This window comes from Etheostoma cragini, chromosome 7, assembly GCF_013103735.1.
Source record: "Etheostoma cragini isolate CJK2018 chromosome 7, CSU_Ecrag_1.0, whole genome shotgun sequence".
Taxonomy (NCBI): Eukaryota; Metazoa; Chordata; class Actinopteri; order Perciformes; family Percidae; genus Etheostoma; species Etheostoma cragini.
The window spans coordinates 21,503,118-21,574,365 of NC_048413.1; the positions used below are offsets into that span (position 1 = coordinate 21,503,118).

The 71,248-nt window shown below is 40.0% G+C and overlaps 5 protein-coding genes across 6 annotated transcripts in view; 4 read left to right on the forward strand and 1 right to left on the reverse strand.

Annotated features, from left to right (window-relative positions):
• Positions 1 to 5,388, forward strand: part of LOC117947547 (solute carrier family 35 member E2A-like) — an 8,394-nt gene extending 3,006 nt beyond the window's left edge. The window contains exons 4-9 of the mRNA XM_034876585.1: positions 1 to 104; positions 870 to 990; positions 1,063 to 1,116; positions 1,199 to 1,271; positions 1,599 to 1,744; positions 3,187 to 5,388. The exon at positions 1 to 104 is cut by the window's left edge and continues 24 nt beyond it. Of these exons, the coding sequence (XP_034732476.1) occupies positions 1 to 104; positions 870 to 990; positions 1,063 to 1,116; positions 1,199 to 1,271; positions 1,599 to 1,744; positions 3,187 to 3,415 (727 nt within the window). The 3' untranslated portion in view covers positions 3,416 to 5,388. The remainder of the gene's footprint in view (positions 105 to 869; positions 991 to 1,062; positions 1,117 to 1,198; positions 1,272 to 1,598; positions 1,745 to 3,186) is intronic.
• Positions 5,389 to 6,581: 1,193 nt separating this feature from the next.
• Positions 6,582 to 11,545, reverse strand: LOC117947563 (solute carrier family 25 member 45). The gene is made up of 7 exons (XM_034876607.1): positions 11,444 to 11,545; positions 10,178 to 10,234; positions 10,036 to 10,079; positions 9,878 to 9,949; positions 9,573 to 9,761; positions 7,645 to 7,879; positions 6,582 to 6,990 (listed from the first exon to the last, which is right to left on the reverse strand). The coding sequence occupies exons 2-7, from the start codon at positions 10,212 to 10,214 to the stop codon at positions 6,710 to 6,712; spliced, it is 858 nt and encodes a 285-aa protein (XP_034732498.1). The 5' UTR covers positions 10,215 to 10,234; positions 11,444 to 11,545; the 3' UTR covers positions 6,582 to 6,709.
• Positions 11,546 to 13,693: 2,148 nt separating this feature from the next.
• On the forward strand, positions 13,694 to 16,532 carry mad2l2 (mitotic arrest deficient 2 like 2). The gene is made up of 8 exons (XM_034876602.1): positions 13,694 to 14,039; positions 14,388 to 14,506; positions 14,618 to 14,689; positions 14,787 to 14,887; positions 15,010 to 15,104; positions 15,937 to 16,010; positions 16,175 to 16,267; positions 16,420 to 16,532. The coding sequence occupies exons 1-8, from the start codon at positions 14,000 to 14,002 to the stop codon at positions 16,456 to 16,458; spliced, it is 633 nt and encodes a 210-aa protein (XP_034732493.1). The 5' UTR covers positions 13,694 to 13,999; the 3' UTR covers positions 16,459 to 16,532.
• A 3,609-nt stretch (positions 16,533 to 20,141) lies between these two features.
• tmem82 (transmembrane protein 82) lies at positions 20,142 to 23,039 on the forward strand. The gene is made up of 6 exons (XM_034876591.1): positions 20,142 to 20,365; positions 20,482 to 20,554; positions 20,741 to 20,939; positions 21,126 to 21,540; positions 21,808 to 21,995; positions 22,516 to 23,039. Exons 1-6 carry the CDS (start codon positions 20,272 to 20,274, stop codon positions 22,582 to 22,584), a joined length of 1,038 nt encoding a protein of 345 aa, XP_034732482.1. The 5' UTR covers positions 20,142 to 20,271; the 3' UTR covers positions 22,585 to 23,039.
• Positions 23,040 to 26,560: 3,521 nt separating this feature from the next.
• On the forward strand, positions 26,561 to 53,395 carry spen (spen family transcriptional repressor). 2 transcript variants are annotated; one of them, XM_034876525.1, is made up of 15 exons: positions 26,561 to 26,961; positions 29,437 to 29,757; positions 36,390 to 37,004; positions 40,672 to 40,829; positions 41,010 to 41,210; positions 41,289 to 41,440; positions 41,555 to 41,680; positions 41,828 to 41,941; positions 42,027 to 42,140; positions 42,248 to 42,348; positions 42,471 to 50,235; positions 50,382 to 50,726; positions 50,827 to 51,021; positions 51,127 to 51,303; positions 51,427 to 53,395. In XM_034876525.1, exons 1-15 carry the CDS (start codon positions 26,879 to 26,881, stop codon positions 51,556 to 51,558), a joined length of 10,599 nt encoding a protein of 3,532 aa, XP_034732416.1. In that variant the 5' UTR covers positions 26,561 to 26,878; the 3' UTR covers positions 51,559 to 53,395. The 2 variants fall into 2 exon arrangements, with proteins under 2 accessions (XP_034732416.1, XP_034732417.1); XM_034876526.1 differs by having other exon boundaries at positions 26,562 to 26,961; positions 51,145 to 51,303.
• The last annotated feature ends 17,853 nt before the right edge of the window (positions 53,396 to 71,248 follow it).

The window sequence follows — 71,248 nt, forward strand, 5'->3', positions numbered from 1 at the left end:
GGTGAGCCTGAAGAATGTGGCAGTGTCTTTTGCAGAGACAGTGAAGAGCTCAGCACCCATCTTCACTGTCATCATGTCCAGGCTGATCCTCGGAGAGTACACAGGTAGAGGACACACTGATGTATGTCTGTATGAGGGGTCAGGGTGTGAAATGTCAGAATTGCAGCGCTCTGGGTGTCAATAAATCAATCAGTAAATCAATCACTTCTAATCTGGCTGTTACAAGACCAAGACAAGCTCAGTAGATTTGAGATTGAGCATTGGTCTGTGGAGTCAGCTCTGTGTTTTTTCTGCACAAGAGTTGTGACCAACGGGCACAGTTCAGATGACTCTGTACGCAATTAGTCCTTCAGCCAATCAGACTAACAATCCAGGGGGACGTAGAAGCGGGTGACAGGTTGCTGCGTTTCGGTGGATTTTGATGGCCGTTATGTTGAATGTAAACAGGAATCTGCTTGGTCGCTTCTCCATTTTCATCGTGTGAAACCCGGGAACAGCACACCAGGTAGATAGGCCAGTTTGTGATTGGTTTCGGCAAAATTGTGAACTGAAGCAGGAGAATTAAACGTGGAGTGAAGGCTTCCAGACCCAACTGCAGGGCAAAATCATATCGCTGGCAGAGTGGGCGGGGTTTACTTAGTCGAAATCAATTCTAATTGTCGCATGTAATCGTTAGAAATTATATCACAAGATGGATGTTTTTGTAGACATATTAATAGCTAGTATCATCGCTGTGCTGAGTAAAACATTTAATTTCACCTCCCCCATCAATCACTTTATGACATAATGCAGGAATGTGTTCCTACTGGACTGCCACAGTGCAACCAGGTTTTGTGTGGTTAAGTGTGGTGACTTATTTCCATCTGCAGGACTGTGGGTGAACCTGTCCCTGTTGCCCGTCATGGCCGGTCTGGGCCTCTGCACAGCCACGGAGATTAGCTTCAACATGCTCGGCTTCTCCGCCGCTCTCTCCACCAACATCATGGACTGGTACTGCAGCGCTTAACACACATATCCCACGGCGGCGTGATGCTTTATCTAACCCTTTATCTCTGATCTCAGTTTGCAGAACGTATTCTCCAAAAAACTGCTAAGTGGAGACACATACAAATTCAGGTAAAAGACTCTGAACCCCCCTTAATAAAATTACAGTATTTGATGCAGTCAAACATTTGTAATAAAAACTGACTTATTTCAGCCCTCTAGAACTGCAGTTCTATACCAGCGCAGCAGCAGTCATCATGCTTATACCTGCCTGGGTGTTCCTCCTGGTAGGTCAACACATAATTGTTACAATTAATGTTGCACTGAATTATTCTTACAGTTAGGCAAGTCTATTTACATTACGTTTTATAACTAAAGTCTGTAGGCAATCGTTTTATTAATTTTCTTAAATAAGAAGCAGTATGACACTGGCAATTTCAATCAGCTGTTAGGCAATATAGTAGAAACATTACCATAAGAAACAGAAAGGAATCTGTATTAAGTGTAGATGTGTTCAGATGATGAGTGGCATTTCAAAGTACAGGAAGGGGAACTGAAGGTGGAGGTGGAGTTGGGATGTTGATGGTTGTTGTGCTCCGTCTCCATGTATCCAGGACATCCCAGTGATTGGGAAGAGTGGGCGAAGCTTCATCTTTAGTCAAGACGTTGTCCTGTTGCTGCTTTTCGACGGTGTCCTGTTCCACCTGCAGAGCGTCACTGCCTATGCTCTCATGGGACGGATTTCCCCTGTTACCTTCAGGTAAGAGACAGGCACAAAACCCATTTATAACATGGCTCTTAATATTTACTAAAACCATTGACATGTTATTATGGCTGGTTAGTGGTTACTTGTGTCTTATACAAGCTGCAAGTTTTGTTTTTTCTAAATAAAGCTGATGTTGAAGATAATTATATACCTGTTGGCCACTTTATTGCGTACACCTGCTTGAACCTGCTTGAATATGATCCCTTTTATCTCCATTAAAGAACATAGTGCCTGGTAAGGTTATCAGCATGCTGGAACAAGTCCATGCTTTTTAGATAACAACATACTGTGTCTGCACATGTTCCAATCAATCATGCGTGCATGCAGAAAATCCTCAATTTTAATTTATCTTAAAGGGGAACTTTACAGATTTTTCCACTTAAATGTATGTTTACCGGCCATGGGAAGTACTTGTACATCTATAAAAATAAGTTGTTTAAAAAGGCCTTTTGTGGCCCAGGGAAGAACTGCGCAATGTCTGGAGCTATAAACCTATTGTATAAATTAAGTAAATCTGGGGCTGCAAAAAAGATCTTAGCTTACCAGATGTTTTGATTATGAATGCTGTACAGCTTATCTGTTTCTGATGTTAATATACAACAGACTGTAGATGATCTGTAATCTGAATGTATTTATGACCACTAAACGTTAATCAGCCACACAACATGTCTTCTGTTAACAAACTAAACCTTCAAATCAGACAAATATCAATTCAACAAACAACAAAGGTTTTTATAAAATGTCATAGTTTTGAGTCAATTCTCAATCAATCAGCTGTTAGATCTGGTGAGAACCAGGCGTTTCCCATCCTATTCTGGGTCTTTAAGTCCTTGGAGAGCAACTTCGGCGCCTGGCTCTTAAAACGGCAGCCGCCTCAATGTCTTGACTTTATTGTTGCCCACGACATCGGCGCAAATCAGGGTCAAGTCAGACATCTCACATCTGGCTGAAAAGAGTGACATCAAGCCGAATTTGGGGCAGAACAAGAGCAATCCTGGAAGTGGGACATCTGGGATATAGACCAAGTCAGACACAGGTCTAAACGGCATGCATAGTGTGGCCATTTCCGTTGATCAGTTCTGTGCAGGCTTGACTCATCTTAAACGAGCCTTATATCTCTCGTTCTGCGGCATACATTTTTATCCATTGTTTGTCTGACAGTGGGGTGCAATGCTAAATCAGTGCAGTACTCCTCAGATGTGTGTTCAGGCCATTTGACTGAGATGAAATCTCTGTTACCAGCTTGAAATGACAAGTGCATCATGACTTGACAGATTGACCTGCTGGAAAATCCTGTGTTGCCATTAAAGGGCGTAGCTGGTCAGCAACAATACTGATGTATGTTGTGATGTGTAAATCATGCTCAGTTATTGTTAGCCTAAATTGAACTAATTTGATGTTCATGCCAAGAGTAAAAACCCTCATCTCTTCCTCAGTGTTGCCAGTACTGTCAAACATGCCATGTTGGTTTGGCTGAGCATCCTCGTGTTCAATAACCAGATCACCATCGTCAGCGCCCTTGGCACCGTCCTCGTGTTCATCGGGGTCTTCCTGTACAACAAGGCCAGACAGTTCCAGAGGGAAACCTTCCAGGCCGTGGCTTCAGAGCAGAACCCCAAACCACTTCTGCAGGACCAGAATTTCCGAGCCCCTCAGCCACACTGAGTACTCGACACTTCACACTAAAATGCTGCCTGAAATGAGATCACGGTCTTAACCAAATTCAGTTTGCTTATCTTTGGCTGTCCAGACAGTATGCCTGGACACATTCCAGTTTGTTTTGTTTTCCCAGGATGCATTTAGTGTCTCTGTCATGTCCTAGAGCTTAAGGTCAACCTTTGTGACTGGCTTGGTACAGGTCAGTGTCTGTTTGATGAAATTATCCCTAGTGCTGTGGAGCAGCTTAGACAGTATTTATTTGTCCGTGACCTGATTACGTCCTTGTATCTAATCATCCTTGATCTTTTGCTTTGTTGAATATCTGTCAGTAAAAGGAGAATCTCAGGGTTTCCTTCAGCTTTTTGAAGGAATTGACTTCTGTAAGTTTTTTTTTTTACATTTGCATTCCAGGTTGTGCTTGTTTATCTTTCATCTGTGGTACAGCAGCTGCTGATTGTATGTTATTGTAAATATGTGTAAAGCATTGAAGCTGTAATATTTTAATTATGTGATGGTGTAACCTACACTGTATCATACAATGTCCAATTTATCTTGATTGCATCTTAATATAAGATGTGAATAGGGCACCAGTGCCTGAGATGGGAGGCCTTATCACAGGGTTGTCCAGCCAAAGCATAGACTTACCATTTTTTTTACACATTTTTTAAACAATGTGTGCATTTAAAGCCACTTACTGCATTCTAGGAATGCTCAACCTCCATCATGAACTGTTGCGGGTGTATGTTCTTGCATTTCTTCTAATGTTTTGTTTTGTTGTAAACTGACTCCCCCAATGCATGTAGGGATAGCAGACCCAGGGACCGTCAACAGGAAACGAGCCTTGAGAATGAAGATCACACATTTATAATCTTAAAGAACAATGGTTTATTACGAGTTTTATTTTTGGGGCTCAGCCCATCGGTTCTATTGGTTAGGCAATCAGACAGGTTTTAAACAAACAAAGGCAAACTGTAAAATTCATACACGACCTGCCTGTTGTAAACATCAAACACGGTTCCAAACCAACTTTTCTGGTTCAAGCGTCAACTCAGTTTTCTTGCAAGGGGGACATTTTGTAAAAATACACTCACTCTTTGCCTGTTTTTCCAGTATGTGGTCAAATGTCTGGGTCACAAGCTCTCTGATTGACTAATAAAATAAAACTTGTAAGTTGGCCACTTGCATCAAACCCCAGTTACATTATACAGGTAGGATTCAATGTAAAAACCTACTTCGGTGAACCATGCTGGGATTGTTGCTACTTTTAAACATACATCAGATGTTCACGATAACTTCATGATACAAGTGTTGAAATTCACATTCAGTAAGTGACTTTTACATTTTGGCATCTGGCCAAAAACAGCTGCATATAATCATACTGCTCCGAGTCTCCTACTCTACTAGTTTGTGTTTCCAGCCTTCTCTCCTAATTTTTCTGAGGTTAGTGACTAACAAAGTCCATCAGTTATCTGATTGGACAAATCTGTGTTAATCATTGTCAGTCTGACAAACCATCGGTTTGAGCATTTAAATATTGCTCTATATTTGCTGTGTTTTTATTTTTCTTTCTGTTCTGACCTGTGGGCTTACGCTAAGTTTTGAATTTCACCAGAAGTTTGTCTGACTTTTTAATTAACATTATAAACACATTCATTCTTTACGATTATTTCCTGTTATTTAGGATTTGTTTCTTAAAGTGCTTATAAAAACCAGATGTGGGCTTAGATTTGATATTGATACCCTACAAATGTGTTTTTACACTTCTCTTCCATATATAGTCATTGGAATGCTGCTTAGAGAGGCTAGTCCAAACATGCTGAGGTGGGAAGTGTTGAGGTAGGAGAGATCACTTATGAACTGTTTGGGAACGTGCAAATCAAAGATGTTAAAATATTCACTAATGTGATTCTTAAGTGAGGATGTAATGATGTTTGGTGGGTGGATACTGTGCAGAAAATAAAAGTATTTTCTCTTGGGCACATTGTGTCAACGTATTTTGTATTTTGAGTGGTCAGCCAGTATTGACAGTGATCTCATGTTGCATGGCTGATTGATGTATCCTGATTTATAATTTGTTTAGTTTTTTTATTACTTTTATACTTTCATCCTTTCTGTGCATATGTAAACAATGTATTTTTTATTCATTTTTCGACTTGGAAATAGAATTCTGATTAACAATTCTTAAAAAAATGTAGAGTAGTGGGCCAGAAAGACTTTCTAATAATTTGTCATTTTGAATGACCTTATTTATGTCACAAAACAGTCGTTTGATCTATGCTACATTGTAATGTTGCCCCTATTCTTATACACACAGTTTATCCATTTGTGGCCTTTAAACCCAATTTCTAGGGAGGGTGGGTTTACTAGAAGGACTCCATGGAACAGTCACCAACAAAATCATTTCCATTATTTGTATTGTTTATTTATTAGAAATTCCTTTACTGTCTATGTCCAGTTGAGAGGATTAAAATGCTTTAAAATAAAAGACCTATAGTGAAAAACATGGCTCTGCCCGCAACAAAGTTGTTAACATGCACATTTTGGACAACAATGTATTTGATATCCAGTAAACATGAGCGGCTCAAAATCAGCTGGAGCTGAAGTTTAACAATTTTCCTTAACTGTGTCTAGATGCGGGGTGCAGGTCTGTAATGTTTAGAGGCATCACAATGTGGAATAGCTTAACAACTATCACAGTGGAGGCACCCAGTATGTTGAAGAAATTGCAGAGACGGTAAAGATAATGGTGAGTTTGATGATTTAATGAAAACAAAAACGATACAAACAATACAAAACAACAAACAGAAAAATGTCCAGAGTTAGGCAGGTTACCACTTATAAACTAAATTAATACAAAACAGGAAAGCAGGTCGAGAACCTGACCACACAGAACTTGAGATGAATAAATTCATGGACAAAAAGACAGCACAGAACACGCCTGAAAACTAAAACAATGATCCCACAACAGACAACGACAGCACAGAGACTAAATACACATGGTAACGAGCAAACAAGACAGGTGACACTAGGGTTGGGGAACAGGTGAAACACATGAGACCATCACAAGAGTAAGAAAAATAACAGACAGGAAGTAAAACAAGACAAGACAGAAAACCAGACTACCAAAATAAAACAGGAAACAGAAACTTACCAAAACCATAACACTGTATGGCAAGTTTTAAGTAACCCTGAGAATATCTGACTTACAGTCACATTGTGAATGTATGCTAAAATTTCCACACCAAAGGAAAATTCAATTTGCATGGCTGGGAGTGTATCTAATCGCCATCAAGAGAGAGGTCATCTCGTCGGTGGGCAGAAAATCCTCATCAGACTCTCGTAGCTGAGGAAGGTGACCGCGTTGACAGGGAAGGCTCTCAGGCTGTTCAGTAGAAGGCCTTTGAAAAAGACCCTCACTCCCTCCTCTCTGAAGCTCACTCTTATGCAGTGGAGGACCCCTCTGTACTCCCGGCCGCCGGCCCCTGACATCTGGAGCCGGGCTTTCACCACGTCCATGGGCGTGGCAAAGGCCCAGGTCACCACACCCGCCAAGCCACCTGCCATCAATATTGCAAGCGTACCTGACAACAGAAAAGTTAAGCAAATAATGCTAATCTTTACTATCTGCATTTTTTAGTATTATCTGCAGTAATTTTCCTAGCTTTCTTCCACATTTTGTCAGTGTATATTTGGGTCCGATGTTTTGGGAGTTTTCCCACTATTTTCCTAGCCATTGACACTATCCAGTTAATCTTCTTCTTGAGTTTGCAGCTTAAAGGGCAACACCAAGCAGAAAGGTGAAAGGTTAACTTTCAATGTGTGTGGTGTATACTAGCTCAGTAATCTGAGCACTGTCGCCCAGACAGCTCAGTCTTCAGAGGAGACTGAGTCGTTGTGTATTTCTTAAAAATAAAGTCTGTGTTATCTGAAAAACTCAAATGGTTTTCAAGAACCATACCAAAGGAACTTAAACGTTCCGACAGTTTCAGCACCTAGGCCATTAAGTAAAACGGGCTCTGTTTTTTGCAAAAGAGTAACTTGTTTGTCTTTGCAACATTAATCTTTCGATTGCTAGCATTGCACCATGATTCAAGGGCCTTTGTGTGTGCTAGATAGCAGGCCTTGTCAAGAGTCGTCAGCTTTTAGAAAGAGGCCTACTAAGGACATGTCACACAATACCATTGTAACTTCATTTTTGAGGGTTGTGTTGTTGCACTGTTCCCACTGAAACTGACCTGGCTCTTTGCCGCTCTCAGTCAGAGCCTTTCGGGTGACCTCGTAAGGTAAAAAGTAGAGTCCATAGCAGGGTATGTCCCTCAGGGCTAGGGCCAGCCCTCCTCTGAACAGACCCCTGGGTCCCTCCTTCTTCAGGATGACAGCAACACAATGAATGGGTCCACGGTATCGGTCAGCAGTTGTTTGACCCTGAAGACGCACCTTCACCAGGTCAATGGGGGCAGTAATAAACACCTGAAAGCAGATCCACTTAATGGGTTAGTCCACCCAAATTATACCTAATGGTTATGATTTTGTTTAAGTCAGCATTATATAAGTTTTATGACATAAACAAGCATAACACATCACAATAATGGGTATCCCTGGGGATATTCTAGATTTCTTTTAATGACAACAAATTCCCTAAAAAGACTAAAACCAACAAAGACTACAACTAATCTAAAACTAACAAGCACTGCCTGATACTGTATACATCAAAAGAGTTTGCTAACTGGAATTAATATCAAGTTCCAGCCATGTGTTTCTGTTTCTTTTGGGCGAGCTGGACCAGAGAATATTCAGTTCAAACAGACCGGTGACTCCATTTTGCTGTGGGTGAAATAAATATAGGGTTTTATGTGAAGTGAGCACTGTGCTGGACTCCCCCAACCCATCCGCCAGACTAAAACAGTCAACCTAGCGTGCACACTGCATTCTACGTGGTTTCTGTGACATCCCAAATACTTTAAATTAGTACGCAGTTCCGTTTACAGTTTAGTAGGTGGTCCTTTAGGTGGCCCGGTACACATACACGTACACACTGCTATATGAATGTGGCCATATGTGGCCTGAACCCCCTCAGAATGTGGTCTGAGTGATCAGATCCCAATGCGTCCTTAATGCGTCCTGGGTGCATTCACACCTGTACTTAGAACTGTCCTGTTGACTGTACTACCACGAGGCCCCTATCTAACCACCAGTAGGCCCCCTGGTGGTTAGATAAAACACTGTGTGAACTAAATACTTATTGTCATGACATTTGATATATTCATGATCTACAGAGAATGATTGTTTCCTAAAGGTTTTTGATGAGCCCATAACTTTTCCTTCACCACCATAAAGTCAGAATTAATTCTCTGGTCCATGACATGGTTATCTGAAAGATTAATGGCCAGATTTCCCAGAGGTTGCTCTTATAGTATGGTACTCATGGTTCTCTAAGAATAAATTCTAATCATTTTGATGCTCTCTTGACACTTCTGCCAATGACAAGGTATGTTCAGAAATCAGAATCAGAAAAGGTTTTATTGCTACAAAAAGTACACTCATGAGGAATTTTTCTTGGTGAAAGATACACAGATACGTACACAAACAAACATATTAAACATGAATATGAATTAAGCAATAAATCCAGAAAAATGTAATATCTACAAACAAAATAACAGTTGTTATTAAAATGTTGACAACTACTGAATTGTACTTCAATCTTACAGCCGTTACTTAGGCCCAAGCATTAGGCTAAATTCTTACCTGAACACAAGAAATATCTACATCTGTGTGGTTGATTGCTACAAGTTTGATTTTCACAAACCTTTGGCCTCTTCTCAGGTACTTGGCTTAGGTGACATTCTTAATCTTAACCTAGTTCTGACTACTTCTTTTGTGGGATGTAATGAACTTTGCCACCTCTAGGGGCCAGTAGCACTATACACATTCATCTTGTTATCTTTTTACACAATATCTGAATTCTCCTTAGAGTAGGTGGAAAACACTACAAGTAACTATAAAAATGTCCTATTACCTGTGTGAATTGAGAGTCTTCACACCCTGAGAATTCACTGTCCTGTGAAACCGTGACAATCATCATGCCAGTAACATCTGCAGTTAAGGTCCGGACAAGGGACTTTGGCTCAGGCCAGCTAGCACTGCATATGTCAGGTGTTCTTACCTGCACCAGGCCTGAGAAGCAGCCGGCAGTGAATATCTGTGCAGAAGAAGCCAGTTTTTCTTGATTGCGGTCACTGTGCTGAGACTGAGTGAGGTAATCTAAGGCATTACTGTAAGAGCCAAAGACAACAGAGTTGGTGATGCCTGTGGTTAGCACCGGAAATGCCATGCCCTTGAAGAACCCATGGAGCTGTTGTAGTAGAGGTATGATAAACAAATAAATAAGAATGCATCAATACTTTCTGTCTTGAAGGCTATTTATGCAGTGCCACTTGGTGAAACAATTTAAGAGGACATAACACCTACCCCTTCATTAGAGTATGTTTTAGCCACACAGTGAAATATCCCTTTGTAAACAGACTGGGCCTGCAGACGCACCTATGAATGAAACATGAGGTGTCAGAAGAAAAACTAGCCTAGTTTTATGCATTTGGTCATGTTTATAGATTTCAGTGTTATGCAACCTTCACAGTGTCTAATGGATGACCAACTGCCAGTCCAACTGCACCTACATGACCAACAGGGTAATGTTATTTCTTTACATACAAATACTGTATTCAACCGCCTACTCTGTTATGTCAAAAAATAAAATATAGTTTTTCTTACCAGAAATGCTCCCAGCTATGAATTCCAAAAAAGGCATGGCTTGGACAATTTCACAACCTGCAAAGAAGACCAAAAGTGTTTGAGCTGTTAAAACGATAATACCGGAGGATACTGCTTTACAACTGCTACAAAGCACACTGAGTACCTGAACCTTGACTGCACTGCTTAGCAGCACTTTATCATAACTTACGTTCAACTAGTTCGACACTTTTAAAGAGCAGATAGATTTCTGTAACTGTTGTGATAAATGTCTCATGTCCTCTTGTATATTGTGTTTGTGATTTTTGCCGTCTACCGCTAATCAAATTTCCCCTTAAGGGACAATAAAGATCTGAGCTGACGAGTTAATATATGACATGTTACATATGGGTCAGGTAGATGTTTACATCAAATTGAGCAAACGTTAAACTGTAAAGCAATGATCTCCCCCAGTGTCTAATCTATAAACCTGCTTTTAGCTAACCATTTAGAACACTTAGGCCATAGAGATCATTAGTTTTACAAATGTATCATTAACTTTTGAGATACTGTCCTCGTTTGCTAACTAGTTTTTTTAACTGTAGTTTACATAACTACAACATAGTACTCAGGTGTTACAGTTGATACATTATTTTAAGCAAATCGCTTTATTCATCTTTTCAAATTAGTTGAGCTGCTCCACAATATTTCCACCACATAACGTTTAGCACCTGGCAACATCTGATGGAACTCGGGTGCAAGGCTACCCCTACGGAAGAGGATGAGGGCCACTGGTGAAAAATGTGTGTGAGTTCTGACTTTAGTCTCAGAATTCTGAGATTAAAGTCAGAATTCTTACTTTGTTCTCATAATTTTGGCATTAATCTCAGAATTCTGAGACTTCGGACTTTTCTTCCCAGAATTCTGAGATTAAAGTCATAATTCTGAGAATAAAGTCAGAACTCACATACATTTTCCACCAGTGGCCCTAATCCTCTTCCGTAGGCTACTACCCCGGTTGTAATTTAGAGGAGTTAGCAACATATGACTGAGAAGTAAGGACGTTTCTTTCTCCACACACAACTCTTCGTGTGACTTTACATTAGCGATAGTCTGAACATAACTACATTTCGCCTGCAAACCCGTTCAGTTAGACATGTAGTTTACCATACGGTGTAAAATAACTGTATCATGCAACAAAGCCTCCTCCGTTCGGTAAAGTTTAAAAGATATTCACAGATTTGAACTTTTAGGGTCAATAACTTATCAGCGAACGTTATTTAAACACTAACGACGTCTATTTCTTACCGTAGTGAGGTAGACGACAAACTACAAGCTCATTTTCATCAAAACGAGTCGTCCTCCGACCTGGAAAAAGCACTGGTCTCCGGCTGGGAGACGAGTGCGCAGAGACCGCAGGGACACCGGGGAGAGATGCAACATATTAATGAAGCGTTATTGCTTCCCACGTGGTCTCCTGTTAGTTGTAGGCTACTACAACACTTACTTTTATTAAATAAGGTAGACTATGCATAATTTAGGGGGATATGTATTGGCAAAGAATATTCAAATAGTTACACAGTGTAACGTCAGTACATGTCTTGAACAATTCAAGGATTTCCACTCAATATAGGCCTGCACATGTAACTGGTCTCCTGCTGGTTGTCCTACAACACTTGTTATGGAAAGAAACTGCCTGTGTATAATTTGAACCCTTCCATCCAAATTGAATTCTCTATAACTGTGGATCCCTGGCGTGGGCCAAATGTCCACAGCCTGGCCTCCTTCCCTCCTCCTCTGATGGAGCAAAGCAGGGACATGAACCAGAAACTAAAAAAAATTAAAAGTTGTTCACATAAAAAAAACCTGTTGTATTGTAGTATGTGATCTACTGTTTTTTCATGTTTAACTATTTTGTTATTTTCCATCTCATAGAGAAGTTTTGCCCTAAGCAACCGAGCAATTATTTTTAGTTTGACACGGCTGCCTTTTCCAAAGAAAAGCCGCTTTAGTGTCTACTAACAAACAACAATTTATAACCCCAAACAAAACAGAAAGCATTCATAGCAGGATAATTAATACCCAACACGTATAGACACAACCCCCACCTGCCCACCCCCTCCACTCACACATGCACACAGGTATATCATTTAACCCATAGCAATAAAAGGAATAAAAAACTGTATAATATAAGGAATAAGGAATAAATAAATTATGTGATATTGGTAAAAGTATAGGAATATGCCAGCCGTTTATGCTGGTTAAGGCACGTTAGACATTTAAAGTCACATAGCTGAACTGTTAACGATGTTTGAATTTTTTGACAACAACGTTTTGCACATTTCTGCTAACAGCCTTGAGTTTGTCATGAAGTCTAAAATCAGTGCACACTTTGATCGAAGTATCCAAGTAACGGTGCTTAATATGCCTATTTCTTATTTTATGCCTTTCTAATTATCATGCCTTTTATGTCAGTGCAACCTTTATTTTTCTTCGAGGAAGCAGGTGTTCTTCTAAAGGACTCCAAGAGGCTGCAACATGGGGTAAAACCATAACTAGACTACAAAAGGGACTTTTCGATATTTTGCAGCTTCATTGTTATTATTTATTAATATTTTTTAATGATAAAATTAAATTTTTATTTAAGCAAAATTGCAAAACATTGGTCCAGATGACAACATACAGAAAAGTATACTACACACATCGAAGAAGGCACAGTGCACCTTTTCCACAATCCTTCCTTAAGATCAAATGTGTCACTCCAAAAAAAGTGTCATGGTTCTGCTGCAAAACAAACTTGTTGTATAAGGAAACAAATTGAATGTTTTTCTCTATAAACTATTAAAACTCAATACATTAAAATGTAATGAAATAAAGTAATTGTTGATATGTAGTGGTAAAGATATTGCTGGCTAGAAAAACATCTGACTTAGGTAGGGCTGTCCTTAAATAAAACAAACATTTACAATGTCTGTTTCCAGAGGTAGGCTATTTTTGGGTGTAACAGGTTCAAATAACATACTTTTTTTTCTTCAAATCCACATAGCGTCACAAGGTATTCCATGCAAGGAATACGGTTGTTAGAGGAAAAGGGCCAGGTAAGCCTTTGGGATTTGGGTGAAAGGGTGGTAGAGGAAGAGGGCGAAATCAAGGACTAAGTAGGGTTTTTGGAGGGAGGCAGTTGTAGTGCCAATAAGCAAACCAGAAAAGAAATGCAAAAACCCAGGGAATTATAGATGAATTACTTTGGTATCCAACATCTGCAAAATAATGGAGAAAATGGTAAATGAAAGGTTTATATATTAAAATAAAGGATACCTATCATATGATAATAAAATAGAGTATTATTCATATTAGTGTCTTGATCGACACTCCATACAATTGGTGGCGGTCCATCTATGGGTCCCCATGGATGTAAGAACATGGGTCCATGCCACAGACTGTTAATATTCAATATATATACAGTCAATCAATGGTCCATGCCGGTAATGCGCCACATCGTTGTGGCATTCCATATATGGTCATGTAGCGTAATCACTAGTGGACGGAATGCACCGTGTAAACAACTAGTGACGTCAACATCACGCGCTACCAAGCTTTGAATAGGTTTGGGAGGAAAAGCCGCGTTTCGTGCATCTGGGGTCGTGAAATTGATTATATCCTGACTTAGTTTTAAAGTATGCCTATGCATCTTTGTAAAAACTGACATTGTACTCCTCCCCTTCCATCCATTGTCATTGTCAAGCCAGACAGCGACAAGGAAGCATATCTAACAGATGAAAACAGCCTCAGTATGCTTTGCCAACGTTAGCTAGCGAGATAAATTAGCTATTCGTTTCATGTGACAGTTTTGGATTAGCAAATATGACAACTCTAACAAGGCAAGACCTCAATTTTGGACAAGGTAAGACAACCAAACTAAGCAGCGCCATGAAACGGCCAATCATTCGTTAGCTGTTTCTCATGGCTCGACAAAATTACGTTGATATTGGCAATTCAGTTTGACTTTGGCTATGAGTTGATAACTCACAAACATATGCTGAATTCTGGTATACACTGGGCTGTTCGGCTCATAATCCATACCAAAAGATTACTGTATTTCTGTAAATTTTCACTTTGTTTCTTGTGAGCTTATAGGGCAACACTAAATTGCTGAGTAATTGTATTGAGTTTGGTGGTACTTTGTCAAGTCAGTAAAAGGTAACCTGAAAGGCATGTTGATCTTATTATCCAGTTGATTCTTCTTTTCCAGTGGTTGCGGACATCCTTTGTGAGTTCCTGGAGGTCGCTATTCATCTCATCCTATATGTCCGGGAAGTTTATCCCTCTGGAATATTTCAGAAGAGAAAGAAATATAATGTACCTGTGCAGGTACAGATTAATATATTTGTAATTACCACTAATGCTCACAGTTTTTAGGAAGTCTTGTCTATTTGTACTATAAGTCTTATATTGGGTTTTTGGTGTATTCTTTTCCCCCAGATGTCATGTCATCCAGAGCTGAATCAATATATCCAAGATACACTTCATTGTGTGAAGCCACTCATTGAGAAGGTAAGACATGACGTGATGCTGACTAAGATTAATTAAAAAAACGCACAACATCTCCATCTACCTGATGCACTGCTGAAGTTGTTCATTTCCCTCCCAGAATGACGCAGAGAAGGTGGTGGTGGTCATCATGGACAAAGAGCATCATCCAGTAGAGAGATTTGTGTTTGAGATGTCCCAACCTCCTCTGCTGTCCATCAGGTTTTTCCCCTTCTTCTTCTAATTTTTTTTTAATCAGTAGTGAGTATAAACAACTACTTTGTGATACATTTTCAGGGCGATCATGGTCACTAACTTAACTGCCTGGGATTTTGTTGTTACAGCTCAGACACATTACTGTCACATGTGGAGCAGCTGCTGAGGGCATTCATACTGAAGATCAGTGTGTGTGATGCTGTTTTAAATAATAACCCACCAGGTAATGTCACTTATGATTACATTAAGAGAAACACATGAAAGACGCAGTGCCCAAGTCCCATTGTCAAGTCCCATGTAACCTACTGAAGTTAAATGATAATTGATCCTCACGTGGAATAGGTACGATTTCCAACTTGAATAGAATTCATGTCGTCCTTCACAATAGACAAAGTGATATGATATGATTCCTATATTACCAAGTCTACCAGGCTGTGTGGTGCCTAGGGTGAACAGATGGGAATAGGGGTGAAATTCAGAACAGGTGAGTTGGGGGTGGGCGTTGTCACTGTGGGTGTGGCCTTGGTACATTATGTTTAGTGTCACAGTGACAGTAAAACATGTGACAGTCCAAACTCAACACATCATTAACATGAAGTGTCATCAGGAAAAATAAACACAATGACTCTGTTGTATGCAACAGTGTGTAAACCATCAGTTTCATAAAATCCGTGAGTATTATTCATTTCATCATTGCGGTTCCTGTCACAGCCTGTCTGCATGGCGTGCATATATTATATCAGTCCTCCTCGGCTGCCTGCAGCCTCACTTTCCCTGTCTTTCCAATTTCTGCTATCTGACTCTATACTAGAAAACAAAAAAAGAGCATGCACATGTTACTTTGTGGCTATAACAAATCAAACTGAGGGTTGGTCTAATTTTCTGAACAAAAATGGAATGATTTTGGTTGCAGATGGCCAGAGTTATGACTGTGGTTGGAATTAATGTCTGAAAATACATCAGTCTTAAGAACGAGATTATACAACACGTAAATGATTTTCCAGTGGGAATAGACGCAAATCATAGACTTGTTTGTGACCTGTTGTTTGTCACAGGGTGTTCATTTACAGTACTGGTACATACCAGAGATGCTGCAACACGCAACATGGAGAAGGTTCAAGTCATCAAGGTGAGTTTTTTTTAAAACACTGCAAACATACAGATTAGCTCCTGATGTGCCACTGTCACTACTAACTGAGCAGCCTGTTCAATTCTTAGTTTTGTAAGTATTGTAATCAGCTCTGAACAACTATATGCATGTATTGTGTCACATTTGTGCGTTTCCCTCTTCAGGATTTTCCTTGGATAGTTGCTGATGAGCAGGAGGTCCACATGCAGGAGCCTAGACTCATCCCACTGAAGACCATGACATCTGATATAGTAAAAGTGAGCTCATTGACACAGTTCAACGGTTCCAAGACAAAAAAACAAAACATAGACACTCTGATTGTGTAATTATGTTTTATTGAATTGTCATTACGTCACATTGAATTTCACTCATTTACTCTTACTGATTTTGATTGATCTCTGTCTTTCAGATGCAGCTCTATGTGGAAGAGAGGGCCCAGAAAACGTAGTCCTGTGACAATATTGAATCATGAGCAAAGTATATAACACAACCCATCAGAGCTGGAACAGTCAAAAAGAAACATGAGTTTGTGTTGAACACATGAGATGTGGAGTGTGTTCAGGAGGTGTGTACATTCTGCAGCTGTATATAGTTTTAAGGGTTGGACTGATACACTTTCATTTTGACTCTGATTTGAAAAAAAGGCATGAAATGGCTGTTATTTTTCAATGCAGATCTTTAGAAACCACATTTAACACCTAACTCTGTTAAATCTTTTCTGTAAAAAATATTTACTGTTTCTCTTTGTGGGGGAATTGTTTTATTGTCACACTGGGTGCGTTCCAATACCCATATTGCCATACTATTTAGTATGCCAGAAAAATATTTAGTATAGCCCAATACATAGTTTGTAAAGTACAAAAATATCCTACTGCACCCAGTTGCATTTTGCAGTATGAAAGCCTGCACGCAATTTCTTGCTATTCTGACCCAAATTTCATATATGCGCATTTTCCGATAAAGACGGTGGTTATCCGGAATTCGGGTTTTAGAGGCATTCTGTGGACCTACAGCGTATTCGGAATAAGCGGCTCAATCTTGGTTTTACCGCAATTTACGGCCTCTTGCCTGTTTTACGGCTTATGGTCGGCCCGGTGCGTTTCTATGGTAGCTAGAAAAAAAATCTTGTTTTGCACGGCTACATTTAAATAGAAATTAGTGGAATAGGCCTACTTAATTTCATTAGCCACGTAAACGGCTTAATCGGAATATTGCCTCGTTTCGGAATTCGGGTAAAACCCGGAATATTATGTACACATAAACGTGGTCAGTGCTATCGGTCAGGGTTGCAGTGTGAGAGTTTTGCCTGGTTTCCAATGAAGTAAAAGAGACCTTGGTGTTATTTCAATGCAATCAGTGGTAAGATTTGCCTCCATTCTTATGTGAAAAATTGATGTTGTGACAAAAGAACAGTTTTAAATGCTGATATTGTGATTTTAGTATGTAAAAATAAATAAATTGTAATAAAGTTTTAAGGCAAAACCACTAGGACGCTCTGTCTTAGTGTATTAAAGCAAGACATTTGTTGAATGACTCTTGGTAGTAAGTCAAACCCATCGCTCTAAATGGAATAACAATTAGTGCAGATGGTTCAAAGCCATCAACAGCACCACACTCTAGAAGATATGTTACTGACCTCTGCTTGGTGGACTGTCAGGTAGAGCTGAGGTTGAGTTGTTTAGAACTAAGGTGAATGTAATGCATGCGTTATATTACAGCTCTCCCTGGTCAGCCAGTGTAGTTTTGATGTTGAGAGTCTGGCCCAGTGACGTCTTTAGGTAACCAGCCTGAGGGGTCTGTCCTGAATATGCAACTCCTCTAACATGAACACATTGTGAGGGGGCACAAGGTATCTCTATCTTAGGAAAACCACAATTTGAGGACAGGTTGTTTTTCATCAAGATAAATATGCAGACCAAAGTCTAAGTGTACAGCTGTAATATTTATGTCTTTATTCAGCTATGTTGGTTACAGTTGCTCATATTGAAACACAATAGACCATGCACTTCCTGTGCAGCAGAGGATAGTAGCAGATGTTTAAATTACCAATTATAGAAGATTTAATGTACTGGTTTGAGGTGGCATCATTTGTTGGATGACCAAACTGAGTTTAGTTTAAAGACAATTATCATCCAATAAATATAATAAAATGAGTGTTTCTTTTGCAGTAGGGAACAATACAGCTGTCCCTGAATTTAGAGACTTACCCAGGACGATTTAAGGGAATTTTGATTTACAGCTTCCTGAAACATTGACTCCTGCACCAGTGGGCCTTCCAATGAGACAAAAGAAGAAAAATTACACAATTAGAGAGGCAATGACAGCACAGTTTGATGCCACTCTCTGTGAAGCCAAGCAACAAATCGCTTTCTGCAGTGCTGATGGATTTGATAAAGTATTATCCCTGCTGCTGTTGTCACCATAATAACTTTACAGACTTTACATAAAATGCACATGTCCATTTAGATAGAGCTCTTGTGCTCTTGAAACAGACAATATTATACGTTTTACTCTTTTTATTTCTGTTGACTCTATGTTGATGCACAGTTGCAACACTGAAGTTGTATTAACACAACGGATAATCATTACAATAAATAATATTTAACAAACTTTTTAATAACTTTCAAATGTGATGTGTGAAAAGTTATGACATCAGATTTATGAGAAACTAAATCCCATCAGAAATGGACGTTTACTTGCAATATCTACAGGTCATGTACATGTTTGTAACGATGTTCCAAAGAAAAAATCCTTTTGTGTGTCCTCATACCTGGCAAATAAAACTGGTTCTGATTCTGATGTATGTGAATTTTTAATTTGTGTTATTTCACATACTAGATTTAATTTTCCTTTAGCGATAAACAGCCTCAACTGTGTTGTCATTCGATGTGTATCCAACATCTCTGTGTTGTTTTTGCTCCTCTTTGGTCTCTCTGCATGGCCCGGTGGAGGGGATTGCTGTCAGTTTATTGACATAAATGTTGTACACTGCTGCCTCCTCATGGACAGGCATTAAGCTCGTAGTGCGTTGCCAGACCTGTCTGCACAGCGCTGTAGAGTAAGAAGCACACGGCCATAGACAGTTATGACTTGGAGCACCAACTTCCCCTCTCTTTATACTTTGAAATAATATAATCCCATGTTTTTTCCCATTTTTACTCTTATTATGTAACACTTTAACAGATGCAGGTTTTTCGCATATGATCAGGCAATGCAAACTATTTCTAACCACCATGGGTTTTCTTGGTAAATGATAAAATAAATATTAAAACTTTAAGTTAACTTTTAAGTTGCATATTTGAATCAAAATGGATGAGTTCCATCCCCTCAAAAGACATGAACACTTCGTTTTTCATCATCATACTCTACCATACGCAATCAACACTTCATGTGATTGACTTTTACACTATACTCGATATATTTTGATTTCCTACTATTTAATATTGTATTGCTATTTCTCTATAATGTACTGCAGCTGTAGCAGTGCTACTTCTGTCTAACCATATGTCCCTTGTTGTATTATTGTACGATTTCACGTCAGCTCATGTCTAGACAACCATCCATATACATCCATGCTGTCCATGTGGAAAACGTTATTTTAGAGCAGGGCTCTTCAATGTTTTACAAGCCAAGGACCCCTTAGTTGAGAGAGACGGATCAGGGACCCCCTACTAGATTGTTGTCCTCATATTGTCATAAAATTAAGTTGCATATTAAACTGGGCCTACAGTAACATGTATGGTGGCCTAAAGTATACATACCTTTTTAGTACATAAAGCTGTTAGCCATTAAACTATTAAAATAACAATTGTTGTTAAAATATCAATTGTTGGCATGATTTTATAAATCATGTTTTATTGTTAAACATAGGCTACATGTGGCACACTGAATCCTTAGGATACAAATCGTATTTGTGATTGGCTACCCAATGTTTTTTTTCCATACATAGGCTAATTTGTATTTGAGAATACTATTTAATGTTAAGACATTTAAGGTTTTGAAAAAAATAACAACACTTAACGGCCTCCCTGCAGTAACTTTGAGGACCCCCTTTAAAGATCTCTTTTTTTGAGTGTAAAGTATGTCCTATGGCGCAATAGGTTCCACTATCTTGTAATGACTCAGTCCGCTGAGAGCCTCTGTTCCACTGACACTCCTTCTGACCTTTGATACAGGGCACAGGCTTCTGCATGAGCAAGCTCCACGCTGAGGCAATAGAAATAAACAGAAGAGCTGTGCTTTAAAAGTCAAAGGTAGTACAATGTTATCCTTTATCACGTCGCTTATTCCAACCTCCTACTTATTACCAGGGTGGTTGACTCTCGATATAAATCCACTGGATAGTTTACTTCAAGGTGAGTTACTCAACTTTTCATTTCTCAGACGTCCACGTTGCTACACTCTGTTTCTACATTGTAAATGTGGCTCCAACATGTCATTGGTTGAAAATGCAGTGTTCTGTGACCTGCAGGACTTGTTGGTGCATGTGGGATCTCTGTGCTGTGCTCCACAATAAGACTGCACTTATTTCTCGAAGAAGAGAGGTAAAAATATGGACTTTTATTAGATCTGTGTATGAAGATGAATTGGGTGTTAATTTTCATGACCTTTAACAGTGTGTAAAATTTCAAATTTTTCGAAATCACGAATTTTTTCACCATTCTCCTTATAGTTTAGTTTAATTGTTTTACTTTCACACTGACTTGATTTGTTTTCCTACCACCCCACAGTTGTAATGATAAAAATGATAAAGCCACATCAAGCCAGAAGACACCCAGTCATCAAAGGAGCACTAACAGTGGACTTTTCGGGATGCTGCAGTTTTTCTTTGTTACTGGGATGCTGGCTGTAGTGGGCTCTCGTGTGGCCTCCTTGGTGGTACTCGAGTTTAGTCTTCGTGCTGTTTCTGGATTGGTTACAGCAGGACCAGTAAGAAACCAATCATGTGATTGAAAAATGCCTGGTACTCAACTATATCACCTGATTTGCCTGATTTACCCCATTTCTCAAATTTATCACATCATGATGACACATAATAACATCTATTATAACAAACACCCATCATATGTTTTGATTCATCCATCAGTTTTGTTCATATGCTCCTTTATTCCCCAGGAGTCCAGGAAATTTGTAAACCAGCTGTTGGTTCAAAGCCAGTTCCCTCTAGGCTGTGCCCTAACCTGCAGTTTGCACTTTCTCCATGAGGGGGCGTCCCAACGCTGGCTATGCCTGCTCCTGGCAGTTGCACATAGCTGGTTCCTGTCTAGACAAGCCATTCGGCTGCTGCACCATGTCGTGGCTCTGTATAAACTCCACAGCTCACAGCGCTACTGCGGCATTTGCATCAGCCTCCTCACATCAGGCCGCCGTGTGCTACCCATGCTGTGCAGGGCTATGATCATTACTTTCTCTGTGGCTGTGGTGGCCTCCATTTCAATCATCAATCAACACTTCCTCTCTGCAACAGAGGCCCTCAGGTTTTGGACACCACTGACTATCTGCTACACACTGTTGGTTGTGTACATGCAGGGTGAGAAACATGTAAAATGCCCTGGTTTTGGTGCAACATTCATAGACACTGATCAATCTGGCAAAGACCTTCAATAATAACACGACCTTTAGCAATATGATAGTATGGACCCTTCTCAAGAGGGAAGAAAATGATGAATTCATCAGTTAAACACACCGTTCTGGTCTTGTTTGACTACGAATGCATCCATAATTAATTCAAGCATCCTGGTGTTTAAGAAATTGTATTTTTTTGCCAAATATTTAATACTGTGTTTTGGTTCTGCAGAGGAGCAGCACCGTCTGCCTGGTAGCCAGGCTGTCTTAAACACAGTGGTGGTGCGTCTCGGTGGTTTGATGATCCTGATGTTGACTGTTGGACGTTGGGCTGACGTGCTCCACATCCTAATGTGTTTCCTGGGTGAGGCCTGCTGTCTAATCCCCACTAAGGATCTGCTGGATGCTGCATCCTCACAGGTCAGTGAGTCTCCCTGGAAGCAGCACACGTGGGCCAAAAGCCCCATCTGTCCATCGGGACCCCAAAACTGGGGCAGAATATCAATGTGTTCATTAGACTGGGTCCCAAGATAAAACTTAACTTCTCAAACTTGTATCCCTGGTGGAGAAAGGTATAAGATCCCCAAGACAGATTCAGGTCAAAGTATTCTCTGACTCAGAATACTGAGCCTACTTTTCCCTTCACTGAGCTAGCCTGATTAAAGTTGCAAGTAAAAGTATACACTGTTGACACAGTGCTTATAAAAAAGTGGCATTTTTTGCATGTATGTTATTGACTTGTAAAAGTAGATTGAAAATATTCAGCAAATAAAAAAGGTGATGAAAATTAAAATTAAGTATAAAGACTGACTAACAATACATATGATTGTAGCCAAATTGAAAGCCTACACAAATATTCAATGTAATATTGTTGGTATTAATATAACCCATGACTATATTGTGAGTAATGATGATTCATCTGTCATACTTGTACATACAGGATGAAGAGGATTATACAGACTACGTACAAAGAGAACATCAACAAAGACCACAGGCACAAAAGAAGTAGCATCAAAGATAGACAATAAGATTTTAAAATGTATTGGCACTTCTTTTTAATGATACTAATTTGTGTAAGTCCTGTTAGGGCTAAATCAACAATGGATGCTTTATAACATGAACACAGTTATATTGCCCATATTTGTTAGGTTTCTTTTTACATTGTTTTGGTAATATACTATGTATTTAATGTTTTGACTGTAGCAGTACTTTGCTTTTTCCAATAACAATAAACAATGTTTATTGTTAACTGTATATGCACAAAATACACATTGCAAGTTCAAACTTCTGTTCCAATAAATATGATTGTTGTTCTATTTAGAATATGTTTTTATATTTAAAAGACTAAGCAGCATATTATGCTGATATGGAAATTCAATCGAAAAAAGTTTATCCAAAAACCATATCCTATATATGTGGAATAGTAAAATGATCCACAGTATAATATTTTTGTCTGTTATTCTTTTATTATCAGACTTTCTTTGTGATTGTCAATTGGCCGAAATTACATAGGCCAACATTATAAACTTCAAAGGGGGTACATTTCATGGGACTATCGAAAACAGCTCCGATCAAAGCTTTACCATAAAACAAATAGCTAGCTAAATGGCTTGAACGCGAGCACTAAACACGTTGAACAAAAGTGCTCGCAATTTTCACCGGTTATGCAGTTCCTGACAGCTGCAGACGTTAATAAGAAATACAGACATTAACTCCATACCAAACAGCTTAGGCAGTAGGTAATTTTAATTATCAATTCTTTGTCGGTTAACGCTAGCTCAATTTCCACACAACCTATGGGCCTAAAAATATCATCTGCTTTTGTCTCTCCGGAGGTTGTCTACTTGAAAAGCAAAGGCAAAATGGCTGACGACAACGTTAGTGCTGTAATGTCACACAAAATGGCGTTAGACAAAGAAAAGGCTGGTTTTACTCGGACATAGCCTCCAAATACTTTCGGAAAGGTTAAAGGCAATGCCCCGCGTTATTATACATTGTTTTACCAACACCAAATTCGCTGTTTAACACCAGAGAGGATTGTGAATCTAATTTGCCTGAACATTCAAGTATTTGCTACATTGTCTCAAAAACGATAAAGCCTTGCTTCTTGTGACAAATACACTCTTTGACACCCACATCAAATTACATCCACATTTTGATGCAGGTATTATGCCCATTAGATGTGTCTTTATTGATAGCTGCGGACTGTCAGAAACAGATATTCCGTGAGAGGGTTTTTGTTTTAATAGTCCCGTCATTCCTTGACAAAAAGGCGTGTAAAATTACAGTGGGCACATTAGTCTGACGGTCCAGTTCCCAAGATAATCCATGTCTGAGAATCACTGAAGAGGAAATTTAGTTTTGGTGTCTAGTCGATCCACCAAAATATGAAATTGTACTCCCAAAGGTTTATTGGACTTTTAACTGAATAAAGTTCCACATCAGGACGAGTTCAGTAGACACAGGGAGGACCGTTCTCCATGTGCGCCCGAATAAGGTGAAAATGCCCATTAAAATGACTGCGTACTCGCTGTCACCTCCTCAGGAGATTTCCAGACTTCTCTGTTCTCATCTGATAGGCACGCTGAACGCATGCGCATAGCAGTTGTGCGTGTCCCCTGTTACCGCATTTTGACGCAAGCGCACTTCTGCCTTTCTAATGCATGCTTAATATAGTAACAAAAGCAGAAAAATGCTATAGTGTAGTAACAGAGCTTAACCCAAAATTTAGTTCAGTAATTGTTTTTTATCATGAGCTAAACGTAACATCCATTTCCACTGTGAATAGCATGAGTAAATGTATTGAGGAGTAAATGAACTGAAAGTCAGGTTACTCCCCATTTAGGCTTTTAACAGATGTTAACCCCTTGATCAAATAGTAAAATACAATAAGCAAGTATCATAAATACAGGGATAATCCTTTAAGGAAAAATAATAATAAAAAAGGTGCCGCTTTTATATATCCCTCATCAATGTTTATCACTACCAGTTGTACCTTTGGACATAGGCCTGATTACTCATGTTACTTATTAGCTTAAAGCACAGCTCAGACCAGGTCAAAGTTTTTGAATAGCCTTCACATCATTTTGTAGCCGACAACTAGTAGTATAGTAGTATATTAGTTAAAGCTTGCACCACAGGTAAAAGGCAAAAGGCCAGAGAACACATTAAGGGTAGGCTAAAGCCGAATTAGACAAATTGTAAACCTTCTGTTCAATTCTGTGTTAAACTGTGGCAGGTTTTTGGGTTTGTATATAATGTTTAGTGTCTCATCCTGTTAGTCAACAAAACCTTCTAATGCACGATTGTTTCATTTTAGGCATTTGTTTTAAGATTCAAGATTTCTTTGTTGGCATTTAACTGTACACTGTTGTACGAAATTAAGTGCAGAGTTCACAGCTTAAAAAAATATAGCACAGAAACAATTAAAAACACTGTAGAAAATGGAGATATTAGCTATATAAATAAAAATGCCTATATGGGTGTGCAGAGCATGTAGAGTGATAAATATAAATATATGCCAAAAATAACGGAAAATATAAATATCTCAATACATACAGTTGGGAGTATAAATATCCATATTTAATATAGTGCAGTTGAGAATAAGGTGCAGTCATATCAGATACTAATCAGTGATCCTAACAGATCTAACAATCCATTGCTGACAAATATTCAGGTTTCTTCTTATGACATACAGTACATGACGTCAACTCAAAGACTCTTACTGTGAAAGGGATTTGGTTTGACTGAAGTTTTTTTTTTGCCACACAGCTAACCTTATTTGAGAATATCTTTAAGACTAATGGAAAGTAGGCCGTTCTATTTGCACTAACGTGTTGAGCAATCCCATGTGCTTTGTAGATACATAAGTCCCTGATGTTTGTTTTTTCAATTGCCCCAGATTAAGCTAAATATATGCCCTTTCAGTGTACAAACTGTGGTAATTGGTTTGTTATTGACAGGTGACAACCTAACGGGACAATAATGTACTTTTAGTGCTCTTTGGCATAGATTGGCAAGTATCAGAACAGTCATTTTTTTTAAAGTTAGTTTGAAATGCATTTATAATTTCCTGTTAAGTATATGGGCCAAAAAGTAGACTTTATGATTTTAAAAAATCTCTCTTAAACATAAAATATTTAAGACTGTAATCTATTCTGATTTACAGAATCATTAAAACTGCTTCACGTCAGGGCAATAATTGAGAGATTAAAACGTAATGGGGTCTATACAGGTTCTAACTTATGTCACAGCGTATTGCTTTACTGGAGCTCATCACAGCCTCAACGTTCTTATCATTAAGATTCAGATTTGCCTACAACAGGGCCTTAGTTTCCTGTTTCCTGCAGGCTTAAGAGAGCATCTTCTACACAACTTTTTTAAAATCTGTTAAAATGGAGGGGGCTCAACTCGGCAAACCCTCATGTATGACTAAATGCCTGCATGTAGTATTATTTTACTGACGTAAATGGTACCATTTTGAGACAAATAAAGAGCAATTAGTGGTGACTACTACGTCATTAGTACACCCATTCATTTTTTCTATACAGCGTATTCTGTTTAGGTTCACAGGAGGATGAGTCCAATTGACTCCAGTTATATAATAGTATGTAGTCAGTGGTAAATGATTGACATATGCTACTTCAACAAACTATTACTGAGGGCTCCCTCTGATAGTTTTTTTTTTTAATGGGGGCATATGACTTGACAAATGTGGGGTGATGTTCCTCCATTGGTAAAATAAAAAAAAAATATATACGCATATAGTTACTGTATGCAAAGTGTCTCACATTGCCATAGGCTACCCAAGCACTGATGGGATCCTCCTGTGAGTCAAAGCTTCTCAGATGTCAAAGCACCTTCATTCAACCAGGGGTTTTCTCACGCATGCGCAGGGGCGGAAGACTATCTCATCGGGGAGAAAAAAAGAAGTTCACACACAAAGCCACGCCTGCGCGGTACGCCTCTCATTACAAGCGAAGTTGCTGCATCTTTTTTAGGAAGCTACATGCTTTATTTCGACACCCAAAGGTCGCATGGTGTCAGGGACGCGCCTAGTCACGGGAACAGTCCGGAGCGCGTTCATGAGGTTCAAGATCGCGCTTTAACAGTGAAGAGTATCAAACAGCGTGCGGGTATCCAACCTAATGGTTTACATTGGGTCACACAACGACCAGTCAATGATTTGCGCCAAGTGTAATTTTTCTTGTCCGGGGATTATCTTGCAAACCTTTTCTATTTTGCACGGGAAGAAACTGACGTAGCAAACTCATCTGTATGATACGGGAGCAGGAGCACACAGTATGGTCCGGGAAACCAGACATTTATGGGTGGGAAATTTACCCGAAAATGTGCGAGAAGAGAAAATCATTGAGCACTTCAAGCGGTGAGTAGAAACACTAATGAGCGACGTGTGTGTGTGTTTTGTATTTTAACAACGAGTGCATGGCCAGCATCTCTCTGTTGTGTCACATTTTAGTGAAGTCGGGATGAAGCAGGAGGTTCCCCTGTAGCAAAGTCCCATTTGGCAACTGTGCTGTCAGCTCTCCATAAGCAACAACACTGTGCTGCATTTCAGCTGAGATAAAAAAGAAAGCTGCTAACACGCTTCAACCACCCAGCTAGCGGACATAGGGTTATAAGGTTTCTAACTTATAGGGCTAGTGATAACTTGAATTGCCCTTTTAATGTTGTGTGGTTGATCATTCACACCATTTGACTTTAGAGAAGCCTACGTTTCCACCTGGTTGCCGTACAGAAAACACGTTTTTCTGTAACAGTCAGTGTAAACAAAGTTCAGCCTACCTGGCAAGCCGCTAGCATTGTTAGACGCCATGCATTTCAGTCTGCATTTGGCAGACAGCATGAAGTCTATCGCCGTGTTTTTTTTCTGGTGCCTGAGAAAATCAGGGACCGGTGTTTCACTTGACTCTCTGTGAGTTTGTCAGGTCGACTGCTTCCAAGTAGACCTGCGCACAAAGTAGGGTTAATTCGCGGATGTAGGCTACCTATCTGAGTGCAATGTGGCTGTGGCTAGAGCCGGATTTTTTCTTCCTAGATGCTACAGAAGTCAGTGAAAGCTAAAAGGTGACGCGACATCCACGCTGCAAAATTATTGCAAACTGGCTGTGATTATACGTGCTCTGTGTTAACTGATAAGCAACATTGTAGTAGGCACTTTGTGTGTGTGTGAACACATACATGGTTATCTTTGCTACATTATTGCCGCGTAGCTTCCCCCAGCTGCTGACTTGCACAGCCTGCAGCGTGATTTGATTGAAGGAAAATCAGACTACATATCGATATTCTAATTACGATATTCTGATTGAGCTCCACTTGTGATTTTTATTTGGATTATTGAAGCAGATAAAAACCCATGCACCATTTCTTATCATTCGGCTCTTTGTTGTCTTCCTCGGACGGACAAAAATGTAAATATGATTTGATATCACGGTTGTCTGCGCGCTCTCGCCTCTCACTTCTCGGCTGTCAAGGAAATAGCAGCCTGCCTCTCCGTCCATGTGTGCTGGAGACCAGACTGCTTGAACAACATAGTCTACCTATATGAGCAACGTAACGTTCTTTACTGTGTAATAATTATTTTGCTACTCTTGGTCTTGTTATTTGCGGTAGAGGGATGCAGTGAGTAAACTACAAATGTGGGTTGTGTTTAATTGCACAACGCACGATAATGGGCTACCTAGGTTATATGGCGTTTTATTTACATAAGCCCGTGCTATGATGCGTTTAACGTTATGTTTGGGGGATGGTGACTGGCAGCATGTTATTGCAATAGCGCATTGAAAACCGTGTCGGCGATCGAGTCGCTTTTAGCATGCACTCCGCTCCAGCGTTAACCCAGAGGTAGTCAGTGCAGGTGCATGACAGCCCTATGTGTGATAGAAGTCATTGAAGATGGGGGACGGCAGAATGAGTAAGCAGTGTGAACAGCTTTTCTAAAATGGCGTCGGTGGCTGTTCAATGTTGGGAAATGGCATGCCAATAAATTTATGGGCACCCATACTGTCTCCGTCGGACAGCGAAATTACACTCCCGATGGGGGGGTTGGGGGGGGGGATAGACGACGACAAGACGACTCAACGCACAATGATGATGGCAGGCTTTGTAACCCCAGACTGGGCTTGCTCATTTCAACAGTCACTTTACGAGTTATTTTGTCCTGCACATACTTATTGAGGAAACAATGGAATGCCTACCCTCATATACGTCTATTAAAACTACATACGGCTATCAATTTAGAACAGTTTTTTAATATGGGTTAAAAATGCAAAATTATGTTGTGAATGTGACATTGCATCAAAAGTTGTTTTGCTATTAGTGAAACAAAAGAAGCCAAATAGACATCCATAACGCATTTGGATTTTTTTTCTTTAAACCCACACACAGCCAATCAGGAAATGTCACGTCTCTTTTCATGCCTGCCAAACCTCATATGTGTGCTTGCCAGTAGGTGTAATCTTATGAGCTCACCCTCCTCCTTGAAAACATGCTAATGATACAAAATCTATGCATTTATTAACATGCAATGTGCCAAGGTTTCAAGTCCAGTTGCTGGGTTACTGTTGCCTTGTGAGAAAGTACCACAGAGCAGAAAATAAGAGCCACCTTTCCTCCCACCCCTCCACACGCATGCATGCACGCACACATATACACACAAACACACATAAACACGCACACAGGCATACTTAAATTGAACAGTATGAAAACAAAGTCATTATTTGCCAAAAATTTCATTATTTACACTAAGAATTAAAATTGAATACTGTGTTCGAAACGCTCATCTAATATAACTGCTGTTCAAAACCTAGTGATCCTCTTGTTTTTCCATTGTTTTCTCTAGATATGGACGTGTGGAGAGTGTCAAGGTCTTGCCCAAGCGGGGTTCAGAAGGTGGAGTTGCAGCCTTTGTGGATTTTGTGGACATTAAAAGTGCTCAGAAGGCTCATAATGCTATCAACAAGATGGGGGACAGGGACCTGCGCACTGATTACAATGAACCAGGCACAATTCCTAGTGCCGCAAGGGGGCTGGACGATAGCCTGACCTTAGGCACTCGTGGCCGGGATGTATCAGGGTTCACAAGGGCGGCAGGGGGGACTGTGTATGGGCCCCCCACGTCGCTCCACAGCAGAGATGGACGCTATGAACGCAGACTAGACGGGTAAGTGGACAAAGTTTCTCTGAAGGCAGGGGGAACCCTGGTTTCGGGTATACACCTTACCTCCAAGCATCCTCCCACCATCTATTAATTTACTTGTTGGGGGGGGGGGGGGGGGGGGGGGGGGGGGGGGAGAGGAGAGGAGAAAAAGAGTTGATTCTCAAGAATTAAATCTTATAGGGATGCCCTCTACAGTCCTCAGAGCGTGGCCAGTGCTCCTGGATTCATACTTGCAGGTACACAGAGATATTCCATAAGTGAGAGCATGGTGTACACAAGTGTATCTATTAGTCTTGAAGGAATAGTCAACAGGTTAGTCTGTTTGAGATTATCTTTGTGATCTTAAACATCTGTGTGAGGTGGATATATCATTTGTGGAAAATACGGGGCAAAGATTGGATATCGTAAAATTTCCCAGGATTATTGGAGATTGCTAGCAGGGGGGGGTGGGGGAGAGAGAGAGAGAGAAAGAGAGAGGAAAAAGAGAGAGTGGTCCAGCGGCCATCCCTGGGATTCCCCTAATCTGGAGTTACACGCCCTGCTCGTTGGATTAATTTCACCATTTTTTCCTCATGTAACAAAACAACCAAGAGCATACATTAGATTTATACGACACTATTGTTTGGATTAGTCTAATTTGGTTTTTTAATTATCGCGCACACCTTCACTTCTCTCGTGGGCGGAGTCATTTTGGATAACCCACACAGGATATCTATTCCTCTCTGTTGGATTAACACTGGCCAAACACCTCAAGGATATGCTATCATGCTAAAGGTATGGGTTGCTTTCTTGGTTCTTTTTTTTTAAATTATTTCTTTATTTGGGAATATTGTCTAAAATCAGGGCATAACTATTTGAGTGCTGGGAGACCTCTACTGGTGATCCAATTTAGTAGAGACAACAGAAACAAGTGAGCCAATGCATTTTTTTTCCCCCGTCTTATTTTTGTGGAGATTATTTTTTACTTTTCAACGACTGAGTCTAGCAGATTTGTTGAGGACCAACATGGACTATGTTTGGATCGTACAATTCAAAGAAGAATGCTGGAAATTGAGACTGGAAAGTTGCTGTTGGAGATAACATGTCTCATGTCTGTGGATTACCTGCTTCTTACCTGAATATGGAACTATAATATAACCTTGGATACAATCACATGCAGAATTGGAGAACAGAAGATTCACCCAGACACTGCATTACCCGTTGACTCCGCTTCTGTTTGGACTGCATGCAGGCTCTTCCTCTTGTATAGGAGGTTGACAACAGACATGAACATCCATGAGCTTCAAAACTGTTATTTATGTTATCCACCCTGGGAATGTATACTCTGTAACGCTTCTACAAACAAAAATCTGGATTACCATTAAGAGACATGTTCTTTATTCTTGATTTGTCATGGCCAGATTTCCCTCCCTCTGCCAAAGGAATTTGACTACTTTACTGCTGTGCACAGTGTGACCAACATGGAATGTGCAAGACTTCTCGAATTGAAGACGCAAGACTGAATTTTTTCCATCATTGCTGTTGTGAAATTACTACTTACGGAAGAGGGTCTCCTGGATATCATGCATTTATTTTACTGGACTCAAGTGCAACACAGATTCCCCCCCCCCCCACGTTTGGATGGATATATGGACTCATTGACATTTTCTAGCATACAAAACCTTCTACCCTGGATCTGTACAAGGCCAAGTTTGTGTTCATAATTTTAATTAAACACTCATTAAAGTACGTGTGGTTCCCCGCCCTGAAGATGAGGATTACATTTTAAAATTTTTCCCTCTCCACTCAACATTTTTGCCCATTTTTTCTGCTCACAAAGTTCTATCTCCCTAGATTGTATTTGGAATTATAGGTCAAGTTACCACTCTCTCAAAAGGTTGGTATGTCCTGCCCTGTGTATTATAGCTGTCCTCTCTAACCCGCTAGTTTGAACCCCTGTCTCTCTCCATTTCCCCCACTAACCGAAATAGCTGGTACATAGAATGCTTTTATTGCCTGTGTCTATATGCAGAAATCTGTATTTTATTCTGTATTGTTTTCCTTTTCTTTTCCTCTCACCTGCCCCCCCCCCCATTCTCTTTATGATGAACAGATCCATATTTCACTAGTGATTTTAGTAAAACTCCCTTTTTAATTTACTCACTGTCTTAATACAATTTAAAGACTGGTCTGTGGAATCTTATAAAGATTAAAGGGATTTGGAGACTCAACGATCTGTCCCACACTCATATTTATGATATGTGCAGTGAAAAGTGGGGCCGGCAAAGTAAAAATAATATAATTAGAATAGGAATACAATCAAGTAATAAAGACAAAGGGATGCATTTTTTTTAGATCAAAATTAGAAATTCTTTGTGCAATGTGTAGATTTCCTAATGTCTCTGAAAAAAACAGTGAAACAAAATGAAATGAATTACATTTTACATATTTAAATGCTTCTAATGTGAGCTTTGTCAAGGTCTGTTTAAGATGTTTATGTCAGTATGTTTTGTTGCAAAAGTGATCAGTTAACTAATATTTAACAAAAAGTAACATGAAATTTAAATTTAATGATTTCAAGCGGAACTACCAAACACTTGCTGGATTTTCTACTTTTTTTCTGTTGTATATCATTTTAAATATCTTTAGGGTAAGGTTTGGACTGTTGGTTGCAATACAACAAATTGGCAACAAACATTTTATAAACTATAACAAGACTATTGATCAATAATTAAAATAACTATTAGTTTCTGCCCCAGTATCTTTGGTTCCTGCCTTGTAGCTGCAGTTTTAAATGTCCTCGGCTTCCTTTTTATGGCACAAGTGTAGAATATGAATACTGAATAATGTTTGTCAGGGTGCAGATTCAAAATTTGATTCTTAAACTTCTGAGAAATATAATGCATTTAAGATTATTCTTTCAGAATTTTGACTCGTATCATAGATAGAGATTACATCCCTCCAAAGTCCCTGACTGCATTTAAACGTCTCCATGTAGGGTTTTAAAAACCATAATGGCTACGAGATGGTTGAAATTTCCCAACAGTCACAGATTTTTCTCTTCGATTTATTTTGTGGAATCTATGTATTTTAGGTTGCTGATTATATTAGTGTTGTACTCAATGTTGCAAATCAATAAGCAGGACTGATTCATGGCAGTGCTGGCTTTACAGGACCGTTGCTTCAGTTTGATGGATTACCTTAATTTGTATTTATCAGTGGATCAACCGAAAATAGACATTCCAAATTGTTTATTTTATTTAAAAACTGATTTTCAATTGAGTTTTCAGTAGTATCAGTATTATTATATAAAATGACAGTGACAGAAGCCCACCCCCAAGCTCCGTGGTTTTTGCTTCATCCTGCAGGGACCACAGGGTGCTCCACAGCTGCACAGTTTAACGGTTGGTTTGCACTGCAGAAGAATATTTAACAATGAAGTAATTATAAAAAGGTTTTGAAATTCTGAATTAAATTGATACACATGTGTTGCTCCCACATGACTGAGCCTCCACATAAGACAACTTTTTAGCATGCTGCTGAAATGCATCCTTACATTTATGGTGTTCACATAATCCCAAAATAGTTGGTGTGCTTAGCATGCACCAGAGCGCACTAGAATTCAAACACATGGACATTCTGCCAAAAGAAGTCTAACTGAATTATTTTTAAGCTCCATGAATAATGTTGAACCTGTTTTGTGTAAAGTGAAATTGAAGGCCATCTATTGAGCAGTGAGCCTGCACCACCAAATTAGCATTTTCGAGAGCATCTAGGGGTCAAGGTAATCCATCAATTTCACAGCAGACATCATTATACCATAGATGTTATTCATGAATCCAGCACACAGATTATTAAATCAAATAAGCTGAAACAGAAGTTACCCCTGACCCGCTGTACTTTATGTATAGCGTAGTGGAATACAGACAAAGTGCATGTGTCCTAAACCAATTTATCCTCAACATCTAGGAGACTATGTGCATCCCATGCAGTATTTTGTTCTTGTGCTCCATGGCAAAAGCCTTTGTTGGAAAGACATAATGAAAGACTTCCATTTATGAGCATATAAATGGGTTTTAATAGTGTCTATAGGTTACATTTATGTCAAATGTTTTACAGATGAATATTTCCAAATTGGCCAAATCACATAAGTTAATATAAAATAGTTGCTCAGTAATTCACTCTGCACACCCTTAAATCCATTCACACATTTTTGCTCAGTTAAAAAAAAAAAAAAAACTAAGTCAAATATCCTTAAAAAGGATAAAATAAAAAATATTTGTGGGCGGGAAAAGGTAAAAGGGTTTAATATTTGGTACAAAGAGTTAAGCTAAGGGGATGAATATAGTCTTATCAAAGTCCTCTCAAGAATGACGTGAATATGAGTAACATATTCTTTGTCAGTTGTAAAGGTCAGGTTGGGCAATTTAAGAAACTCATTTTATGGATCATTTACCAAAATGCCTTTTAGGACATCACAGGGCGTCAGCGATGCAGAGGAAGACGTATACTTGATAGATATAGCAGCAGCCTTCTGTTAGCACTTTGGTTGACCCGTTACTTTCTAAAACTCAGACTAAGTATGAGGAACCATTTCCCTATTTATTGGTATACAATTTCCTACATCATCCAAAACAATAAACACTACACTGCACTTTTTGTGTACATTAAAGCACAAAAAAGTTGGAAAATGATTAAAAAAGAGACAAAAAAATGCGTTGATATAGGAAGTAATTACAAAGGTTTGCTTGAGACTCAAAACAAAAAACGTTGTGCACTCATTTTTACTGTTAAAACACTAACCAAAGGTTGTTGCCAACTTCTGTTTAATGAGATAAACCGTTTCAGAAGTTTCTCCATATTGCAAATATCTTGGATTTCTACTTACCGTTCTTTGTTGGCATCAACAGTTTTGGCTTAGACAGTTTAGCAGCATGCAACCCAGCAAGAAGAAGAAACTGCATAGAAACATCTTTACACAGATGTACTCCAAACATCTCGGATGGTCAAAATCAATCAAAGAGCCAAAAGATTTGGATGCCTCAATCAATTATCAGCAAGGGCAATTTTTAAATTCCATTTTGGAAATTGATTGGATGATGTTTTTGGTCACACTTGACATAACAAACTTCATTTCACCCTCAAAGGAGACAGAGCAAATTCATTTATTGAAAGTTAAGTTCTAGTTATGTGTTACGTTCTTTGAAAGTAGAAATTGGCTGGAAAGATTGGTAATGGAATAGGAGGTAGTGAGCGTCTTAATAAGTTGCCCAAACTCAAACCAAGGAAGTTGTAGTTGTATGATATGGACATTACATAACTACTGTAAGACAAAATGCTGTTCACGTGGTTGGTTTATCAACAATATGAACATAATTTCTGGTTTGATCACTACAATACCTTTTAGTTTTTCCACACTGAAAGCTTTGATTTCATTAGTATTTATTTCAACATTAGCACTGCAAAGGGGTTTTACCATTTCGAAATTTGAGGTTTGTTTTCAATTCAAATCTGGCACTGCCTTGAGTCTTAATAATTTTCCACTCTCTTGTTTGAACTGGACAGAGAATAAAATATATCCATTTATTTAAAGAACCAGTACAATGAGGGTTTGTAAGTGTTGTTATATTAAACCATATTCCGCCCCGTGTTGGAACATCATGGCTAATTTGCCGTTATAATGAGATCTGGATTCAAACAGTGGTAATTGCTGTCCTGTCCTGCTCATTACGGGGAGTTGGGTAATATGACTGGTGTAATGACACAGCAGTTGCATTACTAAATTAAATTCTGATTGCTTTATTCAGAACGAGGATGTTCGGGTCTGAGGAGAATGTCCTTATTAGCACTGTTTCTGGTGTGCATCTTCATTAAAGATGCTTTAAAGACCTTTTTTCAGGAGAATAAGTGGAGTCAAATTGTATAACATTATAAACAAAACAATAAGGTAATAAGTAGCCTTCAAAACCTTCAATAAAGCCTCTCCGATAAATGATAAACGTAACTGACAATCTACAAACGCTCTCATGTAAGTCCTTTTTTATAAGGAACTTTTGTGCAAGTATGTTATATCCTACAATTATACTTAGAACTTTGGTAAATATATCTGTTTGATTAAACAATAAATGCTTGTCTTTTGCTCAAAACCCCTTGTGATTGTCCTATGCTGATTGCATTGTTAATATAGTGTGTTGCATTTTACAGTGTGTGTCTGTGATGCTTAAACTGAATAAAAAAATGAATAGTGACACATCTGCATTCAAAGAAAAGCAGTTTTAAACTAAAAATCTTAAAGCTTGTGTTAACATTTTTAAGCCGTTGCATGAACATGGACCTAGCAGTGGTTAGGGAAGTTGTTGGTATGTTGGCATAGGATCTGATAGATAGACATCTCCAAGTCCTAAACAGTTTAGAAATGATTAGTTGTTTCAAGCATTTTATCATTCAAATCCCCTTGAAAAATAATTTTCTCTTTAGATGCTTAAAACCTACCCTTCTCCAAACACTTTAGTGTACTGTCTATTTGTGTGTCTAATCAAAAAAAAAGCCCACCAGAGACACCTAATGATTTTCATTGCCCAATGTTTGATGCTAGCAGTGTTTTTAAATGACCGGAATGTAACTGTAATGTGTTGTTCTCTCTTCCTGTGTGTTAGAACGGCTGAAAGTCGGGATCGGGCGTATGATCACAGTGCCTATGGACATCACGAGCGCCCTGGTAGCAGTTTTGAACGCCAGCGGCACTATGAAACAGACTATTATCGTGATGCAAGAGAGAGGACTCTTAGCACAGCTGGGAGCGGGTCTGGTACCTCCACTGGAAGCGGTACAACTGTATCGTCAGGAGTCAGTGGAACTATCGTTAGTGCTGTTGCTGGCAACACGGGAGCAGGTGGATCAGCAGGGGTTACGACGGGAGGAAGCGGAGGATCTACATCCAGCGGGGTTGGCTTCTACCGTTCACACAGCAGGAGCCCTTGTCGCTTTGAGACGGCAGAGCCTCGCTATGAGTCTCGTGCCAGGGAACCCTTTACTTTGGCTAGTGTGGTTCACAGGGACCTTTACAGGGAGGACAGGGGTCGGCGCGGGGAGCGGTCGTACCGCCATAGTCGTAGCCGGTCACCCCACTCAACACATTCGCGAAATGCCTCTCCTCAACGACTGGCGAGTCAGGCTACCCGCCCTCCACGCTCCCACAGTGGGTCAGGCTCCCACAGTCGCTCCTCCAGTTCAGACTCAGTCAGTAGTACCAGCAGCAGTACGAGTGGCAGGTGAGTGAAGCGCTCACATTTTCTACCCTTGTGCATCGCTGTTGTTTACCTTTGTGCAACTCAGGCTTAATCATGTGGTGGATAGAGTACTAAGTATTTTTAGATAGAAATCTGCACTTTGAATGTGGCTTGAAATGATTGTAAAAGCTTATTTCACAGAATCAAACAGTACGGACACATTCAAAAGATGATATAAATGATGCCATCCATTTGTCGTTTTCTGTTGTTACCTGAGTCCAGGTCACAGTGGTAGCAGGATGGAGTTTTTGATAAGGCCAAAACAGAATTAATGACTGACTGAATTATTCTAGTGTCTCTGCCTTTATACTATAATACAATATTCAGTTGTATATAAAATAATGCCACTGTATATTTTTAAAACAACTTTAACAGATTATGTTAATTCAACTTTGATAGTTTTTCTCAGATTTACCAAAAATGTGTTTATGTGGACCACTCAACTTTTTGCAAAGCAGGAAAATCATGTAAACAATGTCACTGGGATACATTTTAACCACTCAGCAAAACCTACAAAGGAACAGATCAGAGACCATTTAAGTGTGGCTGAATAAACGTGTCTACTTTTCCCGAATGTGGACCTTGATTTCTATATGGGGCAAAAAGGTTTTCAGGAAATGTGCCTGTAATCTGTGTATAATTTCTTTTTAAACCTAACGTAGCCTGTATTTGTAGCTCTACAGAATTCTGCAACAGTTTTTAGGTCAAAACACAAGTTTTGCCAACAAGCAAAGACTTGCTTGTGCATTTAATATCTATCACTGATTAGTGGGGATGCCTATCAAGAATACTTTGTTGCTCAACATTCCTTGAAGCAGAAGCTGTGGTTTATAACATTAACTGTTTCAAAGACATCATATCTCCTAATACTTTGCCATCATGTCTGTTTTGTCAGCAGATAGTATAGCAGATTGCATACAAGTATCTGCATGTTAGAAAAATTATTGGGGAGTGTTACTATATAGCACTCCATCTTGATTCCCCTCATCAGGTTTGAAAGCTGTTTGTATCTATATATGGGCGTTGGCGCCACCTTGAAAGATGACTTCCCTTTAAAGGTCAATTGTGTTTTTTTTAGCAGCACTATCATTTCTAATTCAGTGGCATAAGAAAGGTTGTAAATGTGCAATAACTTTAAAGCAGTGTTCTGTGTGCAAGCTTCTACTTCACTCATTTTTGTATGATCATTATTGAATTTTTCAAATGACTAATTGGTTTTTACAAAGTTGTTAGTTAAGTAGTTAGGAGTCAACTTTTGGAAAATTACCTTTGCTGCATGTACCTGCTACACTGACACACTTTTTAGGTTGTTAAGGTTTCATTTAAATTGGTTTATTATTGCTGTTCAAAGTTTGGATTAATTCAAGGTCGGCCATCATCACAAACAGTGGATGTCAGTTCTGTTGTTGTTGTTAGATTATTTATTTGCTAATTTAGATGTTTTTGTGCACTGCGTGCACTGAGTGTTGCTACATTTGTTGTAATGATATTTGCGTCCAGGTTCTTGTAAATGTATTGTTTTTTATTAGTGGATTTAGGGTTAGTGTTTAGTAGTAATTGTGCAAGCAATGCATAAATAAGAAAAGGTTGTAAGTGCAAGTGAGGTTTGAATTTTTAAAAACTGTCCCTAGGATTTACAGTTTTATACATTCCCCTCGCTCCCTCTCCATTTGTTTATTTTTTTGATAACTGCATCACCTTTGGACACAGCAGAGTCCACAGCTCTGTACGACAGTAGTGACACACGTGGTTTGACAAGGTAGTGCTATGTGGGGAATTTCAGGAGACGGCTGGTATATTTTTCTCACTGCCTACCTCTGTGTATGTGTAATGGCTCTCCCCCCCCCCTCCGTGAGATCCAGTTCGAACTGGAAATATCTGGCCAGTGCTGGCTGCCTGCCCACTCCCACAGGCCAGGCTCCGTCAGCAGCACTTCCGGGAGAGTCTAAGCACAGGAGGAGAAAGTGAGAAGGAAATAAACAGCAGAGGGCCTAGAAAGCTGAGACATTCATTGGGATTGCTTGAGAGGAAAAATGTGCATCAGGCAACCATGCATTTGCTACTGACAAGCAAATCCATCTTCTTATATTGATAACCAGATGTGTTGTACACATTGGGGAGAAAGAGGGTGTTTTTCTCCTCTTCTGCTGAGAAATTGTGGTTTTTAAAACCTAGAAAGACCCTTTCTAAGTGCATAGCAAAATCTTTTATCCAAATGCTTCTATCTGTGTATATATAATTATATTATTTATTATTTAATACAATATTTAATCAAATCCTCCTTTTTTGCCCTGCTGATTGGACAGAGCAAACACATTTTGTCACATTTTTTCCGTCAGCGTTTACAAAAATCACTGCTGTTCTTTATATTGTAATACTGCATTTGGCTTTTATCCAGTCTATGAATGATTTGTCATTTCTCTCAATTAATACACTTAGTGTATCGCTGAAAACTGATAAATCTGTATAAAGTATACATTTTCATAGCAATTTATGATTTCATTGAGGTAAGAATAACAATAACTACATTTTTACTTTTTTGGGTAGGCGAACGCAGCAACTAGTCCCTCCAGTATTTTGCTGCCTTTTTTTTTAGATTGTTGAGGCCCAAAATGCATGATTTTCCTGGAGCTTTTGTAAATTGCGATAAAAGTTGCGATGTCTTTTGTTTGTTGCAGGGAAGTTGTGGGAGAAACTTGCAAACAAAGTGGCAAATTTGCATTTTGTTTTGTAAAGTTTTTTTAAAAATAAAAAGGAAATTTGTTTTGAGGAGAATAAAATTACTCTTGGCTGAGTTATCCCAGAAACCTTACCAAAAAGGCTCTGGGTGCAGCGAATGTTGGTATAATATGAAAGTGGCTGGTTGATTCAAGACAGAAAATTATTATTTATTTAATTAATCAAATTTGAACATTTGTCTTGTTGATTTTTGCATTGTTAGTTAATTTCTAGTCCCGGCTTGGGCTTGGACACACATTCATACGGTTTGATAAAGTACTTATTGGACTTTAACTTATCATTGCACTTACAATAACAATTGTAAATATTCTCTAGTTAGATCATCCTGTATGTCTCATCTCCCAGGTTTTTCCTGCACCCATCGTGTGTATTTGTGTGTACGCGTCGGTTGTGGGGGTAACTAAGCAGCCTGGCCTGCTGCAGAGAGCCAACAGGATGAAACAGCATCCGCTTCAGAGACTTCAGAGTGAAAAACTGTTACAGCGTACATTGATGTTAAAATGTATACAGATTGCCATGAAGGTCTGAAATGTTTTTCACGCTTTCGCTGTACGTTTTGTTGGTAAATGAGAGATGTTCGAGTCACACAAGTCTCGTCTTCATAGCAGAAACAAGGAAATGAATTTGGCGACATACGCTTGATGTCAATCACTTCTCATTCCCGCTTGGTCCGTGGCTATCAGAGTCACATACTGATACAAAGTCTGGCACCTAGGATTTGCGGGTCGCAGCAAAGTTGCTGTGATTGATTGAATTGACGCAATCACAACATTGCAAAATCCTGGAGGGACTGAACAACCAGTGACAGCAACAGAAGAATAACTACCTTTTGATCCTACATTGAAAGTTATATTTTCAGATTGTGACGCTTGCAACAACATCTAAGTCCATGTTCCTTTTTTTGCTCCAGTGATTCTAGCAGTAGTTCAAGTGATGACTCCCCAGCACGTTCAGTGCAGTCTGCTGCTGTTCCTGCACCCTCAGCACTTCCTTTATCCTCCCTTGAAAAGGATGAACCACGTAAAAGCTTTGGCATCAAGGTCCAAAATCTTCCTGTGCGCTCTACAGGTTAGTTAAAAGGGGCTCATGCCGTTTGCAAGCACAAGTTTTTTTTTGCACAAATATAAGTGAATTTTATTCCTGTACATCCCTCAAATATTGACACATTTTAATTAAAAATGATTGCCAATAGTTCATTTAATAATAACCTGTACAAAATTAATAAAACATTTGATCTGTTAACTACAGATACGAGCCTGAAGGATGGTTTGTTCCATGAATTTAAGAAACATGGAAAGGTCACATCTGTACAAATCCATGGCGCTTCAGAGGAGCGCTACGGGCTTGTCTTTTTTCGCCAGCAAGAGGACCAAGAAAAAGCACTTGGAGCATCAAAGGGAAAGCTTTTTTTCGGCATGCAAATCGAAGTCACAGCCTGGAATGGCCCTGGTAAGTTCTGATTATTGACTATATTGCAGCACAAACAAAACAAAAAACGCACAAGGTTTCAATAAGCACATTTTTCAGAGACAGAAAGTGAAAACGAATTTCGGCCCTTGGATGAGAGGATAGACGAGTTTCATCCAAAGGCCACACGGACATTATTCATCGGGAACCTGGAGAAGACTACCACCTACCATGACCTGCTTAACATCTTTCAACGCTTTGGAGAAATAGTGGTAGGTTAATGCTGTGAAGTGGTTGGTAATCAGGTCCTACATGCAATGCCATTGCACAGTTTGAAATGATCATACTTAGTGACAGCTCATTTCTGTTTTCATTATTCTGCAAAGGATATTGACATTAAGAAGGTGAATGGAGCCCCACAGTATGCCTTTTTACAATACTGTGACATTGCCAGTGTCTGTAAGGCCATAAAGAAGATGGATGGGGAGTACCTTGGGAACAATAGACTCAAGGTGAGAATTATCACCTTAATTTAAAATCATGGCTTTACTACCACATTTTTGTCATTCACAACCATAAGTATTATTTACAAGCATGGTTTGTATAAACTGTTATGTAAGTTAACATCTATTTGACATTTGTTCCTTCTTCTTTTTCAGCTGGGCTTTGGAAAGAGTATGCCAACGACGTGTGTTTGGTTGGATGGATTGGCGTCAAACACAACTGAGCAGTTTCTTACTCGTCATTTCTGCCGCTATGGACATGTTGTCAAGGTAAGTCTGTTCATTTTCTCCCTCACAGTTACCCATTGTTTACTTTCTGGCACCTTGGGACTCTTATTTTTTCTGTCTTTCACAGGTTGTATTTGACAGAATGAAAGGAATGGCTCTTATTCTGTATAACAACATTGAATATGCACAAGCTGCTGTCAAAGACACAAAGGGGTGGAAGATAGGGGGCAGCAAAATTAAGGTAATTGAAACAAAGCTTTGCTTGAAAATGTTGCTCTGTAATTTTGTTGTGTTCTTATTGGCTTAAATGATGTAAAAAATGCAAGTTAACCTTCTTTTTTTCTTCAGGTGGATTTTGCCAATCAGGAAAGCCAGATGGCTTTCTATCGTTCAATGCAGGCATCTGGCCAGGATATTCGAGACTTTTATGACATTCTCTCTGAAAGAAGGTTTGTGGAGTTTCCTTAATGGATACTTTTTTTTGCCTCTATATTCTGTCTAATGTTAAACTTTATTGATGCCAAAATATGATGGAAAAAAGCTTGATTTTGGGGGGTTTATTTCTTGGCAGGGATGATCGACGAACTCAATATGAATTTCAAGCAGAAAGACAATATTATGAAAATGTACGAACGCCAGGAACATATACTGAAGATCCACGTCGCAAATACCCTGCCAGAAATCGGGAGTTTTACACTGAATGGGACCCATATCAGGGAGATTACTATGATCCACAATACTTTGAAGACCCCCGGGAATTTCGAGAATACAGAGCTGACCCTTATGAGCAGGACATTCGCAAATACAGCTATTTGCAACGGGAACGTGAAAGAGAAAGGGAGCGCTTTGAAACAGATCGTGGACGTGATCATGGGAGGAGGACCATTGAGCATAGCCAAAGCCCATCTCACATTGCCTCTCGTCATCCTGCCAGCCCTACTGCATCTCCTTCACTCTCCGAGAGGATACCGAGTGATTCAGATCGGCGTATTTGTTGCCAATCTTCTGAAAGAAGTGGTAGCTGCAGTTCAATCTCACCACCCAGATTTGAAAAACTTGAAAAAGCACGCACTGAAAGATATAATAAAACTGAAAAACTTGAGAAGGATCGAGTCATTGAAGTTGAAAGAGGGAATTTGGTTGAAAAAGAGAAGCGGGCCGGGCGTAAAGATCGAGGGGAAAAGGATAAAAGTGAGAAACAGAGGCTTAAAAAGCTAAAAGTGACATCACCTATTATCCAAGCATGTGAGACAGAACCTGAACTTGATCGAGATGTAAGCCCTGAGTCCGTCCTTCGAAGTAAAAACAATAAAATTCCAAAGGAAGGCTTGAGCAAAGGAAGGTTAGATCTTCTGCCTTGCGTTGTGCAATTGACACGCGTCAAAGAAGGAAAATTGATTGGTCAATCTGTCCAAGAAAAACAAATACCAAGGGGTGGGAGTGACAGTCCTAGATTGGTATCACCTTCAGCTGACCAGAGGAGTCCTCCCTTCCGCCCTGAACCATCGAAAAGTGATATCTCTAAGCATGGAAAGGTGCCTAGACACAAAAATATGCACAGTTGTGTGGAGGTTATTGACAAGGATGCTAAAATAAAATCCAAAAAACATGGAAAATCTGAAATGGGATTTGACAGTTGTATTTCTGTGGATATCGATCGTTTGGCTGCAAGGAAAAGGCGTTTCGAAGACTCTGTTAGACCTGGACTTCATAAACTATGGAACAATGCTAATGAGACAGATTTAGAAAAGAACATTTTGACAAAAGGGATGCATAAAAAGGAGCACCACAAGGATAAATGTGTCCGGATGGTTTCAGTTAGCAGTCCTAAAGATGGACGAGACTGTGAAAGCAACACTGTAGGCTTTTCTCTGGAGCAGCAATCACAGTCAGGGAAGCTGCCAGAAGATTCTACAGATCAGTTGGTCTCTCCCTACCTTAAAATTGATTTGGAGGGACCAAAAAGTGAAAACCGCTCCAGTCTCACAAAAATGTTAGATGATGGCAGCCTTGATTTGGATGAATTAAAAGAACAACAGAAAAAAGTTTTGTCTGAAAACGAACAAGGAAAAGGGAAGTGCATGGACTCCGATGACGGAGATGAACACTTTGTGCACATTGACCAGAATGTTTGCGCAAGTCCAAGTCCATGGCTGCGACCTAAGCTTGGTGATCCTGATAAGTTAGTCAAGTTTGAAAACCCAACAAGTAATGAGACCCATGACTTTGAAAAAGATTATATAATAGATGATGTTCCGAAACCAATTCAGGATATGGCCAATGATGACTTCTCTTCCAATAAACGGAAGAAATCAGAAAATTTTGACTTTGAAATAGTCAGTGCAAAAAGAGAACGCAACTATCCAAGTTCCCGAATGTTGAATGAAGACATTTATCAGAGTATAACCTCCTCATTAGGACATGGTCACTTTGCTGCAAATGAGGAAGATGAAACTGCCCAGATTTCTGTGGCTGTTATAGACGAAGAAAGAAAATCTTCAACAACAGACGAGAGATTTTCACACACTGAGTCATTGAAAAACTGTTTGGGCCTAACAGCCACACATTTTCAGTCTTCTGACAGTGAGCTCCCAAAGGTTAAGACAACCTTGCTTGGCTGTGATGAGGAGTTATTGCAACGTTGGGAAAGACAGATAAAGTCTGATTCACTTAGAATGGAAATGACTTTCCCCAGTGATATTGCAAAATGTGAAACCACCCGCAAATGCCTTGGCCAGGATTTGGAACCTGGAGAAGTGCAGTCTGATTCAGATGATGATGGAGAAAGCAAGCACATCTCTCCCAAGTCCAATAGTTCCTTGTCTTATATCCTCAGGGAACGTGACGAGAGGATGACAGAGCTGAAGCTTTCAGGCTCCTTGGAAAAGAATAAGTTTTATTCTTTTGCTTTAGATAAAACTATAACTCCTGATACTAAAGCACTCCTTGAAAGAGCCAAAACACTGTATTCCTCTAGAGAGGATAATTGGTCCTTTCTCCCATCACGCTTTCCAACCTCCCACAGCTGTACAGATAAAGACAAAGTGAAGCTAGCACCTCGACCGATTCCTTCTTGGTATAAGAAAAAGATTCGTACTGACTCTGTTGAAAAGATGCATGATAAAAAGGAGGAACTTAAGCCACAGGACCACGAGCGACAAGACTTGTTTGCCTCTCGCTTCTTGCACAGCTCAATCTTTGAACAGGATTCACGGCGTTTGCAGCATCTTGAACGTAAAGACCAAGATTTAGAAACTGGAGTTGGCATGCCTTTTGCTAAACCAGGTACTACTGAGACACAGCCTGAGTCTGGAGTAAATGACATGCCACTAGAGCCTATAGTGCTTTTCCATAGTCGATTTTTGGAGCTTCAACAACAAAAGGACAAGGACCATCTTCCACCTGATACAGAGAATGATTCAATAGTGGTGGAGATTAAAAGAGATGAAGTGCAGCATTGTGATAATGTGTTGTCTGAAAAGGAATCTGAGCCTGTACTGAAGGTTGACAAACCAACCAGCCCCCCATTAACCTTGTCAGTTTCACCATTTGTTCATTCCCCAAAAGAAATGTCTTCATCAGAAAATAAAGAATGTTTAGCTCCATCCTCAGATCAACCTGTGTCGTCTGTCAAAAGGGAAACCGTAGAGCCATTTCTTGAGGAATCTCCATCTCATTCTTTCTCTATGGGAGACTTCAAACCAGTTGCTCCTAAGCTTACCAGAAACCCTCCTTTCGTCCTTTTGGGGCCAGAAAATGAAATGGAAACAAAAGAGTTAATTGAACCCGTAGCAAAAAGTGAAGAAAGTTTGTCAGTGGAACATAATCCTCTTGTGGAAGATAAGCCTCCAACTCCTGGTGCTTCCCTAAGTGTTTTTGAGAGAGAGACTGCAGAATTCACCTACTCTGAATATCCAAAGATTGAAGAAAAATCTGAAATTAAGACAGAACTTAAAATAGAAAATCCAGAAACAAAACATTTTGAAGAACCTCAGAAACCTGAGACAGATTGTGAGGCATGTATGCCAGAGCTAGAAGCTGAAATAAAACCGTCACCAAACCGCAGACAGCCCAAGAGTAAAAGGGCAAAATCACTTTCAGTACTACGTACTTCCCAACCTTCCCAAATTGTTGCCACTGAAAAACCTCCAACACGAAAGAGTGAACGGATTGACAGAGAGAAACTCAAAAGGGCTTCATCTCCTCGGGCAGATGTACCAAAAGCATCAGTTGAGTACAAAGCCACTTCTAAGTCACCAATTCATGCATCAGATTCTGAGCAAAACCTTGAGTCAAGTTTGATCCATGGTAGAACACGACGCAGGAATGTAAGATCAGTCTATGCCACGCTACATGAAGACGACCAAGCTGGCAAAGAGGTGGTTGAATCATCACGCTCCATGCGCAAACGTAATGCTGATAAAGAACCATTACAGCAAGATATTCCAATTCCATCCACCAATACAAGGCGAGGACGCCCACCTAAAAGAGGCATCAAACGAGGTGAAGATGTATCACCAGTTAAGGGGGATCAGCAGAAAATAATCGAAGAAGACACAGAGGTCAAAGACTCTACTACTGTAGAGGCTGTAAAATCCTCTGAGGGGTGGCGTTCACCCCGCACACAGAAAGTGCAACAAACACAATTGACTTTAACTGCTCCTGTTAACAAGAAAGGAGGTAGAATAGACAAACAATCTGGGAGCACTACAGTACTAGCTGAACAAGCTGATCTGGCAAGTCATGATGAATCAGAATTTAATCCTAAAGGTGATTCTGAACTGTTTGTGAAGCTATCAGAAAATCTGGAAAATGCAAGCTCACCAGTGCACAGAATGGAGAAAGATTTGAAAGATTCTGGTGGAAAGAAATCTACTGTTGGGGATATTGAAAAGGTAGACACCAGCTCCACTGAGAGGAGACAACTGCCTGAAAAGAGTGTAAAAATGAAAACCCCAAGGCTGAAAAGAAATACCAAGCAAGTCACAGAAGATAAATCACACAGCTTAAAAAATCTTGAGATCCGTGTAAGCCTTGATGACGTAAAAGTTATACTTCGTTCAGAGGACGATGAGCCGGAGTCATTTGAAGCTTCCACATTTACAAAAACCAAGACAATAGTAAAAGAGAATGCAGAAACAAAGATTATAGGCTTTCCAAAAGAATCAAAAGAACTTGACGCACAGGAACAGGAAGACAGTCTATCAGAACCTGAACTTCCTGCTGATCCAGCGGCTCTCTTAGCACGGCAGATGGAACTAGAGCAGGCAGTTGAAAATATTGCCAAACTTACAGTTGAGCAACCTCCTCGGCCGTACAAGGAACCACCTTCTGAGCAGCCTACAATATTACCTCCTGTCATAGTAGAGCAAGAAGCTGAGGTTGAGGAGGAAAAGCGAGCTAATCCTGCAAGCGAAACTGAACTTGCAGCTGCCATTGATTCTATTACAGCTGAAGAAACATGTGCAGACGCAGATGGTTTCACAGCTCCTCCTACTTACACTGCTCTTGTTCCTACCCCTGAATCTTTGACATCCCCCTCCAACGAGATCATGGAACCTGAAACACACATGGTAATTAACAACATTCTTGCTGCGGACTCAGATGATGGTCCTTTGACACCCAGCCCAAAGGGGCAAATTGCAGAAACTAAGGTAGCTGAGGATACCTCTCTTCTTGAGACACCAAAGAAAACAGGCAGAGTTAGAGCCAAACCCCTAAAGAAATCGAGAAGTCGTAAAGGTGCAGCTAACAAGAAAGGGGATATTGCTGCAGAGGTTTCACAACCAGAACCCTCCCCAGTCAAGTTACCGGAGTCCATCCCAGAAGACCCAGAAACCATAAATTCACAAGCAGTTACTGCTACAGCTGGTGCAACTGCAGCAGCTTCTGTGGTCACTGCTGTGGCAACTTGTAGGCGTGACCTTACAAGTGCTATATCTGTAGACACACCAAAAGAGGCAGAACAGCCTGAAGTTGAACAACCTGTACCAAAAGAATCTGCCTTTTATTCAGGACCAAGCAACATTTTAAGTAGTAAAAAGAATCCCCAGGCAGAAAAGCCATCTACCCCTACTCCCGCCCCTGCCCGCCCACAACCTATATCCCAATTTGGCGTTCCCCTGCTGCGGCCCGCCAAAATGCCACTTTCACCAGACTGGCCTCCTAGTACTGAAGAAAGTAGAATTTATGTTGCTCCTTCATGCCACGTTACAGTGGTAACACCTCCACCCGCATCAACTGCACTTGGAACCCCTTCAACAAATACCCCAATGCCTCCTGACACGAAGGCCTCGGATATTGACCCTAGTTCCAGTACCTTAAGAAAAATCCTGATGGAACCTAAATATGTTTCTGCATCAAACAGCAATTCTATACCTACTACTATGGTGACATCTACATTGTCAGATCCTTTGCGGATGTCAGAGAATGAAAATCCCTCTGTCACGGTGGGTTCAAGACAGTTACATCCCGAAGAGAGACCATCTTTACCCCCCCAGCCCATACACCACAAACCCTTCCCACTGACAGAGTCTCAACAGAACTGTGGAGAGAAGATTCAGCATACAGTTATTTCTCCTGCTACCTCAGTAATAAGTCGAATTCCAATGCCTTATGATACAGAGGAAACTCCCCGAATTTCCCTAAGCAACCGAAGCATTGGCCTGTCTGTTCCCAAGCAAAAATTTAGAGCCAACTCTAATGAGAATAATCGCTACCATTGCATGGATATAGTAGAAGATGGGTCCAGAGGGCGCTCTGTTGTTGAGACCACTCCCTACGGTACAGGCTCCAATCCTGGCCTAAGGGTCAACACATCAGAGGGCGTTGTTGTTTTGAGTTATTCAGGTCAGAAAACTGAAGGACCTCACAGGATGAGAGCCAAAATTAGTCAAATTCCCCAAGCCAGTGCTGGTGATATAGAGTTTCAGCAATCAGTGTCCAAATCTTCGATAAAGCAAGACCCACTCATCACATCATCCCTGTCGCCTACCCCAAAACTAGCCCCAACCCCTACAGCTTATGGGCACACAGGGGTTCTCTTGACAAGCCAGTCTTATAACTCTCAACCTGTCATTTCCAGTACAAAGCAGGAGAGTCTTGGATGTGACAAATCTGAAGCCCCATATCACACCACATCACAGGGTGGCGTTGTAAAGATGTACCAACATCCAGTTAGTTCTCCCCAAGTCTTGATGTACAACCAAGCTGTAATACAGCAACAGCAGGCCAAGAGAGGACCGGGGTCTGAACCTCTGCCCAAAAAGATGGACATTGGCAAAACTGTTCAGCAGTCTAACCTAAGTCCAATCATGAGTCCACACCACCAATCACTACCTGGAACCCGCATGAGCCCCAGCCCTAGCATCCCAACTGATAGGTCAGCTCTACACCTAAAGCAAGAACCTCAGTCCCCACGGACAGCTGTACACTCCCCTTCACACTTTGTCAAAGCGTGTCCTCCAAGCAGTTCTCCTAGAGGAACTTCTGTCGTTCTGGGTCATGGCATGACACCAATGTCTACATATCATTCTAGTATGCATCACCCACACTCAGAACAGTCTTCTGTGATAATTCAACCTCACAGTGTCACTCAGGCAATGGCTCACGAAGCCAGGATGAACACCCCACCAATGTCTGGGATAAACTATGGAAGGAGAGGTGATTCCCTGTCTTCATCACACCCGGGACCTCCACAGCGCTCAAACACACCGCAGCCTAATATCATCCGAGATTTGGTACTTCAGTCTCATTCTAGTCCCAATAGGTCAGTATCGGGTGGTGGTGGCGGCAGCAGTGTAAGTGAAGAAGACCCCAGACACTTTAACCAAGCTCTTAGTAGATCTTCCGTGCCCCAGCTCCAATCTGATGTTATGATGATTCACAGTGATCACCGAGGGCTCCACCCAAGCATACGCATGGACCAGTACAGAGACATGCACCAGCGCATCCTTATGCACCAGCAACTGGGAGAGCAGGCGGCTGTAGAAGCAAGACAGTCACGCACCTCAGAGACTGGAACGTCTTTAAGCAACATCTCTGGGCCTTCAAAGGGTCCTATAGTGGGAAAGAGCATTGACCTTTCTGCAAAAGAATCTGTCAAACCACCAGAAGGAAATCTGATACATCCACCCTCCAATGAAAGTAGAATCAGGGGAGTCCATGCATCTTCTCCTGTCCTGGTGTCATCTCACCCACATGGGGTTCAGCTGATACATCAAGGAGGTGTGGGCTCCTTTCCAGCATATCGGGAAATGCGAGGATATCCATCCCAGTTTTCAGGACATCTTTCATCAGGACACAACCTGGCTAACCAAGGCATTGCATCATCACAGGTCACTTGATATGCTTATTATTGACATTCTGCAAATATTTTTGCATTGTAATATGTATCATGTATAATTGTGTTTTATAGATCATATTCGTATACAAAAACAAAATGTGCATAACTATTAAGTGGATCATGTTTTTTCTCAATCAGGTCCTGCCAGAGCCTGAGTTGAGTTACAGGGGTAAAATGTCTCAGTCACACGTGGGAGGAAGTGATTCCAACTCTGAAGGTTCCCATCTTCGCCATGCTACCTCTACAGATCTTTCACACATTTCTAGAGTATCACAGGATACGGTCTCCCCCTCATACCAGTCTCCAATGGCGTCTCCTATGAGTCTTACTCATAAGCCAGATCTATCTCTACAGAAAGGCCCTCCAGCCTTCCTGTCATCCCCTTCGCAAGCAGTAACCCCATCAAGTTCTCTGCATCCTAGGCCGGATGCTAACCTGGAACATTCGGGACATCGTTCCGTTGACATGGTGCAGCTTTTGACGGTAGGAAGACAGATTGACAAGCAATGTCATTCATGGAATATATATTTTCAAGACAATACCAAAGAGAAAAATATTTAATATGTAATGTTTCGTTGTACAGAAATATCCTATTGTATGGCAAGGCCTTTTGGCATTGAAGAACGACCAGGCTGCTGTCCAGTTGCACTTTGTTTCTGGCAACACCATACTGGCCCAGCGCTCCCTGCCGCCCACAGAAGGAGGTCCTCTTCTCCGTATTGTCCAGAGGATGAGGCTTGAGGCTTCCCAGTTGGATAGTGTGGCACGCAGAATGACTGTAAGTACTTCAGTTTTTACTAAAGCAGTTTCTAAAGTTTCAATCAACAAGATTGATCAAATGGAGACGTAATTGTAAATCATGTGTTATTCTTAAATGAATTAGACTTATCATTCATGGCAGGTGAAGAATGACTACTGTTTGCTCCTGGCACTACCCTGTGGTCGAGACCAAGAAGATGTCCTTGGTCAAACCCAAGCTTTGAAAAGTGGCTTTATCACGTACCTACAAGCCAAACAGGCAGCTGGCATTATCAACGTGCCCAACCCTGGCTCTAATCAGGTCTGTGGTCCTTTAAACTTTTTCAGTTCTACCTTTCTTTTTTAATTGTGTCTGTGTTTTACAATTAAAAATCACAACATTTAGTTCCGTCTCTAATTGTTACTTTCATCTTTTGATTCACAGCCAGCTTATGTGGTGCAGATTTTCCCGCCATGTGAGTTCTCAGAGAGCCACCTCTCGCGCCTGGCCCCAGACCTTCTCAACAGCATCTCCAGCATTTCCCCTCACCTCATGATTGTCATTGCTTCTGTTTAATTACCTCCATTCTTTCCTGAACAAAGCCAACACCAGCCCTCTTTGACTTGTCCAGTTTTATAAACTGGAATTGCCTCATATTTGAGTTTTGACTTTTGTTTTTCTCCTTCACTTCACCAAGTCCTTAAGTCACTCAATGACATCGAATTCCAAAAACTATACCTTTTACAACGAGGATCTAAAGGGTCAAACGGGGATTTTTGATGATAATTTCAGATTTTTCATTTCATTGTTGCCATTTTTGGAGGTGTTGTCCATAGCCTTTTCTAATTCATAGCACCCATAAAGCTATGGATTGAGACCTTCCTATGGGATATTTTTTACCTTCATAAAAGTGATTGTGAATTTTTATTTTTTTTATTTTTTAAAGACAAACGATTTGAGAAGTCATTGCACTATGTTAATGAAAAAGTTGTGAACTCTGTACAGATTTGAGTATAAAATGATACATGTTATGGAATTACTCTCATGATCAGCCACGCTTGTGCAAGATAAAAGAAAATCATTGGCTGGAAAATGATAAAGAATCATTTCAGCCTGATCAATCATACTGCTTTCGCTCCTTCACCATCAGCCAACTTCTACGTCATTTCCGGACTCAACTCTCCATCCCAAAGTGTTCCCTGCCCCAGGAACTCATGAGGGGACGTTTAGAGTTGTACAGTTCACACTCAATGCCTCAACAGGGGACTATATAAAGAATATTTAATTTGTTTATTTTTGTTTGCATCTTAAAGCCGAAGGGTATTGTGGACAATTGTGAAACTGTAAATATTATAAATATTTAAAGACTGAAGCAATGTGGAGAGACCAAGTGAATTATTTTACAAGAAAGATCATACAATGTTTTCTTTCTTTCTTTCTTTCTTTTTTTCAGTGGGCATGGGCAAGAAGGGGAATGGTGGGAAGGATCTGTTCAGGATCCAGGAGTGATATTGAAGAAAAAAAAAATATTTTTAAAATTGATTCTGTGCCAAAATGTCTTTTGCAAATGCTCTACACACGCAATGTAAACAAAAATTGACCAGAACCTATTTTCATATGTGACTTTGTATTTTGTCCCGTCAGAGGGCAGACTTAATTCCCTTTTTTTGTATTGGTCATCAACCCAACTCTGTTACTACAGTGATTTTACATTATGAAGTTGTATCCTCATTTTGAAGGAAACCTTGTGTTGTAAGGGTTGCTTTCTTTCATTTGTATTCCTGTTCTCCTTCTCCCTGATGTGGTCCTTTACTGCCCCCTGCTGTCTGAAAATCATCCTCACATATTAAGCACTGCATCCTGAGGTCATTTAAGCCATGACTTCGTGACAGATGTGCTATAGCATGCTTTATTTTCAAATCTTAAAGGGTAAACAGAAATCATAAAGAATGTGACTTGAACTTGACATCATGCCGCTAATGGATGTGTTATCATCTGTCTTCATTGCTCCCCTTGAGTGTCTCCTTGAGCCAAGCTGTAAATAGTAATGTCCTTAATCTGTGCTCTTATGTATTTTCACCTTCATAATTGTCTTTATTCAGGGTCCTTATTTTTGTTTTGTGCAACAAAACAAAGCAGTCTGAAAGAGACGGGAGATAAGGTGTGTGAAACCGATGCTGAAAGTAAAACCAGGCTTGTCAGTTTTGTGGTGTAAAGATTTCTATGACTGCAAGCTAAATACTCTCATTGTTATGTTGAAGGCACTTATAATTTTTGATAAACAAATGAGAAAAAAAACTTTAAACAGTGATTAATAGGAAAACTGTCTTTTGATCAATCTTCATTTTGAGTGTATTTTGCTGTTCCTCTATGAGGACATTTTAAACTGTAAAATAAATGGTTGTTTAACTTACTTCTGAAGATCATTAAATGGTCTTTAATGATTGGGTTTGGTTTGGGCTTTTGTGACTTGCCTTGAGAAATTGAAGTTATTTTGATGCACTGACTTGTGAAGAAAGATTTTTCCAGAATCTTGACTTGAAGAAATAGGACCTGCATCACTGTAATACAAAATATGCAAGCTATTATGTTCATTGTCTGGAAGCTTTAACTTCTGTGTCTCTGTAACAGGTTGTAATGGTTTACATAGTTATATACGCTAACTCAGTGTTTCTCAAATGGGGGTCTGTGTAGCCCTAGGGGTACTTTGGAGTACTGCTGGGGGTAAGTGAGATTTCTTTTTGAAATGTTAATTTAAATGCATAATTCCCTGAAATAATTATACTATAATCATTTAGTAATGGATTCTAAACATTTAAATGTGTTTCAGTTACAAGCTTGTTAAGTAAATCAGACCCTGACAGTGCAGCGCTGTAATGTACCTCTTCATATAGTTCTTGTTTCTACCAAAATTGCTGTGCACTCCTCAGGCGGTACTTGGCTAAAAAATATTTCAAAGATGGTATATTATTGAAAAATATTGAGAACCACTGCGCTAGCTGATGTATAATTGCTCATCAGGATCACTGCTGCAGTCTATTCAGCAGTCAGAAGATGTCAGTAACTACCTAGACTACATTTCTTAGCTTCAAGCTGTGACACAGCTTTGTGAAGCTGATCAAGCTACCACAGAATTTTAATTTCAGTTCACCATGCAAGTGATTTGTTTGTTGAAATTCTGGCCCTGTCCTTAATTTGATTAGAGTCTCTGAAGCATAGTATCATGGAATTTAAATTTGTTTAAGGAAAATGTGCACATTTGGAAGCAGCAAACCTTTGCTCAGACCTTAAAAATATATCTAAACAAGTACGAAATGTGTCTTTGATTGACTTATATTGTTTTTATTAGCAGCCAGCAAGACCTGGGTTTAATTCTGGTCTGCCACAGAAAGAATTGAGGGGAATCTTGTATGCCCAAACATGTCTGACATGGTCAGGGAAGATTGTACTTTAAATAAAAGGATGCATGGGTTTGCTGCCTCACTGCATAAACAAAAGCAGTATGCTACATCTACACATAAAAGAAAATGTGCATTCAGGATTATCTATATACACCTTCGAGCACTGTGTGCATGACAAAACTTGAATGACAAGTTATAAAAATATTTCTGTTACTTAGATTTTAGAGAGGTATTCAAATGGACATGGAGCAAGACAAACCATGGCTGTCAAGGCAGCAATTATATTCTCATCCATGAGGCAAACAGCTCCATGGTTTCTGGAATTGAAAGACTGTAGCTTTAACATCACTGTTTCCGGCTGCACCCGCCACATTCAAGAGTACACTAGCCGGCAGATTCCCCCAGAGGGACGCCTTTGGGGATTTAGTGGGGATTGGAGTTCTATTTGGGAACATTTGGTGGTCAGGGCTGAAGGGTCTTTCATTATTTTCAGAAATATTCCTGAGAGTGCAATTAATTACATTCAAATGCAGTCGGCCTGTGAAGAGACACCAACTTACTGAATATAGTGAATTATGAACTGTTATTTTCCATCTTCATCATAAATGATGACCCTGAGGAACACCAGCTGCAGCAGTATATGCTGGTGATTGAGCAACCAAAGAAGGGTAAAGAGGCCATACCTTGCTTACTTTTTTCCTCTCCTGTCATTATGCCTACAGTAGAAAGAAAGGAGTGTGACCACGAAGAAGAGGTGAGTCATAAGTGATTTATTGTGCCTCGACAGGCCAAGACGCGGAATGTTAATTGACGCCCTGTTTGCAGCATGAGAAGAAGCAGATCAGATTGGGACAGTGAAAAGCCAAGAAGGAAGACTTCAGGAGAAAATCAAGATACTTCCCTGTGTGTTGCCCTCCCTCCTCCAGATTTATAGTTCTTCTAAGATTACAGACTCGGCCTCTGAGCGGTGAAGCAAGTCGAGAAAGAGTCGTGTGCCATGCCCTTAAAGTAGAGCTCTTTCATATTTTTGAGCTGTTCTCCTCTTGAATTCTTTGCCACAAGATGACATTTTGTAAGCCCAATTTTAGCTAGAAAATGTAAAGAATGTTGAAAACTCAAAGGTTGGTTTTTCAGACACTGATAACTGCTTGTTTTCTTGTTTTTTGTGCCCTTCTGGCGTTGAGCAGCATTCCATGCTGGTGTTTGAACAATTTGTCCTTACATAAGAGCCCAGAATAAACCAAGTAAAAGAGATACTTTGTTTACAAATGTATATGTATGTGTGTATATATATATATATATATATATATATATATATATATATATATATATATATATATATATATATATATATATATATATATATATATATATATATATATATATATATATATATATATATACTGATTTTGATTACTTGACATTACTGAAAATGTCAAAGTATGTGATGCATCAGCATAGCTGAAGGCAAGAGCTCTGGAATGCAGGCTTTGGTTTAGGCATTTACCTATTACATTATTCAAACTGTCACAAAAGAATTTACAGAAAGAACTGTTGAGAGTAACACAAATGAAGCTCAAAGGGTTTTAAAATGAACTTCCGCTCAGCAGATGGTTGCCGGGCTGTTTTCCTTGCCAGAAACCTATGAAGGCCTTAACCTTTATAACCCAAGGCACCAATATCACCTTTTAAAAAGTCCTTTTAAGGTGCTTCACCAGCATATTTTCTCCCAGAGTTGTGAAACCTGACGAGTGATTGTATCTGAAGGCTTCAAATGATTTGACCCACCTCTGTTCTGCCTACGGCTTTACATCACAGTAAAGCTATGTCAACTTACCAGACTGTTGTTCTATGATATGCCTTTACCCACTTAGTCATTAAATCTACATTACTGATGATTATTTATCAAAAATGTGATTGTGTAAATATTTTGTGAAAGCACCAATAGTCAACACTACATAATAGTTGCGGTATTGATATCAAGGTATTATTGGTAAAAAATATTGTGATATTTGATTTGCTCTACATGGCCCAGCATTAACAGCAATTCATTTGTTGGCATTACAAACTACAGCTTCCATGAAATTGTTCAAGCACCGCAATGCAAGTGCAGTATTACACATCATGGTTCTGGCCATCTATTTACTTTTTAGCTGTAATCTCAGCTTTCTATAAATGTTCCCTAAGTTGGTTTTATAGCTTGCCATGGGACTAGCTTTAGTCTGTGAAGCTTTTGGCATTTAACCAACAACCATCATGGGTGTGTTGGAAGTAGTTATTACAAACATTAAACACTATTGTGATTTTAAATATTTTGGATCAGAACAGATGTGGTGTTGTTTCCCTAACAACTCTGTATCCCCTACTGTAGACTGAGGCTTTGAGTAGTTAGCGTGAACATCCCATGAAGAAACACTTTTTAATGAAGGTCCGTTTGTCACATATTGGGGAAGGGTATAAGCAGAAAAAAATCCCAAAATGTCCTTTTCAGTGACATGTGTCCACTGGCCTCATCAGTCCCAGAGATAGCACAAGCACTAATATTGGAACAGGAAAAAACCACTCACACAAGGAGACATGGCTGATTTCCATGTCAGCACGATAAGGTAATGTAATGCAGAAAGTGGTATTTGTTTATTGTGCAAACATGAATGTTTGCTTAAATTATCAGAGTATGTTTGAGAGATATTTACTGGAGCCTGAGTGTTAATGCTTTGATCCGAGAGCTTAAAGCTATAGAGAAACAAGGAGTGAGTTAGATAAGATGCTGTTTTGGTGTTTTGGTAGTCCAGAGCATTATAACCAGGGAGAACAAGAGGCAAAGTGCATGTAGATAAATACACACAAGCTCTCTATCAAGTAAGTTACAGATATCTTACAATGCGATCACTGTAAAATTCTCATTGACTTAATAATTTTTAAACAATTCTTAATGCATTTTAACTTTCAATCCATCTTGAAAAACTGTAAATAAGTTGTCCTAAAAAACAATACAACACGTAGCTGACTTACAATACCTGCCCATGTAAAGTGAAAATACTTCTCCGGGCTCAATACGAAAAGTCAGCTTCAGGCAAACTCCACTGACGGAAATGCAATTATGTGACAACTCCACTTTACAATGGACCTCTGTTAGACATGGATCAAGTGACTGACGGGGTCACGGTACACGTGGACAGTAAATGCTACAGCTATATGCCCGCACCCTGTTGACTCACGCCTCATAAACACAACACCTTCCTCTGACATCACGCCGTGCTGTCCTAGTTGCAGTCTGATATCTTTAATTTAATGCGTGGCCTTTCATATTCTTTTTATTACTTGGTTCATTTGGTTTCATAGAAGCTCTGTATTGATGTTTGACAGACCTAAAATTATATTTAAATGTGACTTATAAAGTTTTTTTTATCTATTCTGCAATTTTATATATGTAAATAAGATCCTAATTTAAATGCTGAGGCACCTGGAAATGCTAGGTCTTTATGGATGCATTAATGCAGTTCAGCAACATAATAGTTTTGAGTTTTTACCAGAGCACTCACTAGTCTACATGAGGAAAAGTCGAGCTATTAGCACGTTAGAACACTTGTTCAGCCAAGAATTGTAATTGTTCTTTAATTATAATAAGAAGTTAACATCTCTTACAGCCAAATCTTTAACTATAAACCTTTATAATGTAGCTCCTATTTGTAAGAGTGGTCAAATAAAAGTAAATCATAGCCGTCAAACTAAACTTTGCATTTTAATGATTATGATGATTGCACTCACCAAGTTAAGTGCCTTCAGCTGAGGGTCTGAGGCTGTAAATTATTCACTCATTCAAACACACACAGAGAGACACACACACACACACACACAGACACACACACACACACACACACACATTGATACACTGATGACAGAGGCTACCGTGCAAGGTGCTACCTGCTCATCAGGAGGGAATAGGTGGGAATAAACATTCCTGCGTTCGGGAGCAATATAGGGTTCAAGATGTTCCTCCTCAGCCACTGCCGTAAAAAGGTCCAAAGTTCAACCAGATTGTCTGCTGGAAAATGGAAGTTTGTCAGTGTCCAGTTGCAGATGATTTGAGTTTGTTAATATTATTATGGCTTGATTTATTCACTTTAGACTCTTGAGTGGTAAAAGATTCTGTGGCTAAAATCCAAACTGGACGCACCGCAAATGTCAGTGTGCGCACAAAACCACAAGAATTATGCTTGGTCAAACGTTGGAGTTTAAATATGGTGGGTGTTAAAACTTAACATTTTATTGGTGTTTTTCTTTCACTTTAAGTTTCTCTACTTGTCTGATCGTGTGACTTCTCATGTTTCTTGTGCCGTCAATTGGCTTCTTTTTTTTTTTGCAATGTGACGCTATTCTCAGATCTCAGCATTAAAGGTTCCCTTTCTTGTTAACTAAAATTATGTTTTTTCTCAGTGTTATTTACCAAATAAAATTAGTGTATCCTTTAACAAGTATTTCCTTCCTCATAAAACATTTGCAAATTCAATTTTTCTTAAAATGTTTAATACCAGCATTGTTGGCTTATCTGCGCTGTCACCAACTGGCTGTCAATGCAGTTGCATGAAAGAACTTTTGACTAAATGCATCAATGCCGATGGGTCTTTGTATGTTCCTAATGCTACACAAATGCATTTTAAGATAAAACAATCTAATACACATGTACAGTGGGACTGTGTGCGTTTCTTGCTCCATTCCTTCGTTCCCGGATCGGCGGTGTTTGGGTTGTGATCTGGCTCCAGGGAAATGAAAAGCTGATTTGTGGTTCTTTCACTTTTCAGGGATAATAAAAGACAAGCGTGTGTGTGTTTTTTCCCACCCAAATCTATTCTGGATTTAAACACTCCGCCTCCAGAACCCAATCTGTCAGCCAGTGTGAATAAGTGTGAGAGCCAAAAGTGGACACAGGTCACTTGAGGTGGGTGTAGGTTTGAAAACAGTGTGCATGTGCCTGACTCATTCTGAAAGAGGTTTCCAGAGGTGGGGTGGGGGAGTACAAAGAGCTGTTATGCTAGTCAGGATGTGTTGATTGTTCAGCATGCTCTGCCTGCACAGTGCTTAGGGAAAATGATGGGGTTGGAACTTTTTAAGACTGGAAAATGTGAAATGGAAGAGATAAAACACAAAGGAAGGCATTTAACGAGGACAATCTGGATTTCTCAGCAGTGTTCTTTTCCATCGTGAGTCTGTTTGTATTTGTTGGACAACTAATTGTTCACTCTCTGCATTGCTGGTTTTTGCATCTCCTCTGCCAGGCATCCAAAAGCACTAACAAGCTAGAAGCTGTTTACAAGAATATCACTACTGACCTCAAACCTCAGCCATGTTATGATTTATGGAAAGCTGTGGTCTCACCAGTGATGCAGTTAACAAAGTCTAGTTTCACGTAGATTTATGTCTTGGTGAAAGACTATGGGGCCTTTTAAGTTGTTTCAAGTGGAACGCTGTGCTTCTAGTCTCACATTGCCAGACCCTCCTCAACAGCACAGGGGAGGAGGGTTTTGCTATTTCACACAGTATTCTGTGATGGAAGAAAAATGTGCTCTTGTTTATTGGCATTTCTTTAAACCAATCTTAACCGTCTGGGGCGGTGCTGAGCAACAAACAAAAAAGAAGCAAAATAGCCTTTCCTAAACCCAACTATCCCATTTGTGTCCAAGTCTTCTTTTCCTAAACCCGACTGCCAAAGGCAGCTGACCAAGCACCCGTATTTTACACGATGGGAGGGAGAATGATTCTGTCAGTACAAAGTCATTTGAAAGAAAACTCATGATCATGAGCTATGGATCATCCTGAGTACCCAGGGAAAGACTGCTGATATTATCATACGTCACTCTTCAGTGTTCCAATCACTGAAAATGTAACTTCATTTAGCTCCATTGTATTTTAGTGGTGACAGACATCTCAGAGATGGAAATCTCAGTACCTCAGCTGATAAAAATGAAACTATCGGCATGGCTACACCCCATAAGGGTATATGATGAAGTGTTTTTTTGTGTGATTTGAATGAACTAAACCTTTGAAAAGGTTCTCTGAGAGACCTATAGCAGACATCAGTGATGCTATAGTGTTTTTAGCCAAGCTAGCAGCGTTAGCACCAACATCTGTGATCACCAGAGGATGAATCCCAATGATCTTGGGGATTGGGTGATCCTCTGACATTTCCTCCAATGCCGTAATGAGACTTACGTTTTTGGTTTTGATTAAATTTGCCATGAAATTTAATAAAGACATTCCTTGTTCACATGACGATATATCCTACTGATTATAGAGAACCCCTGACTTTTTCTTTAGCGCCTCCAGAAACCAAGAAACCAGGTTACTCAGGTGATCAATGTCTCTAAACTCTGATATAAAACAGCTTATTACTGGACAATTCCCTCAGGAACGTGTGTGGGCTGGTTTGGTGTTTGTTGAAAGAGACCAACAAGCAAGAACAGGCTCTTGGCAAAGCAGTGCTGACAGAAAGGCATTGAAATGAGCCGCCAGTCAGCTGTGATGTGTATTGCTCCACTGAACCACCTTCACCACTAACAGCAAGCACCAGCTTTCTTAGCGCTCGTGTCCACTGACTCTCTAATATGGCAAAGAAGCCATTAGGTATAAATCCACCCGCCTGTACTGTACGTGCTCACACATGTACACACTCATGCAAGCATGCACACACACTCTGCATTCTCACACTTGAATCTATGAATGTAGCAGCTGCAGGCAGGCTGTCTAAACAATGCAATGTGACAACCTCTTCTGACAGCACTGCAAGGGAAAGTGAACATGTGTGCTCATAGTAATTTGCCATCTGGAAAGCCATTTTAGGTGTGTTTATGATGGCAAGAGGTTAAAAGACTCTGGAAGTTTTATGTCTTTCTGGCAAAGCCAGCAGTTGCATGGCACCACCCATGTTTCTTTGTACCCAAGGAAGTAAAGTGATATCATCTTTTATGCTAGCATTTTAGATCTGCCCACACACAAACATGCCTCACCTTGCACATCACCTGATTTGCAACTTCTTTTTTTGGACTATTTTGTCATACTTATTGGCATACTCAGGTGTGGGTACTTTTTAATATCAGTTTTTAAATATTTCATCCTCTATTCAAACATTTAACCGACCAAAATAAAACAGAAAAACAACAAGTATGTTTACCACAGGAAATTGTACTTGCATAGTGGAAACTGAAACAGTACTTTATACACCCAGAAGACACAGCACAGCATTAGCATTTATTTGGATTCTTGTCTCACTTGGTGAGTGTAAGTCATAGGAGAATCTTTCCTTGCCGCTGTCACCAAGTGCTTGATCATGAGGAAATGTTGTCTCTCTGTATGTTGTAGACATTTTCCATGTGAAAAGTGTCATGGGATAACTGTTGCGATTTGGCACAATATTTGGCTTGATATTCACACTCCTTTGAGCTATGTTTAGGTTCTTCTTTTAACATTTTTATGCTGTCATACTGTTTTGCTGACATAACTTCATATAGTGCTGACAAGCTGCCATACACTGTGATTTTATTGGCTGAATCACAAATGCATTGCATGAGTGTATTGGTTCATCAAGAAATCACATCCCACAAATATGGTGAATGTTTTTAATTTAAATAAAATGAAATTACTACCCATCATTGTATTTAGTAATTAATGATGTTGCAGACCAGAAAAGCAAAATAATGAGCTAAAAGATGCTAACAGGCTCTGTAGGGTGGAGGAGAACTACAGAATTGCGTGATTATTCCCTGTAGCACATTACACATGGTCCTTGGATCCATTGTTGAAATAGAAATATTAACTGGTAAGGCTTCAAATCCAATGCACCACCAGATACTGAGAGTGGCACCAATGAAAGGACTGAGCATAGCAATAAGCAACACTCAGCCAAGTCAAGTATTCAATGTGGAGCAACCTTAAATGCCTTGAGAAGATAAAAGACAAATATGCACAAAATACAATACTGTCTGGCCAATCCTACATATTTGTTTGTTAGCAACACAAATATTTTGTTCTAGTCTTGGTGTTTTATCTTCCTAATTCACTATGAGTATTACTGCTTTCAGTTTTCATTTCAACAGTTAGCTTCTATCTTAATCCAACAGACAGGAAGGAGATTAAGCCATTCAAATACACTACTTCACTAACATGCACGCACAAACGCACACACACGCACACACACACACACACACACACACACACACACACACACACACACACACACACACACACACACAGCTGTCCCAACACCACTTTCATTGGAATAACAGTCCTTCAATACTTTGAGTCCGAGTTAGACATGCCTCACATGCCTACCTCAGCAAACCCCAAACCACAGTGGGGAGGTGGGCTCCCACCACCAGGACAGGTGCTGCTGGTATGATATCACGGCCAACTGTGGTTGGGTGCTACTCAAAAAGCTCTGACATATCCAGGACCAAGCAGTTGTGACAGCTACAACTGTGAGATAATGGATAGAAAGGAAATGATGCATCACAATGCATGAGTCTTCCATGACACATCAACTTGTTTTAATTGTGACTGCCCAACTGTTCAAATAACCAAAGAGCAGTCTGGGAGTAAGCCAGAGTTGAAGGCCTTTGCAGGCAGGTTTTACAAGTTGATGTTTTGTGTGAGCCCAGCAAACGTAAACCATGTTCCATGTTAGATGAACATAAATAAATTGTTTAATGTGTCAGAATCTTGGCAGAGTTGACAGTCCTCTGGTTGCTTTCAATCGAGGTTGTGTAGCTTGGGCATCTGACCAAGTAGGATCAACAGTGAAGCATGAAAGCAGTGGGTTGTCTGGGTTGTCAATCACCTGTTGCTAATTGCTGCTGGCAGGAAGGGTGGAGGGAGGAGGCGAACGGAAACTACAAGTGTTTATCTTACTGTTGATCTTTAAACTTACCTACCACAGATTTAACATCTGTGGCAAGTCAAATGCAGATTGTATTTAGTCAGCTGAAGCACAAGTAGAAATTTTAGAATTAATCATTGAGCTATTGGAAGGTTTTAATTTGCCCCATGCAGCTGAGAGTACAGTCACCTCAGGGTTTGCTAAGCTTTCATTGGAAGGCGATATGAACCTTCACTGCTAACTGTGTGAACTCTGTTCTTGCATTTTATAGACTTGCAATTATTTATTTTATACTTTTTTTCTTTTATTCTGTACTAATTTCTGTGCTGCAACTCTAGAATGTTGGGTTATTTGAAGATTAAGTGACGTGGGGAGGGTGAGATGGAGCACAAGGTTGAATGCTCTCAAATTACCAGTTGATTCACAATCCAACTCTTACTCATGGTTATGAGCCTTGGGTAATGATCAAGAGACTGGCATCATAGTTACAAGTGGCCAAAATAAGTTCCTCACAGACCTGGAGGGAGTTGTAGTAGAACTTCCTGTCAATAGAAACAATTTCAGGTGGTTTGGGTATCTGATCAGCGTGCTTTCTGGACGCCTCCCTCTGATGTTACTCATCCAGACTCATTAAACTGGGAGGAGACCAGAGTTATTATTATTATTATTATTATTATTATTATTATTATTATTATTATTATTATTATTATCGTTATCATTATTTACCTTTATTTAACCAGGAGGAGACTCAATGAGATAAAAAAATCTCATTTTCAAGAGTGTCTCACACTACAAACACAAAATACACAAAAACGCTAAAAACATAAAACAACTAAAACAGCAAATCCCTCAAAGTCAACCATAATCCTAAACACATTAGGCAAAAACATCTGCAGCCAGATGTGGCTGCCACCAAGTCAATCAACATCCTCCTAAAAGCAACCAATGAGACCAGCTCACTAAGTTTCATGGATCTCTGTAACTTGTTCCATGTAGAGGAAGCAGCTGACGTAAACGTTTTTTCCCACAGTTCAGTCCTAACCTTTGGAACAGACACAAGGAAAAGATCCTGGGAAGATTGTAAGTCCTGATACTATTTAAAATGATATAGGTCAGAAGGTAGGATGGAAGTAGTCCTAAAATAGCCTTGTATATGAATATATGCCAGTGTTGAAGTCTCTGTGTTGACAGAAAAGGCCGTCATGTTCATTCAGTTCACGGGGGTGAGAGAAGGCTCTAAAACCAGTAATGAACCTCCCAGAGATCCATGGTATTAATTGGAAAATGCATGTAAAGTTTGAGACAAAGCATGAATGTACAAAACATCACCATAGTCAAGCATAGACATAAAAGTGGCAGCAACCAGCCTCTTTTTAGATTTGAACGAAAGGCAGGATTTTATTTTGAAATTAAACCCCAGTTTAAGTTCTATCTTTTTGCTGGCTGGTGAAGATGAAGGGTAAAAGAAAGAGATTCATCTATTGAAATACCAAGACATTTATACTTGTTTGAACACACCTTCTCATTCAATGCATTTCCTTTATTATGACTATTTACATTGTAGAGTATCACTGAAGGCATCAAACCTAGGAATGCACACATGTGGAATTATATACTTAACAAAAAAGTGTGAAATAACTGAAAACATGTCTTATGTTCTAGTTTCTTCAAAGTAACCACCCTTTGCTTTTTTGATAGTGCTGCAAACCCTTGGTGTTCTCTCAATGAGCTTCATGAGGTAGTCACCTGAAATAGGTTTCACTTCACAGGTGTGCCCTGTCAGGGTTAGTTAGTCTCTTGTCTTATGAATGGAGTTTAGACCATCAGTTTATGTTGTGTAGAAGTCAGGTTGACACACAGCCGGCAGCCATGTGGGACATGTGTTGAAATTCATTTTATGGCAAGAACCAATCAGCTAAGTAAAGAGAAACAAGTGGCCATCATTACTTTAAGAAATGAAAGTCGGTCAGTCCGGAAAATTGCAAAAACCTTTAAAGTGTCCCCAAGTGCAGTCACAAAAACCATCAAGCGCTACAACAAAACTGGCTCACATGAGAACTGCCCCAGGAAAGGAAGACCAAGAGTCACCTCTGCTGCTGAGGATACCGTAAGTTCATTCAGGTCTACATTTATAGTATTGTATAAGTATAGATGTCTTGGTATTTCAATAGATGAATCGCTATCTTTTACACTTCATATTCAGCAGCCAGAAAAAAGATAGAACTTAAACTGGGGTTTTATTTCAGAATCAAATCTTGCCTTTCGTTCAAATCTAAAAAGAAGCTGGTTGCTGCCACTTTTATGTCTATGCTTGACTATGGTGATGTTTCATACATGCATGCTTTGTCTCAAACTTTACATGCATTGGCCACTGTATACCATGGATCTCTGAGGTTCATCACTGGTTTTAGAGCCTTCTCTCACCATTCTCTAATTTTGACAGAATAGAATAGAGGCCCCAGGCTCAAAAAACATTAAGACATGCATGGATAAACACTTGAACATAAAAGCTCTTTTTCACACAGTCCTCGTCCAAACACACCTCTCCATTTCCTCCCTCTCTCCATCCCATCTGATACCAGTGATCCCAGTGGGGTCATCTGGAACTGAATCAACAGGTGGCTTTCAATGGAGGCTCTCAGCAGCCCAGGGTCCCTCCTCCTTAGCCCCTCGAGGAATCCACCTCGACTTTATTCTAGGCTCTGTCTCCTTTTGCTCTTTCCTCTGCGCTTCCTTAAACGTTCACAATGGCCTTTGGGCTGGCAGTCACTCGATATGGAAGGAGGAGATGTAGGAGGCGCCTGAAGGAGCAGGTCATTCTACTTGGGTGAGCAAATGGGAACATCTGCCACTCCAGTGTGACCTATGTGTCTCTAATAGAAAAAAAACACAGGAGGCGTCGTCTGAGAATATGAGCACGTTCCAGCTCAGGGCATCGGAATGTTATGATAATGTTGTGATAAGGAGTTGAATTGATGGTACGGTGCATCTATTCTGCCTTTTCCCTTGCAGGGTTGACCAGTACTTTCCAAGGACCGTTAGGTGTCTGTTAACAGGGAGGGGAGGGAGGAGAGAAGGAAGAGGAGGCTGTGAGAAATATTGAACAAATATGGAAATAAGGACATCATTTTATAAAAGATGCACTGATACAGCCACATAGTTACAGAGCTCAGTAAGACAATTTCCTTCAGAGCTCATGGATAATGGGAACATCTGTGGGTAACCAAGGAAAAAGGTTGTATTTCTTCAATTTAAATTTTCTTTTGTGCATAAGAGTATGTAAACCTTTGGTTGGTCAAAGTCTCTTAAATACAACACAACAATGTAGCTTTCAGGATGAACAACCAACAAGTCCAGTGTCAAGTCCTAAAACCGAGAAAGCTAAAGTTACTTGAATGAGGATGTGGTAAACATCTCTTGTCAAGATATGCTCCTGACATGTTTATGTTCCCTGATATAACCTCTCTGATATAACCTCTAAACACAATCAGGAACCCTAAAATTAGCATAATGGGAGCACTTTAAATAAGTAAGTTGCTATCAAGTGTTCCACTGAAGCGAAACTATAATAGGTTAAAACTATACACTAACCTTTGCTCACTTTTCAGGTCACTGATATTACAGTAAAAACATGTAATTTGACAGTTATTTTCAGTTGTAATTTTTTGTTATAATTCCCCATAGTATTAGCCTGCTTTGGGCTGGTGGCATCATGAGTGGAATTAACTTAAATTTTTTCCTCACAGGTTATCATTGCATTAGCATGCCATCCATCGATATCCGCACATCTGGGATCAAGTTGTGGGACCAGCAGCTCCAGCAGGGGACCCAAAACTTCCCTTTCCCGAGCCACATTAACCAACTCTGACTGGGGGATTCCCGGGACAGTGTGGAGATATAATTTCTCCACCTAGTGCTGGGTCTTCCCAGAGGCCTCCTCCCAGCTGGACGTGCCTGGAACAGCTCCCAAAGGAGGCGCCCCGCATCCTTACCAGATGCACAAACTACCTCACCTGTCTCCTTTCAACGCGAAGGAGGCTCTACTCTGAGTTCCTCACGGATGACTGAGATTCTCCCCCTGTCTCCAAGGGAGTCGCCAGCCACCCTTTTGAGGAAATCTATTTTGGCCGCTTGTTCCCGTGATCTAGTTCTTTCGGTCATGACCTATCCTTCATGACCATTAGTGAGGGTAGGAACCAAAATTGACCAGTGGAGAGCTCTGCCTTCTGGCTTTTTTGGTCTGATACTGCACTGTAATGGGAGGATTGTAAGACTGGGAAAGGGTTTGACTTTGAAACAGTCCATTATTCCAAGATTGTTACCCCCTGTTGCTTGCAGTGTAGTCACACTTTACAAAATCAAATATTGTATTTATTTTGACTTCCAGGCCATAGCCTGTAGGACTGTAGTTCAGGCCTGTAGTTCTTTTCACCAACCATAGATGTCATTAATATTATAACAGGAAGAGGTTCTCTTTTCTTCAATACTGTCTGCATGCTGTGACATGAACTCTCCATAACAAAAATATGCAATTGGATGCATTACAAGAATGTAGAACACAGCTTTCTTTGGAGCTTGCCCGATACTACTGACTATTAATAAGTATATGGGTGCAAGTGATACTTTTGGTTTTGACTGTTCACTTTTTAAGCTGTCTCTTGCAAGTCCCCCAACTTTATTGAAATGCAACCACTTAAACCTGATTTTAAGCGTAAAGGAATCTTATATCCTGTAAAGTGGCAAGTGCTTGCAAGGAAGACCCTATACAACATTAAAATGTTCTCTCTTTTAAATATTAAAGAGGGTTCCACAAAAAAAAAAATTGCATTTGGAACCTTTTTAAGACTGCGACTGGCAAAACATATGCCGCTCTGAAAGGACTTTAAAAATGTGAAAACCATGAAAGGCATTACAGGCTCAACTTTGAAAGTAGCGGTTTGAAAGTACAGAAGATTAATCTCAGCATCAGCTGTTGCTGAATGTTTCCCTTAAGCAGTGGCCTCTTTAGCTGTTTGAAATACAAATGACCACACTGCAGCCAACCACACATGGTTGGTTTACATTACAACTCAACACGTAGGTCACACATGCCCTCAAGCTTCCCCACCCCCCACCTCAATACACACACCATGGCCACATTATCACCAACATTTGCTTATAACCACATGCACACATTTGTATGCATAATAGATACAATTTACAGATGTTTCCCATGTATGTTTATTTGCAAAAATCCAGCCACCACGTGTGTGGCTTCTACAGGGGCGTAAAGTCCTATTAGGGATGAGGGTTGTGTAAGGTAGCATAATGAAAATTCACACTGATCAATATCTTTCCTTAAACTAGGAACTGTCCATGCTGAACATGGCTTTCTCAGGTCATTTGCAATTCATCCGCACAAACCTGATGTACCGTGAACCTGCCTCTTAATCTCCTCCCCACCATTACCCTTATCAGGTAGCAGTGAATCTGACAAGGCACATGGAACTACTTTCTCATGCCAGGTCCTCAACATAGCTGGATCAACAGGATCAGGTTTTATTTTTTAGGAGGGGGTGGGGGGTGGGTGTTTTATTTGCAGGAGATAGAAGCACAAGTATATAAAACTAATCAGACTAACAGATGAACCAATATCCTGTTCTCACATATGCTAGCCTGGGCCACACTTGTTGTTCTATATGTGTTTATGTGTGTGTGAGGGAACAATGGCCCTGCTGTTGACCCATCCGCCACTGCTGCTGTGGTTGCCTTACACCTGTGCTCGGCAGCCCTCCCAGCACCCAACCCCCTCCCCAATGCACACATAACCCCAATTTACCCACCACCACCCGAGCCTTCAACCACACACCCCAATCCACTTTAGTTCTCAGTTTACATCCTGCATTAGCTTTTAGGACTGCACTACAAAGAACAATGCATATTCAACAGGCTTACCAGGACGGATGATGCACATATGCCCCCTCAGGCACGTATTTTGGTTTCATATAAAAATATAAAAGGGACCATATCAAAGGTTTCTTCATTTCCCTGTTCAACCCCCACCTGACCACACTCCAGCCATCATTACCTGAGCACATAACTGAGTAGCGGCCTCCTCTCACCCCCTCCTGCTGATAACTGAGGACGAGGTGTAAGAAGCAGGAGCATGAAGGGATTGTGGAGGTGAGAGTGGGCGGGTGAGTGGTTGGGTTTTAGGGATTTAAAAGCTCACTGAGAGAGCTATGGCGTTCTTACGTGGTTTGAGGGCTCTTTGTGAAAGTGGAGCCCCAAGAAGGCACAGGGGTGGGAGATGAAGGGAGGGTGCAGGGGTCTGGGAGCCCACCACTTTTCCCGCAGTGTCAGCGACACAGGTGTGTCAACAACAATGAATGTGTGGTTCAGCGAGAGACCCGTGTCCAATCAATGACACGCTGTATTGTAATCATCTATTGTGGAGACAAGGGTTGTTCTCGAAGATAAACACCATTGGGAATAAACTCTTAGGAAACAGGTACAACCCTCTGTCTGGAGCTGCTGACTGGGGGGGTTGCAAAAAGCCAGATATAAAGTACAACATCTCCTCATCGTTTCCATAGCGGTTGCTCAACATTTTTGCCATAGTAACACTGGGCACCAAACAATGAAAGCAGTTCAATAACGCTTGACAGTGAATTCCACTCTGCACCAGTTGCTAGCTAAAGTACTTTTCTTAATTCCCCATATTCATACTGGACTCCCCCACTCCCACTCCCATGTACCCTCCTGGGACTGAAAAAACAGATTAAACTTTGTTTTGTTCACAATTTGACCACTATCTATCTACAGAGTTGGCGGGGTGAACATTTTTGGGATATTTCCCATAAATTATGACAGGCTATCAGTAGGCCAGCTGTACTGTTGAATTCTCGTATTCAGAGTTGCTTTATGCTTGTATGAATACATTTCTCTCCGCTTGTCACAAAAATTCTACCTCTGTATGTGGGGATGCGCAGAATAAAAAGATGTCAAGTAAAGCGGCTCCCGCTTCTTTTCTCCTCCTCTAGTCCATTCAACGTGGCAAACAATTCAAAATCAACATCTCCATGCAAATTATTCTGCAGGCTGCTTTCCAGCCAGGTAGGTAAAACTGTAACCAGTCTTATGGTACCTTCAAATGTCCCTGTAAACTCTACTTCTTTTTTTTTCATTTAAGGAGAGTGGCTGACGAGTTGGTACTTGAAAGTTACACAGGAAGACAATAGTGCAGATCAGGTATGCATTTAATAGTTAATTTCATCATCAATTTCCAAATCCCAGGAAGATGTCTTCAAATTGCCTGTCTTCATCTACAGTGAAATAAAAGGAGAGAGAAGCAGCAAACCCTCACAAGTCAGAAACTGGAATCAGCAGATGTTTGACATGTTTGCTTGATAAATTACCTAAACGATTAATCAATTATGAAAATGATTATGATCAATTTTCCTCATCAATCGACTAATTCAGTGGTTTCAACAGTGGTGCAAATTATATGTTTACACATTTTCTATAGGATGCATAAATGCTCACATAACTCTTTATTTATTAAGTTCATCGATTGCCATGTCCTGTCCCCTTAAAGCAATATCTCAGGCCTCCCTGGATCATGAATGACAATTTTTATATAGTGTGAACCCACGTGGTAATTCGTTGTTTCTAACAATGCAATAAGGAACATACAACTAGAAAATTACCTGAATATTTTACATTTTAAAAAAAAAACACAAGCAAGGCTCACTGGAACTTGCTGATGATTTATTTACAGGTCACTGATTCACAATATTGTCTTAACACTTTTAACTTGATCCTGCAGTTGTCGTTTCTCTTTTTCCTTGTATAGCGTGTATGTACAGTTTTGTGTTGACAAATATTAGACAAAGACATGTTAGTTATTTTTTTGTTTGTTCAATAAACATGTCACAAGCTTGTAGACTACTTGTGCGTTCCCAATGGGTAACAAAATCCGAAATTTCCGACAGTGCCTGAAGGTTGCAAAAGTTTC

Coding starts and splice junctions, on each gene's coding strand:
- tmem82 (XM_034876591.1), top strand. CDS start 20,272: ATGTTATCCTTTATCACGTCGCTTATTCCAACCTCCTACTTATTACCA. Junction 20,366..20,481: donor ACTGGATAGTTTACTTCAAG/GTGAGTTACTCA, acceptor TGTGACCTGCAG/GACTTGTTGGTGCATGTGGG. Junction 20,940..21,125: donor GATTGGTTACAGCAGGACCA/GTAAGAAACCAA, acceptor TTTATTCCCCAG/GAGTCCAGGAAATTTGTAAA.
- LOC117947563 (XM_034876607.1), bottom strand. CDS start 10,214: ATGCCTTTTTTGGAATTCATAGCTGGGAGCATTTCTG. Junction 7,880..9,572: donor GCTTCTCAGGCCTGGTGCAG/GTAAGAACACCT, acceptor ATCTGCTTTCAG/GTGTTTATTACTGCCCCCAT. Junction 6,991..7,644: donor TGAGAGCGGCAAAGAGCCAG/GTCAGTTTCAGT, acceptor TTCTGTTGTCAG/GTACGCTTGCAATATTGATG.
- spen (XM_034876525.1), top strand. CDS start 26,879: ATGGTCCGGGAAACCAGACATTTATGGGTGGGAAATTTACCCGAAAAT. Junction 26,962..29,436: donor ATCATTGAGCACTTCAAGCG/GTGAGTAGAAAC, acceptor TGTTTTCTCTAG/ATATGGACGTGTGGAGAGTG. Junction 42,141..42,247: donor TAGGGGGCAGCAAAATTAAG/GTAATTGAAACA, acceptor TTTTTTCTTCAG/GTGGATTTTGCCAATCAGGA.
- mad2l2 (XM_034876602.1), top strand. CDS start 14,000: ATGACAACTCTAACAAGGCAAGACCTCAATTTTGGACAAG. Junction 14,040..14,387: donor AGACCTCAATTTTGGACAAG/GTAAGACAACCA, acceptor CTTCTTTTCCAG/TGGTTGCGGACATCCTTTGT. Junction 14,507..14,617: donor AATATAATGTACCTGTGCAG/GTACAGATTAAT, acceptor CTTTTCCCCCAG/ATGTCATGTCATCCAGAGCT.